The sequence below is a fragment of the Carya illinoinensis genome, chromosome 4 (genome assembly GCF_018687715.1).
Source record: "Carya illinoinensis cultivar Pawnee chromosome 4, C.illinoinensisPawnee_v1, whole genome shotgun sequence".
NCBI lineage: Eukaryota > Viridiplantae > Streptophyta > Magnoliopsida > Fagales > Juglandaceae > Carya > Carya illinoinensis.
In genome coordinates, this window is record NC_056755.1 from 14,284,623 (window position 1) to 14,356,093 (window position 71,471).

Genomic DNA, 71,471 nt, shown 5'->3' on the forward strand with positions numbered 1-71,471 from the left:
TAATTAATCAATTAATTCATTGTGGGGATTGGGAGAAAAATAGGTAGGCCTACCTATATGGCCTACATTGGAATTTGGACATGAATGTCTTTGGTGAGGATTATCATTTTCGTCCAAGTGATGAAAAGTCTTAAAAAAATATATTAAAGGGCTTTTAAGTGTAAGCAACCAAAGGGAATGAATTCCATTAATCTGATATAGAAGTTGCTCAAACTCCGAATTAATTAACTGTTTTAACATATAATATATGCATGTTTTTCCATGACCCATGACGAGATCTTAGTGGGAGCTGACAGTTGGATACTTTAGTTAGGCTTCTCACTCACTCTTATATTCTAACAATTTTGTAGGTTACAAATTTTATATCTATCGGATGTTTTGATGACATATTTACATGAATTCGAGGAGACTTGATGTATTGGATAAAATTAGGCTTCATGAGCGAGCCACTGTACCTGGCCCGTCTGCCTATTTGCCTGAACCCACGAGCTATTGGGCGGACTACCCGCCCTCTAATATCGAGTAGGCCAGCAAATTAAAATTTATAAAATAGAAAAGCGAACGAGGTCAGCAAGGGTACATACCTGCCTGCCATCCCCTAATATGTAAATGAAAAGGTCCTAATTTAACCTCATTCATATTCTCTCTTCCGTACTCTCAGTCCCTCTCGCCGCTCAGACTTGAAGGGTCTTATTTGGTTAATCAAAATTAAAAATCTTATCTCATTTCAACTCATTATTACACATTTTTTAAATTCTAATACAAAATATAATAAACAATCTAACTTTTTTAAATTCTAATACAAAATTAATATTTAAAAATTATATTATAACAATATTTTATTTATTACTATTTAAAGCATCTCATCTCATCTCATCTGTGTAACCAAGCGAGGCCAAAAATCTTCTTCTTTTATTCTTCATCTACTCCAGCTCTCTTATTATTCTCCTTCTCTCATTCTCATTCTCTTCCTTCTAACTTTGTTATTGGAGATCTATAGTTCTGGGCCACTTGAGCTAGTTGTGGCCGAGAGACCCGTGACCATGGTTGTTGGTCTCTACAACCTACGACCATGACCCATAGTCATAGCCAATAGCCATGGGTGGTGCTATGGGTCTTTAGAGCCCAACAGCCAAGCCGTGATTGTGGGATTTTGCAACTGACAACTAAGCCATAGTAGTGAGTGTCCACGATTAGTGCTGTAAATGAATCAATCCGTACAATTGCTCGCTCGGCTAGACTCAAATCAAATTTGACTTGTGATAAATTAAAGCTCGATCGTGAAAGTAGAAACTTGCTCGATAAGTAAATGACACATACTCGATTAAACTTGACTCCACTCAATTAAGGCTCATTAAGACTCGCTCATTCATGCTCAACTTGACTCATTAGTTCGACTTGATTAGAACTCATCTATAAATCATTAAATATATATAATTTATTTCTGAGAAATACTTTTTGCAGTCAGCAAATACAGTCGGCGTGCAGTCATGGAGAAAAAAGTGAATTAATACGGGATCTACATGAAAAAAAAAAATTATTTTTATAACTTTTTTTTATAATTTTTTTTATTCATTCCGTACAGCCGACTGTACGCCGACTGTATCTAGCAAAGCTCATTTAAGAATACCTGAGAACAATTGTGTTCTCAAATGGCCCCTAAGAGTCTAGAGCACGTATTGTAAAACTAGATTTGATAAAATCCTATCTCAATAAAAAATTCACTAATAAAAATTAGTCGGTTATTAGTTGAAAATATAGTATAAAATCTTAACCAATAATTTTATTTTGCAAAACAATTAATTTTTTTAAAAAACAATTGGAATTATCTTTAAATAAAAATGAAATAAAAAAATTAAAATTAAAATAATTTTATTTAATTACTTTATATATTAAAAAAAAGCCTCAATCAAAATTTTAGCCTTAACCCCAAACTATTGAGCTGGCCTTGGTATAACAATATCTTGTACTCATTTTATGCATGCATACAAACGTATTTAATTACCACCCTAAACGACACACTACATTGAATTCTTGTGTGGTAAAGGTAAAAGACATATAAAATTTGCATGTAAATTAAAATTTTTACAATTAATATATAAACCTTATATTGAACTATAAAATTATAACATGTTTATGAATACATTTTTTTATATGGTTATACATTTTAGTATAAAATGAGTACAAGCTGATATTGTTATACGCACACTAAGAGGAAACGTTTAGGATTGGTATCATTAGTACATTCGGCACATGGACATTTCTAATTTAGGATTTGCTAATTTTTCATGAGTTTGAGCTATGGAGTAGTTATTGAAATCATCACATGGCGAATTACATAATGAATGATATATATAAGTCCCAAATATACAAGCCTCATGTAAGCCTTTTATAAAAAAGTAAACCACACCATGAAAAAATGTGAAAAACTCTTTCTTTCTTTCTTTCTTTCTTTTTTTTTGTGGGATACATTTTTTTTTTTAAATGCATGTGTGAGACTAATCCCTAACGTTACTCAGAAGAGACAACCTCCAAACCAGTCGGGTGACATTCTCTACTTTATACTGGCCAATAGAATCTCAACATATATGAGACTTATATATTTTATAGTATGGACTAGTTTATTGAATATTTTCTCTCCCCTCTCCCTAGCTCCTCTCTCCTAGAACGAATCCATCTTTCTTCTCTTTTAACAATATATTCTGAAACTCTTCCACTTAACTTCAAAATAGTAGCAATGTCCCCTTCCACTTTTCTCAAATTAATCGTAATTTCTTGATTTGAATCTGGTAAACTGGAAAAGATTCATCTTATTACTAAACAATTTACATTATTCTATAGTTTTTTTATTAATCAAATGCAACTTGTTAAATTCTTAATAGAGAAATATCACACATGTAAGTGGCTCAACCGATAAAGGAAAAAAGGAATACTCAAGATCAAATCAAGAACAGAGAAATATCGTATTAAATTCAAAATTTCTCTCTATACAGATCACTCAAAATCTCTCTCACTCAACCTATTAGAAAAACAAGAAACAAAGAAAAGAACTTAACAAACAGAAAAGTCTCTATCTATATGCCTCTATGTAGCTTTCCCTAATCCTCGTTAAAAGAAAAAAAAAAGTAGGTTGTGTTTCGATCTTTTGAGAAAACTAATGAGCCCGAAAGAGAGTGTCAAGAGAGAGAAAGATGTAAAAGCAAGTATGACACCCAACCAACTGGTAGCGTCAGAAAGGAGTCCCTATATATATAACTTCACTGATATGATTGGCTGGATTAATTTTTTTTTTTAATACACAACCAATCATATCACTGGAGTGCACAAAGGAGTCCACAAAAATGACTGCGCATAGAATTTTTGATATATATATATATATATATATATATGCATTGATAGAGACAGAACAAGAAGGACCAAAATGGGAGCTGACCAACTTAGACCTGGTTTGGTTAGCCAATATAGATGAAAACATCTCATCTGGAATTGTACTATACAGTAATTTTACTATCCAAACACAATTTTTCATCTATTAAATTTTGAAAATATTCACCTAAATGAACAGTAAATAAACAGTGAAAACTAACATGAATAGTATGTAGACAGTACATGAACACTGCCAACCTGCCCTGAACATTGTGTGAACAGCACAATTCTAACATGAATAGTGAATAAATAGTACATGAGCAGTGCACAATCCAGGCCCTCTACACTACAAGAGAAATGGGTTTTTGCTACCAAAATTTTGCGACCAAAAGGAATATTTCCAACGGTTTTATTTTGGTAGTAAAAACTCATTTATCTTGTAGTGCTATAAAAACAATGAGACTCATACCTTTTTCAAATCTCAAAAATTAAAAATTATCTCATCTCATATCATTATCCAAATACACATATTTTTTACAAACTATTTCATCTTATATTAACTAATCAAAAACGTTTACTACTATTTAAAATATCTCATTTCATCTCATCTAAACTGCGTATCCAAATGAATTAATCATGAAGTGGTATAAGCTTGTATGTATAGATGCATGTTAATTTCTTTCTAATCACAAAATATATATGTTTGCAATTCCTTTGACCAGATCACCCATCTTCTTCGTATAACAAGGAAGGAATCTATCCGGCTAGCTAGGGTTGTTGCCTGGAAACTTCATGTACGTTTCAATCTATTCCTGACTTAATTTCTTTTTACCTTTTCCATGGCTGTTGACCTTTTGTGTCATGTTAGAAGAATAGAAGTTCAAAAGACAACAAAGATTATAAAAGACGCAAGTGTTAATTGCGCTATTAACATGATTAATCAGGGTCAAAATTAGACTAGCTAGTGGACTAGTTTCCTGATCATTATTTTTCATGTGCAAATATATGCTCATGACGGTGGCCACCCTACTAAACTAATTATTTTATTTTATAATAATTATAGAGTATACAAGCACCATATTTTCATTTTAAAAATATAAATAAATATAAAACTCATATAAAAAAATTAATTTTTGTAATGTTGGATCCCGTGGATTTGAAATACAAGATTTTAATAAAGAGTAATGTTACATACAGTTATTTTTATGTATTTTTTTTATATTCTATTGATGTGATTAATTATATTAATTTATTTTAATACGCAATTAATCACATCAGAAAAATAACAAAAAAATACGTAAAAATAATTGTAGATAAAATTTTTATTAATAAGATATTGCCGGGTTGAACAGAAGCCTAAAAACTGTTAAGCGCGCTAATTACTGTATTTTGTCACAAATGGGACTCTGTTGAAGCTCTTATAATTCAAACAAACAAACAGACAAAGTTGTTCATGAGAGTAAACGACCATGACCTAATTTAATGTTCCACATGCAAATTGCAGGAGTGTAGAAAAACATGCATGCATGCTCTAAAAGCATCCGGACCGATCATGAATTTCAATGTAAATGAAGAATTCATGATCGTGTACGTACGTTGTTCAAAGTAAACGTTCAACACCAACGTCTCCATTTTTCAGGACTACACGTACGTAGTAGTACTGTTACGGATGTACAGTCCAAGAAATCGAGTTGCTTGTACAACTTTTATTAAATTACTTCTTATTAATTACATGGAAAATGATAATATGATTTTTAAAAAGGAGAATTTCTCTTTTTTATAATTAATCATCTTTTGAAATTTAAGAGTTTTCGATCTCATAATAGGTCATTTTTATAGTAAAAATATAGTTGCAAGCATAATTATGCACTAATTTGTGCACTAATGTGATGTGATTGGTTAAAAAGTAGATTTTATTGAAAATAGTGTTAATTTAAGTTTTAAGATGAATAAATCAGTATTGGTACACAGATTAGTACGCGACTGTACTTGTATGTAGCAAAACTCATTTTTATATGGTCTTAAATTTATTTTTTTTCAAATTCTTTTTAAAAAAAAATGGCTATGACAACACTATAAGAAAAATGATCTTTTACATCACTTAAATTCGTCGTAAAAATTACAAAATACATCACAAACAAATAATCATGAGTGCAAATATTCAATTATTTTCTTTGCCCAAAAAAGACAGATAATTAAAATGTTTTCGATCTAGTAATACTCTTCCATGAGCCATATATGTATATATCCTCAAAGACTTGTCAAGTACCACACCTGTTAATTTCCTCGATAAACTGGTTTCTCAGTTCATGTTCATTTTCTCAAGAATATTTATGAGGAATTAATTAATTGCGACATCTGTTGGTCACATGTGATGTAATTGGTTGATCATATGCGTAACAAAATATGACTGAAACATGTATAGTTGAAATTCTAGTTGTTAATAAGAGGAAAGCCTTAAAAACATGATTGAAAATCAAAGTATTTGGCATATGAAGAATATTATAAAGGTTGAGGTTCTTTAGAGGAATAGTCTAATTAGTCAGTCAATTTAAGCCTGCAAATTAAAGAAATTAATTAGGCTTTTGCTTGCAAGTTGTTTGACCTTAATTTTTTCAATACTACCAAATTTATTCTTAGGGTCATTTCTTCCTATGGAATTATGGATATGTTATACTTGCTTTCCTTGAATTTTTGGTAAATTTCGAAAGGCATACTTGAAGGGGACTGCTACTGAAACCGATGCTTTACCAAACTAACCGATAAGTACAATGCATGTTTTTTTTATATTCTTTTTCTTTTTTAATCATTTTTTATATATTTTTAAATATTTTTTAAAAAATAAAAGATACCAATTTACTAATAATCACTTTCTTAATTATTAAGAAAAAAATAAAATAAAAATAAAAAATTCAATCGGTCAATTTTATCGGTTCAACTAACATTTTCCTCCTTGAAATTAGATTGCATGAGGTTGGTATTTTTTTTTTTTATCTCTTTTTTTAATGTATAATTAATTTGGTGCGTTCGTGAATCATTACATTTCTATTTAATGTATGAGCAGTAATACATTATGAACAGTGAATGATAAGTAAAATATTAAACAGTATATTACTCTCATGCATTTCTTGTTATAAGGATTCTGTGTAAAGAGCTGTGTTAATTACCTTAGGCACCATTAATGTCCAAACGTTTTCACATAGGAGGGTTCTTTAAAATTTCAGTGGTGTTAATGGGCCTTTTGCTCGGCTCTGTTGAACTCCTTCGGCTGGTTTGATAATGGGCCTATTGCTTTCAAGAAAGACTATTCGGCTCAATAATGCAGGACCAAGTCCTTTTAAGTTTGATGGCGATAATTTGGCATCACCAACATGTAGAATACAATTTGGGGTTAAGATATCAAATGGAGAGAAGTTTTCTACAATTACATCTTTGGATTCAGATTTCTTATAATTGCATGATCCAAACATTTTTTTATAATTTAAAGAAAGATAGATATAGCATTTAGATCATATTATATTAACATGTGGACAATATAGACCTCAATATTTAATGTAGTGAGATCCATATGATTTATTTATCTCTCTCTGAATTATAGAAAGTGTTTAAATCATAATATTGTAAGAGTTCTCGATCTTACATCTTTGACTTAACGTGGTTCTATTAACATTACAAGTTTTAAATTCTCCAATCCCATCTTTTGAATATGTGATTATTGAACAATGTAGGTTTAGAAATGAGTTTGTGATAAAAGGAAGATGCCAACAGAAATAGAATGAAGAGAACTAGGACTGTTCATACGGGCCGGGTAAAAGTCCGGAACCCGGATAACCGGGTTCCCGGTTATGGTTTTCGGCCCGGATTTGATCCGGGCCGAAAACCATATTCCTAAACCCGAATGAATCCGGACCGGGTACCGGATTTAAATCTGGGTTTCGGGTTTTAAACCCGGTACCCGTGTATCTTTAAAATTCCTAACCTAAAACCCGTATCCTGTTTCTTCAAAACACCTAAAACTAAAAACGCCGTAGCCGTCGTTCCTGTCCACGCTCTCTCTCTCTCTCTCTCTCTCTCTCTCTCTCTCTCTCTCTCTCTCTCTCTCTCTCTCTCTCTCTCTCTCTCTCTCTCTCTCTCTCTCTCTCTCTCTCTCTCTCTCTCTCTCGTTCCTGTCTCACCCTCTCGGACGCTCTCTCTGTCTCTCTCGTTCCTGTCTCACCCTCTCGCACGCTCTCTCTCTCTCTCTCTCACACACACACACCCACACCGAAACTGTAGCCTCCTCTGCCGATCGAAGTTCCATTCCGTCGTTTGTGCGCCAATCGAAGTCAGTTTGGGTTATTACATGAACTTGGTTTGGGTTTGATAACTCTCTCTCTCTCTCTCGAACTCGATCTGTGAGTAATGCCTTTGAACAACTCTTATGTGGGTATGAAATATATACTGTTATTTTGCTGGATCTAGGTATTTTTCATTATTTTGTTAAGCATGGGTTTTTTTTTTTTTTTTTTAAGTTTTTGAGGGTTTACGTTTTGTTTCTTCTATTTCTCATGATTTGTTGTTAATAGCCATATAAATGAATGGTCAGAGACCTTCAACCTGTTATGTTTATTTTGAGGTATTTGTGCCTTCGTCCATAGATCTGTGCCTTCGTCCAGATCTGTGTCCCTACATCATGGTAAATTTCTATATTTGACATTTACTCACTTTGTTAAGTTTAACATTTGAGATTTAATCACACTACGTCTAGATTTGGATGTTTGGATTTGACCATAGATCTTTTAACAGATTTGAATATTTGAATATTTGGATATTTGGATTTAACTATAAATCTTTTAACCAGATTTGAATATTTGGATGTTTGGATTTAACCATAGATCTGGGTATTTTTTGTTACGTTGTTAAACATGGGTATATATGTTGTTATTTAGATGTTTTTTTTATTATTATGATAAACATGGGTATAAAGTATATCATCTTTAGAGATTTGTGATGATTTTGTAATAGATTTGGCTTGGCTCATCAATATATCTGTGATGATATTGTAATTTGCGAGAGCAAAATGCAGTTTGATTTTACTTACCCAAACAAGCTTATCTGATGAGCTTGACACTTGGACTTGTACCTGCAGTCCCTATGATCTTACCCGAAGTCGTGTGACACTGTATTTTATCTCCAGCATAAGCAACCATTTATATATTATTTGGGTTTTTTTTCTACTCTTGGGACTGTCATTCTTTGGTTAACTTAATGATTTTATTTTATCTTCACCATGGCAGACTTGAATTTTTCTTGTTGCACGTGTTTTGGACTAAAAGCTTCACTTTTGCAACATGGGGTCATCAGATTTCAGAGCTGATCCAGTATTTCTTATTTTATTTAAGTTTTCTTGAGCTCATATGGCTTATTGCTTGTTATATTGTTGCAGGTATTGCAAGTGTGAGATGCCTTACAACCCTGATGATCTAATGGTTCAGTGTGAAGGGTGCAGTGACTGGTAAGTTGAATGCTGTCGATGTTGTACCACTGAAGATTTTGACATTTTAATTTCTGAGATATAGTGATTAAATTTCTATATGATTGAAGCTTCTTTTCATGAGTAATTAAAAAAGTATTAGTTATGTCGAAAATCGATTTACTCGGGAAATTTCTTAAAAAAATCATGGATTTATGTTGAAGAAATCGAACAACTGTACAACTGAGTAAAAGGTGTGTCGTTAATATGTAATTCTCAATTGTTGCTGATTTAGAGTTTATGTGTGAGTTACATGTAATCTCAGATGGAGTCAATGGTTCACAATTCTGAAAGATGTTTTAGGAAGATTACAAAGTGTTGGTAATCACTTGGCATGTTGCTATGCTTTAGCAAAGATTACCATAAACATAAATCAATGCATATGATCACTTTGAACAGATTTTTAAAACTAAGCAATCCAAATGATGATTTTTAACCTTTGAACAGATTTTTTCTTTCCATGACTTGTGCTAATCTATTAGTTTCATTCTATTTTGTATTTTGCAGGATCATCATTTTGAGGCCAATCACTTTGAAGTTGCTATTTGGTGTGGAAATTAAATCGCTGATTTTGTAATTCATATATTGTAATTTAGTATTTCGTAATGTAATGTATAAATAACAAATAATATAATATGCAGTAGATTGTATTGTAATGCATGCATACTTGATAGATGAATATTGGAATTTTTTTTTTTGTTTTACATGCATTTTTATTGTGAGGAAAATTAAGTGGAACTTTAATATAGGAGTTGATGATATTTTTCAACCTTTAAAGTGCACAATCAAATTTATTCTTTTATTTTTTATAAAAAAAATCAGAGCTACAAGTGAAAAATTAGGCTTTTATATAGGTTTGTTAAAAAAAAAAAACCCGGTTTCAATCCGGAACCCGGAATCCGGGTTTTTCAAAATCCGGATGCATCCGGGTTTCGGCCCGTTTATGATCCGGGTTAATCCGGTCCGGGTTTTGGCCCGTATTTGAAATCCGGGTTTCGGTTTGGGTCTACCCGGATTTCCGGGTCGGAACCCGGATGAACAGGCCTAAAGAGAACTGACAAAACTGAATTTTATTGCATTTCTGTGCTTGCAATGGACGAAGTTTGCACATATGTTCAGAGTGAATCACTCGAGGGACCATTGTCAGCATGTCAGATTTTTTTTTTTTTTTAATGTTTTGCAAAAAAGAATGGAAGAACAATATTTTTTCTCAAAAAGAGTGTGTCAGACCTTTTTTAAAAAAAAAACCATATGTTTTATTGCTTAAAAAAAGACTTACATCATTTCACTTATTATGGTAGACTGAATACAAGTAGGAGTTTCTTCCAAATCATATAAGTTTTCATTCAACTTAGCAAATTTCAAGCTAAACTATGGACAACCTTATTAGCATCTCTCTTGACATGGTTAGCAGACCAAGAAGCAAAGGAATTGGGAATGCTTTTAGCATCTTCGATCAGCCCCCTTGACCCCAATCATTAGTAGTCTTGCTAAGATTGTTAACCACTTGGAGAGCATCACCTTCCATGAAAACTTCTTTAATACTCATATTTGGACAAAAGATTGCTGCTAGCATCTGAGCATATGATTCTGCAGTAAAGAAATTGGCATATAAGGAATGTGGAGCTCTAAGTGTGCCAATGACGATGCCATGTGAGTCCCAAATTATAGAACCTATGCCAATTTTTCCAATAGCACTATCTATGGCAGCGTCCTAGTTCAGCCTGTAGATGCCTTTAGGAGGTTGTTTTCAAAAACAAACTGATTCTTCATTCACAACACTTGTGTTATGTTGTCTTTCCTTCCTATGCTTAAAAATTTGGATCTCTTCTCTTGCTTTAATGACGAGGGAACTTGGATGAAAGAAGCCTTTCCCATGTATAAAGTTATTCCCTCTAAACCAGATCAGTCGAGCATTCACAACAGCTTCATCTAATTCATCCTGCTATAGATTATTGATCATATGGCTCCATACCTCTAAGAAGGAACTTTGGTAGCCTGACATCTTCTAAATCCTCTAGCATCCTTGACTCCAAACATCCCTGGCAGCTTCACAAGCCCAAAGAACATGCTCAACAATTTCATAACCTAGTTTACAAATAGGGCACTCAATCTCTTTTATAACTTTCCTCTTCCACATATTAGAAAGGGTGGGTAAGGCATCTTTACAAGCTTTCCGCATGAACATCCTCACAGCATTAGGCACTTGTAGCTTCCATATAGACTTCCAATTAGCGTTACGCATCCTTCCTTGGGAAGTTTCCCCTTCCTTTTGAATCTCCAACTCTTTTTGTAAGTGGTGCATTCTTTACTGAAAACACTCCATTTTGGGTACAAGACCAAACAACTGATCTTCTCTTTCACCATGGCTAATTGGTATAGTCCTTATGAGATCAATATCTGACTGAAGAGAAAATATTTGGAAGGATGTCTTCTTGCCATTTCTTACAGCCAGATTCGATAATGTCATACACCAATTCATAGTTTCTAGCATCTTGCCCTCGAGAATGGATCATGTGGGCATAAGAGCATGTGATCCATTTATCTTCCCAAATTCTGACCTTTTGACCATTAATGCCAATTCTTCAAACCCTACCTTCAATAATTTATAACCAGACATAATGCATTTCCATGCAAAGGAAGGCTTATATCGCAATTTAGCATCAAGAAAATCTTATTAAGAAAATACCTTTTGCTTGAAAAATTGAGCTAAAAGTGAATCTGATTTTTTAAGATGAGCCAATATTGCTTTGATAATATAGCAATATTGAAACATTTAAAATCTCTAAAGCCCATACCACCTTGGTCCTTTGATTTGAGTCATTTCATTTCTCTACATAGTCTGCTTTGACCATAATCACTACAAGAAAAATGTTAGCGACGTATTTTGTGATTTTTGCGACGAATTTAGGTGATGGAAAAGTTATTTTCTTGTAATGAATTACCACAGCAAATCAATCAACCTTTGAATTAAATATTATTCGTGAGTAGTGTGGATCTCAACATTAATACAATGAAAGTCAGCATGCGTATTTATATCTCTTTAAATTATAGAAACTTTTTGGGCAGAAAGAGACATGCTCGTAGTTTTCAGGCTGCAAAAACGTAAACAAATTTGCTAATGCAAAAATATAGCATCCTAAAGAAGATTCATTACTATATATTGACGTTCTACAATCAAATACAAATTTACAAACTTCACTTCCGGAACTTCTATTTCACAAAATCAACTCATGCGCTTTGCAATGATCTTGTTCTGGTGCTCCAACCACATCCGTTGTTCGTGCAGCAGACTTTCTTCATTCATTGAACCATTAGGTATATTCTGAATGGCGCCCATCGCAACAGGGCAGTACGACTCAAAAGGGTCACTTTTGTTTGGATCTGCTGCTAACATCTGGACGTAATTATTTGCACTAACATGAGTCGGTGCCTCCGTCGACGTCTGAGTAGAATTCGGTACACGAAATGTCGGAGCCACCGTCGTCGTCTCCTCAAAATCCTTAGCACAAAATGTTGGTGCTGCCTCTGTTTCTATTTGCACGCAAAAAGTTGGTCCTGCTGCATGAAACGTGGGAGCAAGAGAGAACGTATTGTCCGCCAAAAAAACTGCTGGTTCATTGGTTGCCGATGCGGGGGCATTCGCTAAAATTGCAGGAACTTCTACTTCGTCTTGTAGAAATGGATTGTATTGGTGTTGAGGATGTGAAGCTTGACTGAACATGTCCTTCACAACAGAGGGTTCAAAGCCATTGGCTAAGTTTGTAGAAGGTTGCTCGTGTTGAGTTGCCGACTCAAACAAAACGAGCTCCCAACCTTTACTCTGTCGGTCCGGTTCTAAATCTGATGTCTCTGAGGTTTCATGTCCTAGTTGTTGCTGTTGTTGTTCTAGCTTCTCTTCGTGTTTTAGCCAGTCATTATCTAAAGACAAGAGGTCAAAACATGAATACGATCCTTGTTCAAGGGAGAACGAACGGTTTGAGCCGTAATCTCGATCACCAGACCTAAAGAAATCCTCCAGACGAGGAGACTGTTTCTCTAATTGCTCCTCGGAGTAACACCCTTGCTCAGCCGACGTAAAAAGGCTTTTCCCGGGCTCTGTAAGACTCATAAGGTCCTCCAAGGATGTGCATCGTGAACTGAATCCTGACCGGCGTGCTCTCCGAGATGAAACCCTCATTGATTCTTCTGATTGATCATCGCGAGCCAATTTCTCATCAACACTCGAAGCAGGGTCGTCCTTGGTAGGTAGCGCAGAAAGCTGCAATGGGGATCGACCATTAGGACCAGGGAATGAAGCTTGATCTTTCAAGAATTCCTGTAACGTTTCAATAAGCTCGTCAGATATCTTTTGCACGCTTGGGTACTCGGAGGTCCTACCTACCCCAATTGCCTTGCACAAATTATAGAAACTAGAAAGCTCCTCCAGTTGTTTCGTGGATTTAACACAAGCTTGAAAGGATTTCACGCAGGAATGATATTGCAGATGAAAGAAACTGTCTAAAAGAAGCGCAAGCCCGTCAGAAATGTCACGGTAGAGATCAAAACTCTCTACGACAATTGCATAGAGCGAATTCAGAACCAGGCGATTGCTCTTGGCTGCACCAGTAGGTCTTGTGCCAATGGCTCTATCGAGCAAACGCTGCCAGTATGAGATTTTATCAAGCAGCATTGCCGGTTTCATGTCGCGCACCGGCGAGGCCATGAGTCGGCTGCTCTGGTGGGTACTGCTTTCCGTTGACCTGTTCGTAAAACGTCGTTGAAGCTTCCCGGTGAGGAAGCAATCTAAGCGCTCATCGAGGTACAGAGCAAATGTTCTGACAAAGGCAGTGTAATCCCATGGGCTAGAATTAGAGTCATCCCGGAAGCTAGAAAGGTTAAGAATCTTTGCACCACGTTTCATTGCATGGAGGACTTCCCTAGGGAAATGCGGATCACCGTCTTGGAAAGTTCGAAGGACGAGCATGAGGGACTTGAGAGCGACGATCCAATTGCGAGTCCTACCAATGCGTTTTGATAGTGCTTGGGCACAAGCCGCAGCGTACACTTTGTTGGAGGAAACGAGTTGGAGGATGTCATTCACGTAGCGCTCGTCTATGGGGATTTCGTCATGGGTTGTGGCCCTCAAGATCAAGACCTCGAGTTTTGTAGCGTTGGTGCTGGAAACCTTGGCCAGGCTAATGCTGGTTTGGTCTTTCACTGCCCCAATTGCCTTTCTAATCTTCTTAGGCATCGCTGCGGCCATGGATCGTTAACGTGTTGATCTTGTCCCAGTACCAGTACACCAGATCAAGTCCAGTACGTATAATTCTCTCCCTATTTTATTTGCATGTATGATCTCCTTTGTAGCCTTTGTTTAGATTGTTACAATGAGAGCTTTTATTGTTGCATGCATTCCACATTTCTTCCCCGGCCGATCGAGGAAAATTGTTGACGGGTTGGAGTTGTTTGTACAAGAAGCTAGCTAGGAAAGCTTCACACGTGTTTGGATGGAGAAGAAAAAGGTTATTTACCCGGAAAGTTTTGATCCCTTTAAGAGATTCTCTTTTTGTCAATGATGTTTTCGGTTTATTTTGGGTGGTCGAGAGCCATAGAAGGCTTTAAAATCTGTTACCCAAGCGATCGTTACAAAAAACTCTGCACATTTTGTGGATGAAATCATTAAAACTTTATTTTTCATGCATTTCATTATATTTTTTAATATTAGGATCTACACTGTACACAGATGCTACGGATCTATAAACATTAGACGGCATCTTTGGTTCTTCAAATTGTAAAAAGTGTTTGCATTAAAAAGTTTGGAAAGTACTTGGACACAATGGATCCCACAACGTGGCGTGTCAAGTATTTTTTTTAACTCACTTTTTCTTTTCTTTTTCTCACTCCCACCTGTCGCCCAGTCTCTCTGCCCCCATTGATAACTATACTTACATGTTGCATGGAGAGTTGATCAAGACCAGCACCATCGAACTGCACCTCCAGTCAAAAGCCTTCGTTCTTTAACCACCTAAAGTAGAGCACCGACTTCCCCCTCCAAAGCTTTGCGAGACCAACAGGTCAAGACCCAGTCCATGTTTCACTGAAAACTGTTTCAGTTTCTTCTCTCCAATCAACTCCTCCAGCCGCTCATCACCATGGCACTCTGGGACCAAACTGAGAGTCTTTGTTTTAGACACCCTCTGTCCAGTTGAGCCAATATATTTTTTTAGCATGAGCAACCGAGTACAGCCCAGCTCTTGAGGAAAAACCGTGAATCTCTTCCGCAACCACCCTCGCACAAGGCAATAAGCCACAGTTTTCACCACTGCCATTGCTCGTCCTTCACGCCTCCTCTCTCTCTCTCTCTTGGTTTCTTTCTCTCAACCCAACGGCCAGTTGCACCACTACAGAAGTTTTCACTCAGCCACGGAAAGGCTGCCACCACTGCTTCCTTTCTCCTACTCACAGCATAACCTCTGTTTCCAACACCAGAAAACAGAGCATGGTTGTGCTCTCAGCAAAAGAGACACAGAGAGAGAGAGGTCTGCTGTTTGTTGTTGGTGAGGGATGGAAACAACGGCAGTGACGTCGACGTCGACTGTTTTTTGGGGCTGGCTCTGACAAACGTGTTGGCTCTTTGCTGGGGACAACCGCGTGGGCTTGCGACGGGGAAGGGAGGGGAAGGGAGAGGGAAAATAGGGATTGGAGCTGGCGCCAAAAAAAAAAAAAACTTAGATGGACGTGGTAATAACACGTCAGTTTATGAGTTCTTTTTATAGGATTCTTGTGTGTCTAGTAGTTCTCAAAAAGTTTAGCTGATCTAGAGGAATTTACCCATGCATGTTGCAATCATGTCTAACTTTAGAAAATGAAGTCAGGACAAAATATGCAGTACTGGAAGTAATAATGCAGCATGTGACTGGGTCTGCAGCAGAGAGGCCAAAACAAGGAAGCAGGAAGAATCTGTCCTATGCAGCTGAGTCATGAGACTTGTGGTGATCTGTAGATAGAGATGAGGTGCATCGTACATCAGGAATGTACACTTGATCTCATGTGGTTGACAGAAATTGTTTTCCCTCTAATTTGCTCTTCCTACCATTCAAATTTTTTTGGGAGGATTTGGGAGTTTGGACAAAGCTGGTTTGTCTTAAATCATACCACACTATTAATATATTTATAAAAAAAATTATATAAAAATAATCTTATAAACTGATATGATTTTATATAATTCATCATATTTATTTTATAATCCGACTAAGTATATTAAACAATGCCAATTTATAATATTATTTTTTATACAATTTTTTTGTAATTAAAATATTTTTCTTTTTATAAATATGATTTATAGGTAGATGTGTAAACTACAAAGCTAAGTATGGTCTACCATAGTTTGATAGAATACTGTTAGCAGCTTCCCTTGTGATTGCAAAATGTGAGACCGGTGTACAACCTTACACATATAGTTAATTGTATAAACCAATAAGATAAGTATGATAAGTTAGATAATTCAAGACAATGCATGCATGATATAAGCATATGTATGAATGATCATGATTTAAAATTTTCAATATAAAAAATTTTTTTTTGAAAAATCTTATGTTAAATATGTTTGCGTTATAATAAGTTTTTTTTATTAAATCATCAACTCATTTTAGTTTATTTTATGTTTTTAAATCACCTCAGGTAAGCATGATGATGAGTACGAGCAGACGGGCAAGACTTAGTAGAACAGTTGATTAAATTTCAGACTTCTTAGAATAAATTATTGTTATGACATAAATTTTATTAAGTTGTTTCATTTCATTTGGAGACATGTTTTTATTAAATAAGAAATAAATATTTATTTTATTAGAACTTAGATCTCTTGGCAGGTTATTTTTATGATAACAGTGACATCCCTAGCTTACAAGAAGGGAGAGTTACATAGTTCAGAATCATCAATGTGCAATCTAACAGTTCACCATCATCTAACTCAAATCTCTTTGCATCACATCTTTAGATCATCTCTTATTTTCTTAAAATAATAAATTAAGAAGTTAATGACAGTATCATCTCATCATAATACGATAAGAGTAAAATACTATCTTTCTCAAATCTTTCCCCCTTCTCACTTTGAAAAATCTTCCTTATCCACTTTTGAAAAACACTTCATATCTTTCATTTTATTCTTTTAAAGCGAGAAGGGAGAAAAGAAAACTTGCAGAATACTGCAATGATTCTTCTCAAGAATCACCATAGCATTTCGGACTAAAAAGAATGGTACAAAGAAAACAGGGGAAAACAATAATGGAAATGGTTTAGAAACAATATTAGAGAAAAGTACGAGACAAAGCTATGTGAGAAGGTAATATTCCCTGTGCCTGTTTCCATTATCTTGCAAGAAATATATATACAATGAAAATGAATTGAATAATAAAAGCATGTGGTTTGGTGGTAGACATAAATGGCATAAGGTGGCAGACACAATTAGCTAAAAGGAGATTCCAATGCTTTCCATCACATTCCATTATTCGGTGGTTGTAAACGTGGGGTGTCCAATGCATGAGTGGCTGCATGTGATAATTCCAGGGTGTCCAATGCATGAGTGGCTGCATGTGATAATTCCAATACCCTCCCGCAAGATGGAGAGTAAACATTGATTACTCCCATCTTGGACAGGAGTCGAGTAAACGCAGGAGATTGCAACGGCTTAGTGAGTAGGTCTGCAACTTGAGAATGTGAAGGCACATGAACTGTTCGGACCTGTCCCTCAGTCACTTTGTCTCGGACTAGATGGCAATCTAGTTCGATGTGTTTCGTCCGTTCATGAAAAATGGGATTCGCAACTATGTGAATGGCTGCTAAATTGTCACAGAACAATGTGGCAGGTCCAGAAATATTAACATGCAAATCGGCAAGAAGGTACTTTAGCCAAGTTAGCTCGCATACCACCGATGCCATTGACCTGTACTCAGATTCCGCAGACGATCTAGAGACGGTAGTTTGTTTTTTTGATTTCCATGAAACCAGGGATTTTCCTATGAATACACAGAATCCAGTAGTTGACCGTCTTGTATCTGGGCAATCCGTCCAACTTGCATCTGAATAGGCTGTGAGATTTAGTTGTGAATCAACGGGAAAAAATAGTCCCTGACCTGGTGTCCCTTTCAGATATCGTAGAATCTTGAGAATTGCATTGTAGTGAGGAATCCTCGGTGTCTCCATAAACTGACTTAATAGGTGTACACTATGAGTGAGATCTGGTCTTGTGTGCGTGAGATATAGAAGTTTGCCGACAAGTTGACGATACAGTGCAGGATCATTGAAGATGTCACCCTTGTCCCTTCTGAGTTTTAGATTTGGCTCCATGGGCAACAGAGATGGCTTGGAGGCCAGCATACCTGTTTCGGCCAGTATGTCAAGTGCATATTTGCGCTGGCAGAGTTGAATTCCTTTCTTTGTACGACCAACTTCCATCCCAAGGAAGTATTTAAGACTCCCAAGGTCTTTGATTCTGAGTTTAGACTCCAAAAACTGCTTCACTGTGGCATTTGATGTTGCATCGGAACTCAATAAGACGATGTCGTCTACATAGACCAATAATGCCATAAATGAGGTGGAGGTTGTCTTGGTGAATAGGCTGTAATCGGCCTTGGATTGTACAAAGCCAAATTCAACCAGAGAGGCAGTAAGCTTCGCATTCCATTGTCGTGAAGCTTGTCGTAAACCATAGATACTTTTCTTCAATTGGCAGACTTTGTTTGTCTTGGCAGCAGGATGTCCAGGAGGGCGTCGCGTGTAGATTTCTTTGTCAAGCTCGCCGTAGAGGAAGGCGTTGTTGATGTCGAGTTGTTGGAGTTCCCATCCTTTGATGGCTGCGATGGCAAGGAGACACCGAATGGAGACAATCTTTGCTACTGGCGAGAAAGTATCATGGAAATCGATACCCTCGCGCTGTGTGAAGCCCTTCGCCACCAATCGAGCTTTGGCTCTTTCAATGGTTCCGTCGGCCCGAAACTTGTATTTGTATATCCATTTGCAGTCAATTGCTTTCTTGGCATGAGGTAATTCCACAATGGACCATGTCTCATTGAGCTCAAGAGCAGTAAGTTCTAGCTTCATTGCCTCGCACCAAACAGGTTCTTTGATGGCTTGGGTGTAAGAGGTTGGCTCGGTTTGGGAAGAAATAGAGACAGTGAAAGCTTTGAATTGAGGGGAAATTAAATGACAAGAAATGGAGTTAGACAGAGGAAAACGAACCTGGGAATGCTGAGAGGAGCCGGTCAACTAAGATGCGGACTGAGTCAAGTTAGATGCAGTGATGTGAGGGCAATGAAAATCACGTAGGTAAGCTGGTGCATGTCTGGTTCGAGTTGAGCGTCGTGGAGTTGGGTTGGTGGGGTTTGGGTTAGCAGGTGGGCTTGGGTTATTGGGTGAGAGTGAGTTATTGGATATATGTACGTCTGAGTGAAGTGGCTCTGTAGAGGCAAGAAGTGGTGTAGTATGAGAAAGAGAGAGCTGGACGTAAGGAGGAACAGGTTGGGTGGAGTTTGTATCTATGTGGAGAGGTTGTGAATCGAGAAGAATGGGTTGAGTGGAATTGGATGTGGTAGGAATGGTTTTGAGGGGAAAGGTATCCTCATGAAAAATGACATCACGAGAAATAAAAATTTGATGGGTGTTTAAATCAAGGAGTTTGTAGCCTTTTATGCCATGGGGGTAGCCTAAGAATAAACATCGGCGGGCACGAGGATCAAACTTGGACCGAGTTTGGGATAGAGTTGAAGCAAAACATAGGGATCCAAAAACACGTAGATGAAAGTAGGAGGGTTTTTTGTTGTATAAAACCTCAAAAGGGGATCTGTAGTTGAGAATGGGAGTTGGGGTTCGGTTAATCAAATAAGTTGCTGTTAAGACAAAATCATTCCAATATTTTGTGGGAAGACCAGACTGAAATTTTAGTGCTCTTGCAACATTTAAAATATGTTGATGTTTTCTTTCGACCAAAGCATTTTGTTGGGGTGTGGCTACACAAGTGAGTTGATGAATGATGCCTCTTGGGTGATAAAAATCTGGCATAGAAAACTCGGGACCATTATCACTTCGGATTACCTTAATTTTGGAAGCAAATTGGTTGTTAATGAGGGAACAAAAATTTTGGAGACAGGGGCGTGCTTCAGCTTTGGATTTTAAAAGATAGAGCCAAGTACATCTAGTAAATTGATCAACTATAGTTAAAAAATACTTGGAACCATCGTATGCTTGATTAGAATTGGGACCCCATATATCAACTGAGATGAGATCAAAAGGGTTCATGACATTGTTTTCTGATTGTGGAAAGGGTAGTCTATGCTGTTTGGCAAGTGGACATATATTACATGGACTGGCTTTAGTCGAAAAATGAACATCACTTTTACCAATATCATTTAAAACAGTTTGTGTCATGGAGCTATGTCCAAGCCGAAAATGCCACAAAGTAAATTCATCATGTTTTGTAATAACAGCAGTGTTGACACTTTTGGAATGAAATAAGGTAGAAAAAAAATTGTGAAGAGCAGTGGGAGGAGGCGGTTCGGGCTGTAAGTAGTATAATCCATCATGCATCTCACCCTTCCCAGTCGTCATCAAAGTTGAAAGGTCCTGTATATAGCATGAATTGGAGAATAAAAGTAAGCAACAATTGGAATTTGTAGTTAAAGACTTGGCCGAAACAAGGTTAAAGGAAAATGCTGGAACACACAATACATGTTTGAAAATCAAATGAGGAGAAAAATGTATGTCACCGAGATGAGTGGCAATCGTGGTTGTACCATTGGGAAGTTTAACTGAGTGACTAACACGAGTGATATTGTGTGTAAAAAAATTGGGACTGCAGACCATGTGGTCTGTTGCCCCAGTGTCGAGAATCCACTGTGGGGATGAGGTGCTTGTGCTGTTGTGTGTTAAGAAACAAGAACTGTTACCAGACATGGTGGGGGAGTGGAGAAGTTGCGCCTGGTTTACAGCTGCAGGTGTGTTGTCAATGGTGGAGGATGAAGATGGTTGGAGTAAGGCAAGAAGCTTGCTATACTGTTCTTGAGTAATGGGCGAGCCATTATGATTTTGCTCCTGCTCAAGAGAAACAATATTAGCAATGTATTTGGACTTGGGGCCATTTTTGTGGCTTGAAGGATAACCATTCAACCGATAACATTTATCTTTGGTATGGCCTGGTATACGGCAGTGAGAGCAAATTGGAAGGTTGGGATTAGCTTTGAAACAGCGCTCAAGGGAATGTCCTGAAATGTTGCAGTGAAAGCAATATAAACGTTCCTTGCGTGAGGACGACGAAAGCCTTGGATCTGGTCCTCGTGTGACCATCGCAGTTGGTTCTGGTGTTGGTGCATAATGGAGTTGCCGACGTCTCTCTTCTTGTTGAATGAGAGAGAAAACACGGTTTAATGATGGAAGTGGATCATACAAAAGTATTTGAGCACAGATAGCATCATAGGAATCCTGAAGTCCCATTAAGAACTGCATGACCTTGTGACAATGATGATATTCCATGAGAGTCTTGACAGATCCGCAGGTACACAGAGGCATGGGCTCGTATACCTCGAGTTCATCCCAATACCCTTTGAGCTTATTGTAATAAATGCTCACAGAATCAGTATCTTGAGTTAAGGAAGACACGGCCTTCGTGAGTTGGAAAATGCGAGGAGCGTTCTTTATAGAGAAGCGCTCACGGAGATCACTCCATACCTCTGCTGCTGTCTCGGCATGGGCAATCGTGGGTCGAAGATCTAGACCAACAGAATTTTGGAGCCATGCAACGATCATGTCATTGCATCTTTCCCATAGGAGGAACAAAGGATCTGAATCCAGAGGTTTGGAAATCTTGCTCTCGAGGAAACCGAGATTATTTTTTATGTTTAGAGCTCTGCGCATGGAGCGAGACCAGGTAATATAGTTTTCGGTGGTGAGTAACTCAGGGACTAATGGATATGAGGCATTCTCCCCAGGCTGAATGAAATACGGACTGGCTGGGTGATGAGGATTGTCCTCGGGTTTGGGGTTCTCAAGAGTAGACATGGTTGTATGAGTTGGGGAATTTGGAGGGCTTGAAGACGATTGGCTCATGATACCATAATGGAAATGGTTTAGAAACAATATTAGAGAAAAGTACGAGACAAAGCTATGTGAGAAGGCAATATTCCCTCTGCCTGTTTCCATTATCTTGCAAGAAATATATATACAATGAAAATGAATTGAATAATAAAAGCATGTGGTTTGGTGGTAGACATAAATGGCATAAGGTGGCAGACACAATTAGCTAAAAGGAGATTCCAATGCTTTCCATCACATTCCATTATTTGGTGGTTGTAAACGTGGGGTGTCCAATGCATGAGTGGCTACATGTAATAATTCCAGGGTGTCCAATGCATGAGTGGCTGCATGTGATAATTCCAAAAAACAAGGATTTGAAGAACCGGATGTTAATGCTTAAGAACAAAGATGTCAGCATCTAAGCTATCGATTGCTCAAAGAACAAAGTAGAAATGTTGTAATATCCATTATAGTTATATTAAAAAAATCAAAATAATATTTTTTATGCGAACCGATGATTTAAAATATGAAAAATTCTGTATGACTCGCACACGACTAAACGAGTCGTTTAATTAATGGCTTGTATGCTGTCGTTTAATTAAAACATGTGAAAAACTCTTCCATCCCCTTCTTCGGTAAGGTAAACACATGCTTCAGATCTCATCATCTTCTCTCAGTTGTCGTCGCCTTTAGAGAAGCATCGTCGTCCCCATCTCAAACAAATGGATCTTACGTTAGACAAGATCTGTTCTAATGTTAAGACATGAGGCAGAGAGAACTACTCTGCTTTTTCGACTACTGGTATTGACTGTCACTGACCTATTAAGAGGATAGCAGCAGGAGAAGAAAAAAAGTAGAGCTAGTTTTGTTCGTTTGTGTAAGCATCTCCTTCGTAGTTCGTACCCTCGGGCCTCGGTCGATTCATCTGCTCATTTAGCGAGATGGATACAACTTCATTTTTTATTTCAGTTTAAAGAAAAATGGGTAGCTTGGTCATTGCTCAGGAAAGCACGTGCACATGCACGAGGCCTGAAGGGGAGTCCCCATTTGGGACTTTTCGTTACAGCTGTCTTAAAATAATTTGAGATTATTGGAGTTTTTGGCGCATCGATAAACGAACTTATAAATTTTGACAAAATTATCTTCATAATAAACACTATAGGCTGCAATTTATTAGCAGTGGCAACCTTGGACCATCCTTGCTCCAGCTCATCATGTCATTTGTATCAATGGCACAAGATTCAACCTCGAGGACGTGAGATTCCGCTAAATAAAAATAATTATTCCTTGTTTTATATGATACTGCATGTGAAGTTGTATCTCTCATTACAATAAAATGAAAGTAGAATGGAGAGGGAAAGATCATTTCTATTAATAAAAAAATAAAATAAAAAGAAACCCAACATGTTTTTCAAGCGAGAATCCAAGGGAAGTGAGAACCTCAAAATGCCATGACAAGGCGACTTGCGACATGCAAACCAACAAACTAATGAGGAGTTATAGTTAATAAGGGATTGATGGAGGTTATTAATTAGAGATGAAACATTCCCAGCTCATTGTCTGTTGACACCATCCTACTATTCCTACCGACATTAGTACAAAAAGAGTTCAGAACCCCAAAATTATTACTACCGATTAAACACCTACAATAAATAATAGTAATGCTATTGTAAACCCTCTCTCTCTCTCTATCTCTCTCTCGATCACGACTGCAAATCTTGGGTCGACCATTCTCAGTTCCCCATTGCATGCTCTCTCTTCAGTGTCCAGTCCCAGTGGGATACTCGCACTTCCCAAACTCTGCAAAAAAAACACACACACACAAAAGCACCCTTTTTTTAAGCCAAAAGCAGCAAAAGCCATCCCACCAGGATTGTTCAAGTGTTATTTTCAGCAACCAAATGACAAAACAAAACCCTTCCCCTTCATTATTGGGAATTACTTTTCTTCTTACGAACAAAGAATTCCGGAAGAACTCCTCGAAGCTGCTAACACTGTGACACGGTCCTACTTATCAAGAACAGTAGATAGATTCACAGTCTTATCCAATATTCTCACGCCATGTCATCAAGAAAAGTATTCACGGACAGACATGGCGTGCTAACCTTCTTTCTACTGTTCCTTGCAGCCTTCACAGACTTGCCTGTTTTTTGACGTGGCTTCCAGTACCACCGCCGGACCCATTTCAATCCGGCGCATGGTAGCAACCACATATAGCATTTTTGCTAAACCGTGGACAAATCTAAAATTAAAGTGCGCAGGTATATAATTTCACAAATTAAAAAAATAAAGAAATGAAATTGAAATGATTTGCCACAGAGAGAGAGAGAGAGAGAGAGAGAGAGAGAAGGGGGTTATAGAATACGCACTAGGTTGTTGCGTGACTACGTACGCCGCGCCACCAAAGTAACAACTACCTCCCGCACGACCCTCCTTCTGGTAATAGCTGTTGAAGGCGAACGAAGCGTGGGCTTGGAGTGTGTTGGGATCGTAACACGAGGCACCCGGCTGGATCGGACGGCAGTCCGCCCCTCCTTCGCCACATGCGAAGTCTAGAGCCGCCTGCAGCTTCTCCTTCCCCATCTCACCATTCGCCACGCACCACCTGTTTCCTGAAGAGCTCGTCGAAACTCCCCCTCCACCACCGCTGACCGGGGTCGTCACCGTTTGATTACCTATGGCCGGTGGCCTGTTATCGTGGTAATCCTTCAAGCCCTCCACTGTTAACGGTATGTCGTAAACTTTCTGCTCGTTGGGATAGAATAGCCCGTAGTTTCGCTCCGAAGTGGGACCGTCTTTCTTGTTCTCGTTGAAGAGAGCGAAGAGATAGACGGTCAGATCCGCTTTGGGTCTCAAAGGGGTCCCGCCGCCGGTCAAGATCCTACGTACCAGATTTCCGTTGTACGCCGCCGCGTTCTGTATCGACGCACCTACTTCATTCTCGTCCCCCTCAGAAGGCCAACCCGTTTCCGTTACGACCATTTTGATGTCGTCGTATTTCAATGCGGATAAGGCGGCAAAAACAGCGTCGACCTGAGCGTCAAATAAGCTGAAGTACCGTAACCCATTGCCGGAGTCCACTACACCCGGGTTTTCACGGAACAGAGCGTAGTCCAGCGAGATTACGTCAGAGTTTGACTCGTAGGCGAAGAACGGGTACGCATTGACCATAAGGAACGAACCGGTTTGGCGGAGGAAGTCCAACATGGGTCTGAAAACGGGTTCAACTAGTTCTGGCCTGAACGACCCGACCGAAGACGGGTAAGAGTTTTGGAGGGAGCTGAGGGCAATGGGGGAAGAGACTTTTATGGCGTGGTTAAGGTTGTACTTTACAAGAGCGTCGTGGATGTTTTTCATCGCGGGTACGAGGAACCGGGTTGTGTTGCGTTTGTCCGCGAAGACTTCGTTTCCCACGGCAATGGCTTCGATCTCGGTGGAGGGGTAGTAGGCCGCAATGTTACTCTGTACCCAAGTGGAGGCGAAGGACTTGCTCCTGGCAGCGGCGAAGAGAAGCTCATTGGGGAGGTCCACCGTGACCCTGATTCCGGATCCGGATAAGGCTTTGAGGACTGCCGGGTCGGTGTCGAAGACCTTGACACGCTCTAGGCCATGAGATTTGAGAAGCTCCACCACCTTTGCTGCCGAGGGAAGGTTGTTAGCGATACGGCCGTAGTTCACTCCGATGGAACCGGCATCTGCAAAATGTAGAACATACGCGCATCAAGAAAACCAAACACAACATGGAATAGTATCAAAGGTGAAGAATGTACGACAATGCGACGTATTTGTTGGCTTCAACGTAAAACGAAAGAAGTGAGAGGGTAAAACAAGGAAGAGCTGTATAAATGCATGACAAGCCATCTGCTTTACAAGCATTCTCCCTTTCTTTTTTCTCTCCTAAAAAAATCCCACCATTGTAGAAACAGAAACGAAACGGAAAATGAGAAAGTAAACAGAAGTTCCCTACCAGAAACATGTAAGATATAATGAAAAAAGAGAAAGAAAGACCAGGCAAGGCGAGCCATGCTCTGGTTCGTAGCGAAACAGAGCAGGAGGGAGGGAGAGAGGTTTGGCTGTACTCTGCAGGGAAGCAGGTGATAGAGCTGGCAGGAGTAAGTGGACTAGGGAGTGGATGGCAGAGTGAGAGGCTATTGGAGGAAGGGAAGGAGGGAGAGAATATTAGGGAGATCGAGGGAGTCATGCGGTGGAGTCCATCGTCTCAGCCCAAGTGACAAAGAACAAAAGGCTGACAGTCCAGACCTACTACCATTCATTCTAAATTCATATTACCGAATGCCATTTAAACCTTTTAGGTACGGCTGTGCGCATGTCTGAAATTTTTTATTTCATAATTTCAGAAATCGGAATCAGAAATTGGAATAGGTTCAACAAGTTAATGGGAGTTTGGAGTCCGAGTCGGAGTCAAATAGGAATCCAAAATTCAAATTCCGAATTCTGATTAATTTTAAATAAATACAGATGTAAAATATATTTAATTCCGACTCAGTACTCCGATTAATTTTAAATAAATATAAATGTAAAATGACGTTATTCTATATTTGTGTTTATTTTACAATTTTATTCTAATCCTAGCTTATACGACGTCATTCCATTTAAATAGAAATGACGTCATTTTGATCCTTTTTAATAACTTTATGGCCTTTTCTTCTTCTCTCGGTGACCTCTGGCCTCTGGCTCTCACTCTCACTCACACTCTCACTCTCACTATCACTCTTTCTATCTCTCGCACGCACCGTCATAGACTCGCATGCCTCACAGCTCATGCCTCACGACTCACGCCTTTCTTCTTTGTTTCTTCTTCTCTCAGAATCTATCTTAGCTCTTCGCACCCCAGTGCCACTAGCCACCAGGTTGCCGTCGTCCTGCCGTGTTCACAGTTCACACCGCCATCAAACAGTAATTTTTGGGTTTTAAATTTATACCTTTTAGTTACATGGAATTATATTCTATATATGAATATGGTTATTGATTTTGGATTGTGTAGATTGTAGGAATATGTTTGTATTGAGAAAATGATTGTGAATATGTGATAAATTTTATCATGGTTCTTGATTTTGGACAGTGAACAGAAGGTGTTTGTGGAAATGTCTTTAAGAAAAAATTAGATTTCATTTTCTTTATAGTTCATTTTAAAGTCTGTTTTCGAATACTAAAAACTGCCATATAAATTTGTGATATCTAGGTAACTCCTAATTAATTGATAAAATAACAAAACAAGCTATATATATATTAATATATAATAAAATAAAAAATCTCTCTTACTATATACATACATGGTGCTAATTGTTTTCGAGAAGCAATTGCCTATTGAATTATAGAGGTCAATGCTGAACTCATGGTCTTCATGGAGAAAGATTAAGTTCGAATTCCTTCTAAACTCGCTGAAAGGACAAAAAATTATAAGACTTGCTTTTATGGCAATGACCCAAAGACCAAAAGGTGAAAGTGAAATGCACCAAACGAGGAAAGGGGCGAAAATACCCAAAAAATTGACACAAATAGAGTAAAACAAAAGGAACCCAGAAATTAGTTGTATGTTGATGATTACCGAAAGTGGATTGGGCACAATGGGCAGGGACAGTGATATCATGATGATAAGAACCATGGGAGGCTTTGATCTTGATCATAGACCCAGACGAGGCATCCCCAACATCTCGCCTTTGAACAAGCATGCCACCCGGCCTGAGCTCCCAACCAATCTCTCTATTAAAGCCATCATTGACTCTCCGCTTTGAAGTTGAGCTTTTCATAGTCACCAAAATTGGTTGAAATTCATGGAATATAGAGTGGGGGAAAGGGTAAAAGGTGGAGTTGGTAGACACGGTTGTTGAGATCGAGAGAGAAGAGGAAGAGATTAAAAAATATAAGGAGTCAAAATTCAGTCCTTTGGTGGAAAGAGTGCTCTCAAAAAAATAATATTTTTCAGTTATTTATGATCACAATTGACTTGTTTTTTAATAAAAAATATTTATTTTTTAACAAATAATTTATCACAAAGAAATATTTTTCTTGTAATTAATATTTATCTTTACTAGAATATCTATAAATATATATATATATAATTATTCACTTATTATTCATCTCATGTATTGTCGAACAACCCCAAACATAAAAGGCTCATGCTAATTTTTTTTTAATTATTCGAACATGATTCTCTCATTTGGAAAGTGGAAACCAATGACCTAATGTCATTTGCTATAAAATATCTTGACCATACTAATATTTATTATGCTATAAAACTCCAACACGTGATGAATACATTAACCATTGTGGATTAATGCGAAAAGAGTTTATAGACTTGCACAATGGCACCTACGAATATGGTAAACTTTTATGAAAGATGAAGAGATTGTAAACGATTTGTGATTGGACAATTGGCATCTATATATGAATACTAGATGCTCTTTGTACTTCATGATTGACATCTTTGTTACTACTTTTACTTTGGCGTAACATTGATTCTAGATGGCTTACACAGCAACACAAATTAGTTGGCATGGTAAAAACTAAAAGATTACATAATTTACCACAATTCTAACTAGTTTACAGATTGTTAGGCTGAAAATTGTGATTTTAGTGGTGAGCTTTAAGCACAAAAAGCATGCTTTCTCACCAACCTGCATATACTCTTTTTGAAACTGCTATAAGTATCTAATGCTACTTCTCAAATTTGTGATGGTTTTGCTATTTAATTTACGGTATTTACATTTTTTTTATTTAACAACTAACTCCCTACTTTTAATTTAATTTTTCAGCTTCTTTGATTTCAAATAGTATGGATGCTAGACCTAGTGGAAGTAGAGATTATTGAGACAATGATAGTGCTCCTACACCGACGGGGGCTTCCACCCCGACGACAACGTGTACTTCCATCCCTAGAGCCCCATCTAGGGCAGCATTTAAACCAGCATCTAGAATAGCTACTTCCTATGCAAGTAGTCGACTTCCAATAGAAATAGAATTAGAATATGAAGATATGTTCAATGAAGAGAAGAAGATGGCAGATATGCCCATTGAGCATGATTGACTACAGTTGATCATTACTGATAAGATGCCTTTTACCACAATTGACAAAAAAGGCTTCAAAAAATTTATGCGCTGTCTTGAGCCACGTTTTCTCATGCCTTCATAATATACAGTTATGCGAGATTGATTGAAGAGACATGTGATAGAGAAGACGGAAATGAAGGAGATGTTTAGTCGGACTAGCCAAAGAGTAACATTCACCACTGGACGTTCATACAAAATGTAGGCTACATGTGTATCACAACTCACTTTATTAACAGTGAGTGGATGCTGCATAAACGGATAATTGGATTTAAAGAGATTGTTAATCACAATGGTGCATCCATTGGTGCAATGATGGATGATTGTATTCAAGACTAGGGTATTAAAAAAATCCTTTGTATCACAGTTGACAATGCCAGTGCTGATGACACTTCAATTGAGTGGTTCAAGATGAATACAACGGTAAAAGATGATCATTCGTGGACACGAGTTTATACATGTTCGATGTTGTGCTCATATCATTAACCTCATTGTTTTTGAAGGATTGAAGGAGGTTGATGACTCAATTACCAAAAGTCCGCAATATTGTGAAATATGTAAGGGCTTCCCCCTAAAGGTTTGGCAAGTTTAAGGCAATAGCAGAACAACTTCAGATTCCATGTTCTGCCATGTTGTGTTTGGACGTTCCGACTCGATGGAACTTGACATATATGATGTTGGATGTCGTGGAGAAGTAAAAAAGAGCGTTCTAGCAAAAGGAGGCCGAGGATGGGGGTCTGAGGTATGCTTTGATGGAGTCTATTGGGGGGAGAAGGGGGCTCGATGCGCCAGATGCAATTAATTGGGATCATGTGAAGTCTTTTGTTGATTTTTTTTAAGTTGTTTTATGATACAACTATGCGGATATCTGGATCCAAATATTGTACTACGAACTTGTACTTCGACTAGTTTTCAAGGATTCATGAACACTTGCAACAGAGTTATACTAACAGTGAGGGATTGTTATTTGCTACGGCTATGAGGATGAAATCAAAATATAATAAATATTGGAGGGATCTTGTGAAGATAAATAGATTATTACTTGTGGCTGCAATCCTTGACCCCTGATATAAGTTGAAAATTATACAATTTTTCTTTGTTGACATCCTTGGGGAAGAGAAGGCTGAAGAGTTTATTAGAGAGCTAAGAAAGGATATTGATGACTTATATAGCCACTACAACAATAATGGTCATCCTCACACCCGACAATAATGATACCGGCCATCGGCTACCCGATAACTTACATTCCTCATACTCGTAAAGGAGTGGTGTCAATCCCAAACTGTCTGAACAACTTACCTCCCTACAAGGGTCAACAAACAAATACTTCAATGATGCGGAGTCAAATGCTAGAAAGTTCATTTATAATATTTAATGCTTCCAAGAAGCTCAATATGATAGTTCCAATTATTCCTCTAATTGGATCATTGGCTAAAGCAAAATTTTGTAACGCGTTAGGGCATCCCATTAGTAAGCTGACTCAAGCCGATTTATTGGATTTTGATATTTTCAATTGATTTCTGCATATACGCATAAATCTTTCTCATTATTACAACGAATCCTAAAAAAAAAAAAAGTATGTATCGAATAAAATATATACTTCGACTTTCATGTGTTAAAATTTTGGCCCATAAACACAAAAAGTACTGTATGCACTTTTTTAAAAAGATTAGGTTCGGAATTATTCGAATAATTCTTTACCAAGGAAGAAGAGTTTCTTTCTTTAATCTTCCCAAAAACTTCTTTTAGTTTGAGGAGGTTATATAGAGAGCGAATTTGGTATTTGAATATTATTTGCATTAATGGCCAGGCCAATTGTGGTATTTGGTATTAGCCCCTACACTAACCCGACCTCCCTCACAGAAGAGGGCAAGCCCAGCCCTGCGGCTACCCTAACAACTTATTCCGACCACCACCACGATGAAGAGTGGGCATAGCACCAGCTTAGCCCTCATTTACCTTCCCTGTGATATCAACAGGCAAGTGGATTCAATCAGAAATTACCCAAATAGACTATTTGACCACGAGGGTCACCTGTAGCGCTAGTGGCAGCCCAACCTCTCCCACAAAGGAGAGCATGTTGGCCCCTCAGACCCCCGAACATTACCCCATCTCCATCACAACAAAGAGCAAATTGCCCATCAGCCCTCCAACACTTATCTTCCCCCGCGGGATACCAAATGGATGGATGTAATGCCTATGACTACTTAATCCCTCCCGCAGTGAAGTGCGAGCTAGTCTTCAACGGCTAGACAACTTACTTTCCTCGTATAAGTCAACAAGCGGGAGAAGGTCCAGTCAGACACTTCCCAAATAGACTACCTCTCTGTGAGGGTCAACAGGCAGGACTAGCCCCATGCTAGCTTGACCTCCCCCACGGAAGAGAGCGAACTTGACCTCATGGCTACCCAAATAACTTACCCCGACTTACACCATGACGAAGAGTGGGTACAGAGCCAGCTTGACCCTCACTTACCTTTCTGGTGGTGTTAATGGGCAGAAGCAGGTCCATTCACAAATTGCTCGAACAGACTACCTCTCTATAAGGGTCAACAAGCAGGACTAACCCCTGCATTAACCCGACCTCCCCCACAGAGGAGAGCGGGTCCAACCTTGCAGCTACTAGAACAATTTACCTTGTCTCCATCAAGGCGAAGGGCAAACGACCTCCCTTAGGAGGCCTAAAGGGGTGGAGTACGGTTTAGTCCCACAACTACCCGACATAACTTCTAGAAGACTGTCTCCTCCAACGAAACGCCCATGACTTTTGCCACTCTCTAGCAAAACAACTCAGATTTGCAAATCTCAGTGACTGCTTACAATACCCGGGTTGACTTCTGCACTCGAACCTCCACCTAGCCTTTACATGCCACTCGACACCTCTTACCAAGCATAAGAGTCAGCGAGGCGAATTCAGCCTTAACGTGCTGCTTAACCTCCACTAAAGAATTAGGGCGAGCCCGATCTTTACATGCCACTCAGCCCCTCTTGCCAAACACGAGGGTCGACAAGGTGAGTTCAGCTTTAATGCACTGCTTGACTTCTGCCAAAGAACTAGGACGAACTTGGTCTAAATTGAAAATTTATAAAATGAATATATGATAGAGAGAGAGAGAGAGAGAGAGAGAGAGAGAGAGATAATAGTTGCAGTCGTGAATGCCTAAGTACCATACAACCACTTTGAAAAAAGTGAATAAGCACATAATTCATATGAAAATAAATTAATTTTTTAATAGTGGACCATATTCTTTTTCAAAGCAAATACACGGCTCTTGTACATTTCACGACTATATATAATATTACTCGTTAAAAAATACAAACTTAAGCTAAGACACAAAAACAAAGAAAAATAATAATATTTAAGAGAGAGAGAGAGAGACTGAGGGAAAATATTTAAAGTAACAAAAAATTAAAATTATATAAATACAATTTATATTTTAGAATTAATTAAATACTATCTAGATTAAAAATTTATAAAAATATCGTATAAGTACAAAAAAAAATTACAAAAACTATCAAACAAAATGAGGACCAAAATGCTCATTCCGACTAGGATTGGACTGAAATGGCCGAAATGGAATTGGAATTGCCAAAATTTAGAGCGAAATGGAACGGAGTGGTATAGTGTACCGAACACTACATTAGAACGGAAAATTTCAACCCCAGTTGGTATGGAACGGAATTCACAACATTGAGGGAATGACCAAATTTCCTTTAAAATTATTTTACATAGTTAACTTATATTTAATATATTAACAATAGGATAGTTATCGTTAATTATTTAATTCATAGTCGTGGGCTTCTAGAAGACAGTAAGCACGGCCACGGCCATGAAGAGTGAAGATCCATAACACTACCCACGTCCATGTAAAAGTGAAAAGAAAACTGGAAGAATGTGAGGAGTAAGATGAGAGAGAGATAAAAAAGACCAAAAGACGAAAGGAATGAGAAGAGATGACCAGTGATTGCTGGAGGGGACGGTAAGGGAGAGGACAGAAAGAGAAAGAAGAAAGTAGCCGGCTGATAAGGGGAAGAGAAAAAATGACGCGGTGGAGGGGAGAGAGAGAGAATTAAACACTTGTAACAAAATGACGTCATTTTCCAAAACCACCAAGACAACGTCAAGACAACGATTTTGATCTAGTAGTTTTACAAAATGATGTGGTTTCATTACAAAAAGTTGTTCAAATGTTATTTTTGTTTTGAAGTTTATAGAAATTGTATTGATTTTTATGTTTGAGTAATAATTAGAGAAAAATGCTAAAATTAGAAATAGAGAAGTATTTTTTGTTTATATAGTGTTTGGGAATGTTACGAACACACAAACCAACAAATTTTGTCCCAAACACAACGGTATCTTTGTGTGTTGAGTGTTATGTCCGTTTCAAACTCTTTTAATCCATGTCAAATGACATATTTTCTGTTTGTCTAAGAATATTTTAAGGGATAAACGGTCAACAATCCCCTATGTTCTACTGTTGGGAGAAATGAAAGAGAAACAACTCCTTATGTACATTGTAATATATATGTAATAAGAAAAGACAATATAAACATAATTTAAGATAAAGATTTTATTAATATATCCATCAATGCATATGTTTAATTTTAATTAAAGAAAATAATTTTATTAATATACTATATACTACAGGAGAGTTCATATGTTTAATCTTAATTATAAGGAAAAATGCCAAAACGAACCCAGAAAAAAAATAAAAAATAAAAAATAAAAATAAAAATAAAAATAAAAGTAACATGTTATGCGTAGAAAATAAAATACACTAAAATAATAAAAAAATGCAGGTATATACTCATAAAAGGATAGTCGATTTGAGATTATATTGTAAATTATAATATGAGAAATGATAGTTCCAGTTGCGAGTGCACAAGCGCTGCGCAATTCTTTTAAAAAAATAAAAGTGAATAAATACAGAATTTATGAACGCTATAATCAAAAGTTACATCAATCATTGATATGCTTTTCAAGCTTTCATAGGAATATACAGGCCGAACATACATACCATTTACATTCTCCAAACTGACTATTTAGATACAATGCCTAAACCTTTATCTTGGGAAATGCATCTACAATAACCAAAAAGGGTCAAAACTTAGAGAAGGGGATCAGAAGGTCCAAAATTTGACTGCAAAGAACAAAAGAATGAGCTACTTACAATTACTTTCACTGGGATGGCTTGTTCTTCTCCATTTTCTTTGAAATATAGCTCTTTGTTATGTTTATCAATGATTTTTTATATTATTTTTTGTTTAAAATACAGATGGGGCTTCAGTTAATGTGAATTCTCCTCCTCTCTTCTAACTGCAAAAACCAAAATCAATCGAAATCTGCATAAAGAATATATGTAACTGCAAAAACCATGAAATCAATCAAAATCTGCAAAAACCACAATCAATAAAAAACAACTTAAAACGCCGTCAAATGTCATCCGGGACATGGCCGCTTCTTCTCAATTGGCACCTCTGGCACCATGGAATTAATGGTTCACTGGGGAACTGGATCTCTAACTAGAGCATAAAGTATCATGACAAAAGTGGCATGCACCAAACCACCAAACATGGATATTATATGCATACGGAAAATTGGCTACTTACGGGATTCAGAGTCCTGGATGTTGTACTGCCTGTGTTCTGCACACCATGATCTATGGGCTTGACCAAATAATCTTTGGATGAACTCCTGTATATGATTATAAATGCTGCATAGCATCAAATCAAAACAATCATCAACAAGAGTCGAACGAGAATTTTGGGAAAGCTTAAACTCAAATGCAAAAGAGCTACCAAGTGCCCATTAGAAGCTTCAGTCAAAATTGGGAACACAGTGAAGACCACAGGAATTAAGTGCATAATGCTTGTACAAGAATTTGATTTGTTTTAAAAAAAAAAAGACCAATTTTGTTGCCGGGTGATTTCTACAACCCAAAAAAATCTTGAAACTATCATTTTACACCTAACATTTCTGCTGCCATTGCCTAAGAGATCTATGAAAATATCCGTTTTATTATAGGATGTGAAGGAGTTTGAAGGAAACAAGCAATTCTAGTGAGATACAAAAGTACAATAACTAATTAAGCATACCTAAGCCGATGCCTGTTGCAGGCGCTGAAGAAGGCAACAAAACCATTTACTATACTTCTTAGAGCACGGAAGACCTGAAAGCAAAAGGAAAATTATCATAATCGGCAAATGATCTTCTTAGCAATTTACTTGCCTAACTTGACATTATCACATTATCAGATGCAATTCTACAATTGCTTACAACCTGGGAAAATAGATCATTCCAAAGTGAACGCCACATGGAAACTTCATATGTGCTCACTGTTGCCCCCGAGGCTGAAGCAAGCTGGAAAATGCTACTAACAAATTGCCACATTTCTCCAAGCATCTCATACAAGCCGGTAGAAATGAAAGCCATGAAACTGGCTGAAGTAAGTATTATTCGAACTGGAGCATAAAGCATTTCCCAAAGGATCCAAGATATTGGATACAAAATGGTCATTGCTGCAGTATATCACAAAAAAGAGTACAATCAGTGGCATACCTTATTAATTATATGCCCTCATTTAAAACTAACACAGATGAGTTACCAATGCTCCTGATAACCGAGAGGCTAAAACATATTGGCAATAGTAAGATCTCAATCAGATTCTCCACTAAACTGATAGAAGACCCAATCACGATCCAAATGACTGAACAGAAGCTCTGCATGACTTCCATAAACACATTCCAAACTGGAAGAAGAAATTCAATGAAACCCAGAAGAGGGTGTGCCAGTGGCTGGGTAAAAACCAAAAGGAAAGATCGAGCAGCATGTGTAATTGTAAGAAACCACTTAAAAGCCTTCTGAAAATTATGTAAAAATAGCATTGTTCCCAAGTATTTGATCCTTGACACCATCTCCCAAGTCTCTATCCAATCCAACAGAGGCCCACACAATCGAAATGCGGTTACCTTGAGAACTGGGACATTTTTGTATAAATCATAAAATCCTATGAGAACAGTGACAACTGAGATGAGAACATACAAAACTCTTGCTAAAGGGCACATCCATGGGCGATAAAGATGGCAAAACCCTGGGTATGACTGAAGGAAGATAACCCAAGATGGAAGCCCAGCCTCTAACAAGGTAAGTAACCGCAAATCAGACATCATTATTTGCTCTAATTTAAAAGGGAGATCACGGTCATTGAACCTAAACAAAATCAAGATATCCCTGTACTGTGTAGCTTCAACTGCATCTTTGTAATCACAGGAAAAGGCTTTGGAGTTTTCTGATGAGTTGTCAATTTCTTGTATTTTCTCAGAATAAGTATCAACTTCAACTCCTGTCCTAATGGACTTCATTACTTCTTTTCTCTTATAAAGCTCACTGAGTGGAGGTGGCGTGTGTGGCACACTTCTATTTTCATCAGTAGCGAAATATAGACTATAATTGCCACCAAGGCAGTGGAAACAATTATCCTCAACATACAGATCAGCCTGGCAGACATTTTCATCATCATTACTAAAAGGGATAGCCTTGGAGAAATTTTCTCCAGCATCAAAGAATACTTCTCCTGAAAAGGATGAAGATAAAATTGAGATTAATAAGAATGCTCATTCAGGTCAGAAGTACATAAATAATACAGTTCCAGCAGCCATTCAAGTGGCATACAGAAACAATTTAACACTTTTTAACTTTTAAGGGAAAATTTCAAAATATATGTATTTAAAAAAAATGTTAAGTTTTCAATATCAGTGAGCAAAATATGGTAAGCAACAGAAAGCTGAAAAGAAAGACAAATAATATAAAGGGGTCTAAAGCTGGTTAAAAAAAACAAAAAACAGTTGATGACAAGGTTTAAGGACAAGTTTTATAATCTTTCTTGGGCTCCCCACCACCAAAAACTTAAAAAAGATGGAAAAAAATGAAAAGCAGCCACTCATCCCTATTGCAGACAATATCTGATGTATGTAGCCTATTGATAATAAGCGTTTAGGAGCCTTATTGATCAGGTCTCTGATGAACACCAGTTCAGAAGTTTTTATTCCCACTTGCTTTGATATTTAAAAGAAAAATGCCTGATAATGTTTAAAAGATGAGAACTTGAGGTACAGCAGATGGATCTTAATACACTGAGGAACAAACCTTTCAAGAGCAGAGCATTAAAATCTTAAGCCCCATGAAACGCAAGAAGCAAAACATTGGCTAAATCTTTAACCCCATTAATCAACTGTGATTTCATCCATCCCAAATTTATATTAAACCCTAGATACATGGAAATTGCTGCTTGTTTCCAAGTACATACTCCACAGGGCATGACGAATCTATGAGGCTGACATTATATCTGAAATAAGTCCCTAACAAAATAAGAAAGATATGGCAAAACAAATAAATGAAACTCCCAAAACATGATTATTAATCAATTCGGTTCTTCCACACGTGCACAGACAAGAAGTTACAGCAGAACATAACCCCACACATGTACAAACAAAAAGTTATAGCAGAACACAGCACCATGCCGTACCTAAAATTACATCATATCAGTGATGAGGAACAGACTCCTGAGCACGTCTAACATCATAAAAGATAAGTTTCCTCTAATGAGATCAGGAATAATGAGGGAAGAAGAGTACCTAAGGCAGAATCCAGATATTTTTTCAAGAGTAGTTGTTCATCTAGCGTTCCCAAGAACCATGAAGATATAGAGCTTGCAGCTTGGGCTATGGTATCAAATTCCCATCTTTGCATAACTTTGGCCTCTATAGCCAGACATGTATCGGTCTGTCACATGACATGACATGAAAACCATAGGACACAAACAAAATTCAAAATAAACTGAAGAAAGAATAGGAAGCATGTACAAGAAATATTACCTGAAGCTCATTCAAGTAGTTGATACCTCGGACATTGTTCCATGAAACTTCAAATACAATAAAGCCATACAGTGTCCTATGCAACTCGCTGCTAACAAGAGAAGACTCGCGAAGTTTTTTAACAGGTAGCAGAACCCTCTTATGTGACAACGTTACCGCATCAATCAATAAGAACCATTTCTTGAGCTTGTCTGATTTACTAGTGTTTGGTCTACAACAAGAATCCTTTTCTCCCTTTCTGTCCCTCCGTGCCTTAGTGTTGGCAAAAGGAGATAACCTTGACTGAATTGTATAAAAAACTTCATTCTCTAAGTAAAAGCAAAAGCAATGCAATTCAAACACAAAAGGGTACTTTAACCACCTTGGTAACCATCAATTGCCATAGTTGGGCTCGTCTTGAGCCCAGGTCTCTCAACCATGGCCGATTGTCCACCAGGATATACGATTTCTTACTTTCACAAGCCAGAAAAAGGCTAAGATCTGAAAGATAAGACTTCAAGTCTCTGCAATCACATATACAGAATATATTATATCACCTATCATACCAAAAAATAAAAACTACCCCTTTAAAGTAAAGGGCTCCACCCCATTAGTGTTAATTGGCCAATGAACAAAATTTGCACACGTATTTTACTAATTTATCCATACCCTGCTATCTCACATATACTCTACAGATTTTTTTTTTTTTTTTAAATGTGCAAAAAGTCAAACCCATTCCAAAAAATCTTATGACTCCAAGGCTCACTTGATTTTGCATAACCCCAATCGAAATTTCTTACGACTCAATATTAACCAACTTCAGTGCATGCATACTCAACCGATTCAACTCCTTAACTAAAGCCAGAATCAAATTAGACACTATGAATCAGCAATGAAAAAGAAGCTGACTAATTAGCTAGCGAAGAAACATCAGAAATCACCATACGTAAACGTCTGTAATGCTACGTACAAGTGTTAAATAGAAAAGTTTCACCCAAATCCTTTTAAAAAATTGAGTCTCACTAATAAAAAATAGGTTTTTTTTTTTTACACCTTTGAGGTGGGTCCACCATTTTACGTATGGACTTGTACAAATCATTCTACTCCTTCCCCGTTCTTATAAATCAACCTTCGCGCGCACTCAAATAACCTAAAAATATCGAATGAAATTAAAAAAATGACCACACAGAACATGCATTAAGCATTGGAAAAATTTAACCTACAAACAAATGCGTTTTTAATCATGCAACTGTAAAAAAGAAATAAAAACGAAAAACCCAGAAAGTTTACCCGATTTGCAAACTTGTGAGAGGGAAACAGCATCGCCCATCGTCACCATTCCCCATCAAAATGCTTCTGTACGTGTTTCCCACCAAATTCACCATAGTTCACTGCTTCACGCCATTATATACACAGGTCACCACGTTAACACATTTACACAAACCCAAACGCAGACATCTACATATACGCACATATATACATACATGCATATACGTGTGTGTACATATATATATATATAGAGAGAGAGAGAGAGAGAGGGGGGACCTATCCATGAGAAGGAAAGAGAGGAACAGAGTACGATGAAGAAGAAGAGGGAGAGGGAGAGATCACCGAAGAACTTCATAAGGAGGAGGGAATCCAGGATGGAGAAATGGACGGCGGCTATAGGAGGAAGGCAGAGAAATCAACCAGACACGGGACAATAAATGCTTCTCTCTTTGATCTCTGTGTTATTTTTATTTTTGGTTTAATCTTCTAAATAGTAATATGTGGATTGGAGTTTTGTTTATCTATATATTGTGTTGCTTGGATTCGAAGGCGCGTCGCGTCGCGTCGTGTCGTGTCGAGAAGAGAGGATGGAGATACAATGATAATGAGAAGGAACAGAGGGCTAGAATGGTAAAATACAACTTCGGGATCTGGTTCCCTCTGCCCGCCACGATTGTCCGCACAGACACGGATTTCTCGGAAATCCACAGGAAAACCTGGGAAATTAACCTCCGACATTGTTTCGGTTCATTGCGTGTAAAATCTTCGCATTGCCTTCCTCCTCCCCCGTAAATCCCCGCGAAAACCAACTTAAATCTTAAAATTACGGATTCGGATGTTTAAAATTTGAATAATATATATGGTTGAGTGGAATTGAGATAAAAAAAATATGAATAAAATATTATTAAAATATATATTTTTAATATTATTTTTATTTTAATATTTAAAAAAATTAAATTATTTATTATATTTTATTTAAAATTTTAAAAATATTGTAATGATAATACGAGTTAGTTGAATTGAGATTATTTTTTAATTCAAAAAAGATTTTAAGCGTGGTTTGAATAGTAAAAATCTCTCAAATCATCTCTTCGCATCTCAATATCTAAACACCATATATATAAATATTTTTTATTTTTTATCTAATTATTACGACTTTTTTAAATTTTTAAAAAAAAAAAGATAATTTAACTTTTTTAAATTTTAAAATAAAAATAATATTAAAAAATTATATCTTAACAATATTTTTAATTTTATAATATTTTTATTTAATATTTTCTCTCTCATTTTTCAAAACATAATAAAATTATTTGTTCACAATCCAAACGAGACCCTAAGAATCAGACCCTAAGAATCAACCTGCTTAATTGGTTGGCGCAAGATTATTTGAAAGAATAATGTGAAAGTCACTGACAAAATGTCCTGACAGAGTTTACTGAGTTGCTCACACTTTTTTTATTTAGTGATTAAATAAATATTTTTAAATGGTGTTGTGAACTTTTTAAAAATGTTTAAGAAGATTAAAAAAATACATGAAAAAAAGAAACAAAAAAATGGTCTTCTCGGTGAGCAATGTGACCCACTCTCATTGACCGTAGCACTGCCCAATTTGAAATTTGTAAGAAAACTAAAATAAAATGGGAAAAGTCTATTTGTAAGATGGTGTCACACTATCCATACCATTAACATAACAAAATTTGATTGCAGAAAAATTTAAAATTCAACTTTTTTGCAAATTAAATTGTGCCATGTCAACATTATAGATTGTGTACTCTCCACACCGGCTTATAATTTTATAATTATATTTGTAAGTCAGTGTGGATAGTACATTTTATAAAATGTTTATATGATATAATTTGATTTAGAAAAGAAATTTTAAATTTTAAATATTATAAATAAAATATTACTATTTAAGTGATATAGATTGTGTACTATACATACCGGTTTGAAAATATAATAAATCTTTCAAAATACCACAAGAGGCAAGTTTGCGCACCCTAGGGTAAGCAAAGTTGTTTAAACCAGGATGGGCAAGAAGCACTCGCACAGGTGTGTCCACACCTCGAGTGAGTAAACAGTGCTTAGGCCTAGAAGTGAGCAAGGAGTTCTTGAACTTTGGGGTGAGCAACAATAATGCCCTCACGAGGCAAGTGAAAGTGCTCAAACTCAAGGACGAGCACCCCCAAGAGAACAACAAGAGCTCAAACTCTGGGATGAGCATAAATAGCTCGAACGCTTGGGCAAGTGACATTAGCTCAAACCCTAGGGTGATCATAGGCAATTTGAACCCCTAGGCAAGCAACAACAGCTCCTACACAAAGGCAACAAAAAAAATGCTGACCCCAGAGGCGACCATCAAAGAGCATGAAGGTTCGACTGTGGGCTAAGAGTGCTCGCCCAATGGAGTGGTGAGAAAAAGTATTCATCACAGGACAATAAAATGAAGATACACCAAAAAATAAAGCTTGGTTGGAAGATGAAGGTAAGCTAGAAACAGAGATTGGCCGAAAAATTAATGTATAATGAAAAAATGAAGGTACATTAGAAAAATGAAGATTTGACAAAAATTGGAAAATAAAGATAAGAGCAAAAAATGAAGGCAGATCTAAAAATGAAGCTTGGTCGAATAATGAAGATATGAAGAAAAAATGAATTTAAATGTGAAAATGAAGATAGGATGAAGAAATGAAAGAGGTCGAAAGACGGAAATTGGCCTGAAAAATGAACTGAGGCGACCAATAGAGCTCGCTTCAAAATGTAACACTCTCAAGGACAAACATCCAACATCCAAACAAATAACTGAAGTGATCTCACACCTGGAGGGGCAAGCACTTTGCTTAGTGCGAGCAAAAGTCCTTGCATCCAGGATTGCAAGTAAAGCACTTGGGACTTTGTTTGGTGCATTGTTTGGTGCAAGCAAAAATGCTCTCCATCCTTATTCTTGGGCCTATCTATATTCCTCGAACGTAAGCATAGGGAGCTCGCATACCATAGTGGGCAAAGACTACTTCAACCATGAGGGCAAACAAAAATTGCTCAAACCTAACCAAGCGAAATTGCACGCAACTCAGGGTGAGGAAAGTGTGATCCCACCCCAGTGAGCAAGTTATCCTCTCAAGAGCGAGCATTCAAAAAAGTAAATGAAGTGATGTTTGCCAAAGTGCTCATCTCAGGACATGCAAAAGTTAAAAAGTGCTCACCACCATTATGTCATGCCTCACGCCATGCTTAACGAACAAATATAGCTCTGTAATTTTTCTAGAAAATAAGATGTTTAAAGTAGAGGAGAAGAGAAAGAACAAAAAAATGAATAATAGAAAGGTAGATGAAGAGTGAGGAGTGCAAGAGAAGATGGAGTAGGTTTTCGAATTTTTTGTTGTCATCTACTGGCTTGATTTTGATAAGTGTTATTTTTATCTAATTTGATTTTTTGTAAGGGCATTTTAGTTAGTTTCAAACATATGGCAAGGGTATTTTAACCTAATCTAAGTCTCTTGGATGGGCACCTTGGTTGAATCAACGACAATAACAAGAAAAATGTTGTGTGCAACCGTCCTTGGGGAACTACTGAGGAACCGGCGCCCATGTGGAGATGAAACACACCCGTTTCATTTGAATTTTCAAAATGCACCGTTGCACCCACATCTTTTCCACGATGCCAACCCCTTCCCTTCGCCTTCTCCACTCTAGACCTGGCTAATGCTAATTCACCAAAGTAAAAGAAGACAAGCAAACTCCTCTCTGAAGCATGCTCTGAAACATTACCCTTATATACGAATTACATTAACATCTACAAGGAACAAATACCCCTTAAATCAAAACTCATCTCTGTCAAGACCCATCTAGGATCTCCCACTTCGATTGTAAGTAAACTCTTAGGCCCCGCTTGGTTACACAGATGAGATGAGATGAGATAAGATGTTTTAAATAGTAATAAATAAAATATTGTTATAATATAATTTTTGAATATTAATTTTGTATTGGGATTTGAAAAAGTAAGATTGTTTATTATATTTTGTATTGGGATTTGAAAAATGTGTAATGATGAGTTGAGATAAGATGAGATGAGATTTTTGATTTTGGTTAACCAAACAAGGCCTTAGCCTCGCTTGTCTTTCCACTTTAATTTCCTCACTTTCTTGGTCTCTTTCATATTCACACTTGGTTTTCTTGCTCTAATTTCAAGATATGATTGGCTAGTCAAACGAAAAAATTAAAGGTTTGAGTTTCCTAGTTTTTCTTGAATCTTAGTTCCTACACATAAGTGGAAGTAGCTCTCACCAACTCTTGAGAGTTCTTCGTCTCTAGCAGTTGCCGATTCCTATCTATGGAAAGATGTTAATAAATTACACAAATGATCTAACAGCAAGAAGAAGAAAAGCCATTAAAATGGAATATGGTTCTTCGTAAGAATAAATGATCTAATAGTTAGAATAAATTTCACAAATGTCAGTTCTTCGTCTAATCCATCAGTAGAAGAAAAGCCCTAAACTTATTGGACCTCTAAACCAGTTAGTAATCAAACAAACTAGGAAATTGGTTTCGTCATCTCGTCTCTCTTCTTCTTTGTTTTCCCCCCCTTTTTTTAATATATTAGCTGATGATGACGTCAGTCGATTCCCCGAGGGTTCTCCACCCCCAGTTGCCTCTAGAAGAATTGAAGTAACAAAGCATTTCAACCAAACATGGGCTATAGAGGGGCATTTTGGTCCAACTAATCACATGAATTTTTAATATCGTAAGCTCTAAACTCATAGGTTATCTTTCTCATTTGATCGAAGTGATATTCTTCTAATATAATTCTATTTTAAATAGACTTATTAGAAATATTTGGTCAATAAATAATTTTTATAAAAATAAATTTATAAATTGACGTAATTTAATGCAAAAAAAATCTATTTTTTATTTATAAAATAGACATAATTTAACAAATCAAACTATATTAATTTATAAACTTAATTTTATGAGATTCTTTTTATAAATGTAGCATTTCTCATCTGTACATGCATCCATATTTTCTATCATTAAATGATAAAACTTTTATGATCATAACACGAATAAATTATTCTTCTTGTTTATGAATTTTTAATATCATTTAAAACTGGGAATGATCAATATTTATTGCAAAATCAATATTTCGTGAAACATGATGTTAACATGCGACTTAATTGTGTCTACTAATTATGATTGGGGCATGCTATCATTTAGGTATCTCATCTCTCTCAACTTTAAAATCGAATTCCTGTTAACATATTATTAAAAAAAAAAAACCTCTATTATATATATATATATATATATATATATATATATAAGTTGATTGAAAATTAATTATGTGATAGAAAATTAAGGTGAAGCAGAAGAAAGCATGAGAAGGAAAAAAAAAAAAAAAAAGAGTAATGGGTTTATACTAATTTCAAGTAAACAAGCCTACCTTTTTTTTTCCTTAAAAAAAAAGAAGAAGAGTGTATCCCATAAGAAAATATATGATTTTTTTTTTAAAGTAAAGAGTATTCTGATCAATGGGTTTTTTTCCCCTAAAAGTATTAATATATTTTCAAAATAAATGTCCACTGAATTATGTATCCTCATACCTTTTATTTTTTCTTACTTTCACTTCTTACTAGGGGTGCTACCCGCATCATGCGGGGCGGGTGCACCCCTTCCCCGCACCCCGCCCCCGCATGATGCGGGGGATGAATATTTCATCCGCACCCCGCCCCCGTGAGGTGGGGGCGGGGCCCCCCGCTCTGGTGCCGGGGGGGCGGGGCGAACACCTCATCCGCCCTGCCCCCCGCCCACTTCAAGAAGCTCATATTTCAATGAGCTTAAAAAAAAATTTTGTGTCTAAAAATATTATTTTTAGACCCAAATTATTATATAATTAAATCTTAAATTAAAATTTATATATATAATAATAATTTAAAAACTAATAACATAAAAATTATGTTACTAATTTTTAAATTTGTTAAACTTCTTCACAAGAATCACAAGAGAGTGAGACTTGTTTATCACAAGCTTGCATATGCCATAGGCACCCTAGGCCTCATTTATATAGAACTCTAAAGTCATACAAGAGTCTTCTGTTAAGTCCCACATTGCTCAAGTAAGACTCTTGTATGGCCTTAGAGTTCTATATAAATGAGGCGTTAAGTCCCACATTGCTCAAGTAAGACTCTTGTATGTCCTTAGAGTTCTATATAAATGAGGCCTAGGGTGCCCATGGTATATGCAAGCTTGTGATGAACAAATCTCACTCTCTTGTGATTCTTGTGAACAAGTTTAACAAATTGTAATATATTATATATATACAATTTGTAAAATAAAAATATATATTTATAAATAAAAAAATATATATTTATAAATAAAAAAATATATATTTATAAATATAAATATAAAATGCAGGACGGGGGAAAAGCGGGGCGGGGTTGAGCCCTGCCCGCCCCCTGCCCCCGCTTAGTGTTTTTCATGCGGGGCGGGGTCCCCCGCCCTGGCATGTGCAGTGCGGGGTATCCCGTCCGCCCATGCGGAGGCGGGGCAGACGGGGGCGGGGTAGCGGGGGGCGGCTGCCCACCCCTACTTCCTACCCAAGTTTCTCGCCATGTACCCAATAATCTATTAAGAATATTTTTATAATATAATTCTATTTTTTCATCTTTTGGTTTTATTTATAATTTTTGTTTAGCATATATATTTTTATTTTGCGTGTAAAAGATGAAATTATATAAGAGATATTATAAATATAAATAAAAATAGAAATATTACAAACTCGTTGGTAGTTAAAAAAAATATTTAAAATGAATAAAAAATATTAAAAAAATATTTCAATAATATAGAAAAAAAATATAAGTTAATGTCTAATATATTGTAAAAATCATATATAAAATAAAAATATATATTTTTAATATATTTTAAAAAACACGATAAACAAACTATTTTAACAAATAGATTGCACGCATCGAATGCTTGTATACAATATTATTGATTTTTTTTAATGAATAACATGAGCAAGACTTATATAAAATTAATTGAAATTTTTTTTTACTTATTTATATATTATATTTTTAACAAAAAAAAAATATAATATATCTTCTATATATAAAAAGTGTGTATGTAACGGAAAATCTTGTTTTAACGGTTTTTCTTATTTTTCCGTTAAAGTTAACACCGTTTGTTTTAACGGTTTGGCACATAAAATGAAGACATAAATGTTGAGAGAGATAGCATTCAATGTTGTTATATGATTTATTAATCTCAATAATTATAATACTTAATAGTTTATATAATAATAAGTAATTAAAAATTAGTTATTATATTTTTCTCTTTCTCCTTAACATATACACGTGTATTAGGTGTATAAGACGTGAATCCCTAAGTATAATATACGTATATTATATGTCTCATTAACTCAGATTATTATTGAGTATTTCAAATTTAAAAATCTCATATAATATATAATACAAGTGTGTTTAATCAAAGTGTTTTTTTTTTCTCATGATAGTATGACGTAGCTTCCGCTAAGTCATATTCTATACGTAGGCTTGCTATGATAGGCACGTGACAAATGCTGTGATCCTTGAGCTAATCAAGAAAGAATAAATTCGACCAATAATTTCAAAATATATTTTATGATTTATATATATGCTATATATAGAAAATATTATACCACAAATTTTATAAAAAGATTATGTTTTAACTTTATGTTGTCCATGATCAACTCAACCAACAGCAAAATAAGAATTTTAATGTTGTCTCTATTGATTGTCTACAAGATGACATAAATTGATGAATTATAATACAAACATCAAACGACACATATTTTGAACTACCGTTTGTGTTCGACTTTTATTAAATTTTTCGTATACATCTTTGCTAAAATTATAGATGTTATAAACATGTATTGGATTATATGATATTTTAAACTAATTTTTTTATTTTCTCCAATATGCCTTAAATTATTAAGTGACATCAATAATTTTTGTAAAATATATATTATTTTTTACAAATAATCATTTCATAAAATTAGACAAACGTGCTTTGCACGTTACTCTTACCTAGTGGTATATAAAAATAAAAATAAAATTTTTCTTATATTTATTTTACCATGCCAACGAGCAGCCTCTCTCCTTTATTGATGATGTTTTCTATGTTGAGAATGACAGTTGAGGGTTACGTGACGACGTGACGACATTAAAAGCCAATTGCCGATAACTTGCACCTCACCTGCATCTCAGCTGCGAGGCACGCTTCTCACCGTAACTACTGCCATTAAAATAGCCAGAAGCGCATCGACAGCTTCCCATTGAGAAGTGAGAACTGATCCATCCAGTACTTTTCTGGGCCATTGACTTTGTTTCCAAATTCGAATGCATTTTGGGGTTCGAAACTTGGAAGTTCAAGTTCAAATGGATGCAATGTTGGCTCAGGAAAGATGAGGAATGGGTTGGGTTAGCTGCTCCATGTGATATCGATATGGACGGCTTATTTTTTAGGGCAGATTTGAGGGTATAGAAATTTTATCTTAAATTTAAAATTTTTATTTTATTATTATAATCATTTTAAATTTTTATATAAAATATAATAAATAATTTAATTTTTTTAAATTTCAATTCAATTTTTTAAAATCTCAAAATAATAATAATATTAAAAATAATATTTTAAACTCTCATCTTAAACTTAAAATTCTCATCTCTACTTCCAAATTTTTTCCAATTGAGTGTCATAAAGATATTATGTGCATGGGATTTAGGCTTAGTTTGGTTAATAAAATTAAACTATTTTATATTATTTTATTTTATATAATTATTATAATTTTTTTAAATTGTTATATAAAATATAATAAATAATTTAATTTTTTTAAATTTTTAAGAAAATTAATATTAAAAAATTATATTATAATAATATTTTATTTAATTTTTAATAAAATATTTCATTTTATCTTATCAAAATTTTGTAACTAAACGAAGCCTCACACTTTACATTTAAGTTGCGATACGCCTCTAAAATAAGAGTTCTAATTAAGCATATAATAAGAGAATATTATTTATCATACTTTTACTCATTATTATTATTATTATTTTTTATGTGTCATCCATCAAGTAAGGCCTGGTTTATCAACTCAACTCAATTAATCTCATTATTATAATTTTTTGAAATTTTCATACAAAATAAAATAAACAATTCAATTCTTTCAAATCTCAAGATAAAAATAAAATAAATAATTTAACTTTTCAAATCTCAAGACAAAAATAATATTAAAAAATATATTCTATTAATATTTTATTCAACTTTTAATTTTAATCTCAACTCATCTATATATATATATATATATATATATATAAAAGCCTAGGTGAAAAATACCATAAATAAGAAATAATTTTTAATTATTTGATATCATTTGTAGATAAACGGAAGAAGGATGAATAAAAAAGGAAAAATAGCATTACTCCTATAACAATAACCTTTATTGTATATGCATTAAAAGCAATGATAGATATGTAATTAGAGAAAATTGTAAACCATATTGGTTTTCACTCTAACGCTCTAATAAAAGGCTCAAATTACATGGTCTATACTCTAAAAAGACTAGTCAATGATATAATTAGAGTATCATTAGAATCTTATAAAGAGCAAGAACTTCTCATTTTCAAATAATGTAGAATTTCATATACCACTTACTTTAATCCTTATCATATAGGTATTACAATCTACCCACATTAAATTTCCAATATTCTTGTTGGGCCAATCTATCAAAGGTGGCATGGGTCAAATATCATATTTTTAGTTCGGATAAAATCTGATACCATTTGCAACGCCCCAACAAAAGGCCCAAACCATTTGCCTATACTCCAAAAGGATTAGTCAATTATATAATTAGAGCTCCATCATAATCTTATAAAAAACAAGAACTTCTAATTTTTAAGTAATGTGGGATCCTGTATACCACCTACCATTATCCTTATCATATAAGGTATCATAGTCACACTAGACATATTCCTTTTATCACAAAAGAAGAGCATCAACCTTTTATTTTTCTTTCCTTGCCCTTTTATCCTTAAAAAGATGCCTTCTATTATTTTGTTACATAGGATTGAATGCTAAATATGTAAGTTTCAAATCCAAAAATAAACATACTTGTTAATGCACAAATTCGTACCACAAAGTTGGAACAACATAAAGAGTCATTCCCGCCCCCGAGCCCATAGAGGTGGTCAAGTCTCAACAAAGCAATCTGAAACTCATGGTGGCTATTTGGGTGTCGGTATGCTGTGGTGGTACCCATACGTACATTCATAGAAATAAATAGAAAAAGAATACAAAGAATATAAATAGAGAATGAAACAAATGAATTTACGTGGTTCGACACATAGCCTATATCTACGAGTCATTTGGAGGGCAAATACACTATAATAGAAGTATTTTACAATCTCTCGTATCTCTCTTTGTACAATGAAGGTCAAAGACCTCTTTAGCATAGAGAGGATAATATTTTTGGGAGAAACACTACTTTACCACCCAAAGTGTACTACTCATCTTTTTAATTTTTTTTACTTAATAATTATGGAATTGATTTAAGTGTATTGGTTTTTTTTTTAAATATTTAAATATATTAAAAAATGTGAAAAGAAAAATAAAATAAAAAAGTTCAAAATGTATTAACAGTAACAATGAGGGGTGCTACTTAAGTGGCACAATAGCACCGCTCTATTTTTGGAACTTCTCATAAAGAGGTTGAAGAAGATGTCTTCATTCTTCTAGTCGAAATCGTCCAAAAATCCCCTTTATTGAGGCTCTGTTAATGATTGATGAGAAGTTCCAATTTATGTCACTTCCAATTTATGTCACTTCCTTATTTTTCATTACATGTCTAACTTTCATTCCTCAACTTTTTCTTTGTCGTTTCCTCTCTCTTTAATCCTTTATACTCTTGACATGGCCACCCAATGGATTAGGCCTAGAATGCTGTAATGACCTGAGATATTTACCCTAACCCTACTTTGAGGAAGAAAATATTAGAGAAGCTGAAAAATGAAGGAAAAATAAAAGCCTGCGGGCATCACGACTAAAGCATGGTGTACATATCGCTTAAAAAATAACAGATAAAATAAAAGGCAGAAGGAAAAAAAGTAAACCGGGGTTTTCCCCTTTTTCTTTCTCAGCAATTGAGCTAGGTCTTGAAAGCATCACTTTGAATTAAAATTATTAAATCATGCAGGACACTATATTAAAACTAAAGAGAAGAGAATGATTTGAGTTGAATATCATGTATTGCTCGGTAGTGATTTACAAATAAATAGACGTTTATAATGAATTAAAATGGAAATAATCACATATGGTAAATGAGCTCATTGGTGCTCATTTCCTAGAGGCTAAATATATGGAAATATACATAGCTATCAATACTCCCCCTCAAGTTGGTGCATGGAGATTTGTATGCCCAACTTGCGCGAAAAATGATGAAAGAGATCCTGGCCTAAAATTTTAGTGAAGATATCGACAACTTGATCATGTGAAAAGGTGCGAACAGCTTTGAGAAAACCAGAACGAATCTTATTACGAACAATGTGACAATCAATCTCAATGTGTTTAGTGCACTCATGAAAGACAGGATTGTGAGTAATGTATAGAGTAGACTGATTATCACAATGTAAGGTGAAAGATTCAGGATGAGATAGACCAAAATAAGTGAGAAGCTGTTTGAGCCAGGTGAGCTCACAGGTAGTGACAGTCATAGTTCAATACTCTGCTTCAGCGGAAGAGAGTGCCACAGTAGTCTTTTTTTTTGTACGCTAGGAGATCGGACTAGTGCCTATCTTAATAAAGTAGCCTGTAGTTGAACGACGTGTGGTGAGACAACTGGCCCAATCAGAATCAGTGTAGGCTGTGACATGGAGGCTTGTAGAAGAAGGAAAGAAGAGGCCTTGGTCGGGGCTGCCTTTGATGTAGCAGAGAACTCTAATAGCTGCAGTCATGTGAGGAATCCAAGGAGCATGCATGAACTGACTGAGGATGTTGACGACATAAACAATGTCGGGTCTGGTAATGGTTAGATAGATGAGACGACGATAGGGACAAGGGTCAGGAAGTAAATCACCATCTTGAGTACTGAGCTTCAAGTGTTGTTCCATGGGAAAAGAAGCAGTTCGGGCACCAAGCTGTCCACTGTCAGAGAGTATGTCAAGAGCATATTTGTGCTGGTTAAGAAAGATGCCCTTAGGAGACCGAGCAACTTTGAGGCCAAGAAAGTACTTCAGAGAACCAAGATCCTTAGTCTTGAAATGAGTAGAGAGAACGCGTTTGAAAAACTCGATCTGAGAGATGTCATTGTTAGCAACTAAAATGTCGTCAACATAAACAAAAACAAGAGTAATGCTAGTGCAAGTGACAAAAGTAAACAAAGAATGGTCAGCCTGAGACTGATGAAAACCCGCATCAAGAAACACATTGGTTAGTTTAAAAAATCAATTCCTGGAGGCTTGTTTGAGGCCATAAAGGGATTTCCTGAGGCAACAGACACGGGTCTCTCCCTTGGGGCAATAGCCGGGTGGTGGGGTCATGTAGACTTCTTCATCAAGATTGACATGCAAGAAGGCATTATTGACGTCGAGTTGATGAATGATCCAATATTTGGAGGCGACAACAACTAACAGGCACCATACAGTGGTCATTTTGGCAACAGGGGCAAAAGTCTCATGATAATCAAGACCTTCAATTTTAGTATAGCCCTTGGCAACAAGACAAGGTTTGTACCGCTCAATAGAACCATCAGCTTTGAGTTTGGTTTCGAAGACCCATTTGCAGCCAATGGGTTTCTTACCAGGAGGAAGAAACTCAAGGGTCCAAGTCGAATTGTCTTCTAAGGCTCGAAGTTCAGAAGGCATGGTCTTATGCCAATGAGAGTGACGAATAGCCTTAGAATAATAGGTGGGATCAATACAAGTGGTAAGAGCAGTTAAATAATATGGGAGAGAGAAAAACGAGAATACAAAAGAAAAGCAGATAAAGGGTGAGCAGTACCTGAGACCGGTGGAGCACGTGAGGATCTCGTGGGCTCCGTATGTAAGGTAGGACACATATAGTCGAGGAGATAGGCGGGGTGAGTAATGGTGAGATGAGGACAAGGGACAGGTGAGGGGGGAGGAGAGGGAAGTGATGGAGGTGGAGAAGATGAGATAATAGGGAAATCAGAGGGGGGAGGAGAGGGAACTATAGGTTCAGGAACAAGAAGAGGAATAAGGGGAGTGGAGCGGGAAGGAGAGTCAGAAATGTGTTGGAAAGGGAATTGTTGCTCATGAAAGGTGACATCACGAGAATAAAAAATAGACTGAGTGTCAAGATTGTAGAGTTTGTAGGCTTTATGAGTACTAGGATAGCCTGGAAATACAGATTGGGTAGCACGAGGAGAAAATTTGTCACGATGTGCAAATAGAGTTTGGGCATAGCAAAGACACTCGGCGTGTAGGTGATCATAGTTGGGTGGTTTGTCAAAAGAGTTTCAAAAGGTGATTTATTTTGGAGAATGTGACTAGGAATACGATTAATGAGATAAGCAGCAGTGAGAATGCAATCACCTCAAAATTTTAAGGGTAAGTGGGCTTGAAAGTGAAGGCTTTGAGCAACATTTAGAAAGTGCCGAGGTTTAAGCTCCGCAACACCATTTTGTTGAGGATTTTCAACACAAGTACGTTCATGAATGATGACGTGATCCTTAAGATAATTTTAAAATTGATGAGATAAAAATTCTTGTCCATTATCAGTTCGAATGATTTTAACAGTGGTGTTAAATTGATTTTGAACAAGAGCAAAAAAATGCGTTAAATAAGTATAGGCTTTGGATTTAAAACGCATGAGACAGATTCAAGTAGTGCGAGAAAAATCATCGACAATAGTGAGAAAATAATGAACCCCACATAAAAAAGAAGTATGATAGTCATCCCAAATATCACAGAAAATAAGATTAAAAGGAAAAATACTTTTATTAGAAGAATTAGAAAAATGCAATCTGGTGTGCTTAGAACGAGCACAAATGTTGCAATTAGAAAGAATACAAGGACAATTAAAAAGACTGAAAATAATAAAACTAGAAGGATGACCTAGACGTTGATACCATAGGAGCTTATTATCGGTAGTGGGTGCAGCGAATGCAAGAGGAGGTTTAGGGCAATACACATAGAGTCAATTGCAAAGATCACACGTTCCAATTGGCCTCATCAATTGTGGGTTTTGAAATATACAAGTGTTAGAAGAAAATAAAATAACACAAGAATTTTGGAGGGTAAGTTGCGAAATAGATAAGAGATGGGAAGCCGTATGGAGTGACTGGTTGCCAATCTTTGTAAGTCACGGAAACAAGATTTCTGATGACAAATATGATGGCTTGTGCCACTATCTACCACCCAATGGTGGTCCCGATTGAAGGGAAAAACAGAGGAAGGAGAAGAGAAATTGTTACTGACAAAATGGGCAGTGAAGGATGAAGGAGATGGAGTCATTGGCGCGAGCAAGGAGATGAGTTTATGATAGACTAGGGATAGGGCTCGACTCCTAGTGGGTGGTGGGGGTCTGGTGTGCCGACGACGGAGGTTGACCAAGAATGGAGTTCTACGGCTTGGGACGTGGCTCACGACCTGGTGGGTAGCCCACGATTTTCCAACACCAGTCACGAGTATGACCATCCTTGCCACATACGGTGCATTTGAAAGTGGATTTGGGCCTACCAGAGGGACGAACAGCCAGAGCCAAACTTTTAAATGGAGTGGTGTGAAGGTGAAGCAGCCGTTGTTGTTCCTCTTGGAAAAGAATTGAGAATACTTTGCTGATGGAGGGAAGAGGATCCATGGCCAAGATTTGAGTTCGAAGAGAGGTAAAAGAATCGTTCAAGCCAAGGAGAAATTGAAAAACTCGCTCATCTTCAACCTGTTTTTGCATATCTTTAAGGTCGATACTACTCTAGAGATGACCAAGTTCATCCAAAAGCTGTTTAATTTGATTATAATATGCATGGATAGAATTGGTTGTTTGTTGTAGGGAAGAGAGGGCTCGTTTGAGTTGATAAATTCAGGCGTTGTTGCCATGACAGAAACGGGAAGATAAATCAACCCATACAGCATGAGGATCAGTATGGTATTCAAGAGAATTAGCAATGGATGGACTGATGGAGTTAAGTAGCCAGGTAAGAACCATGTCTTTTGTTTGGTTCCATTGAGGATATGCGGCTGAAGATGGGTCAGGAGGGGTGAGAGTGCCATCAACGAAACTTAATTTATTTTTTGTATTGAGTGCCTGTGTCATGGCTTTCTGCCATTTAGGAAAATTGTCACCAGTGAGAAGACCATACGAGGGTGAGGCTGGGAGAATCTAATGGGTGAAAAAGGTAGGAAGAGGGAACAGGAGGGGTGGGGGGGGATCGGTGGCCATATGGCTATTGGGTAAGGATCGATTAGGCTGATACCATGTTAAAACTAAAGAGAAGAGAATGATTTGAGTTGAATATCATGTATTGCTCGGTAGTGATTTACAAATAAATAGGCGTTTACAATGAACCAAAATGGAAATAATCACATATCGTAAAGGAGCTAATTGGTGCTGATTTCCTGGAGGTTAAATATATGGAAATATACATAGTTGTCAATACACTATATTCTTATCTTATCATAATATAATATCTAATTAAATTTTCTCACATAAACATCAATTTTAATTAACATAAAATCTTATGATAGGATGATATCACCAGCTGTCTGTATTCCAAAATGCTTAATAATTACTCTGATTAAAAGGATAATTAAGGTCTGGTTTGGATAGAGAGATGCTTCCATTTCATCCAATCTCATATCAATATCCAAACAGCACAAGTACAAATACTTTTAAATTTCAAATATTCAATTTTGTCATCTAATCATTATTTAATTATTACACATTTCTTAAACTTTCAAAAAAAAAGATAAAAACTAATTCAACTTTATCAAATCTTAAAACAAAAATAATATTAAAAAACTACATCATAACAATTTTTAATTTTATAATATTTTTATTCAACTTTTTCTTTCTTCTTTTCCAAAACCCTATAAAATATTTTAAATCAAATAATTTCTAACTTATCTCATCTCACCTCAAATATCTCATTACTGTTTACAAATAATCTCAACTCACTATCTAAATCGGGCCTAAAAAGTTGCATATAGAGAGAGTGCAATGTTAGTTATCATCCTAGATCTTAATCATTTCTAATTATATTTGTTGATATGTCGTATTTTAAGTGACTTTATATATCAACTTTTTCTTTTTCTTTTATTTTATTTGAAAAACCGGATCATATGCTATTAAACCATCAGACAACGCTTAACTATATATCAACTATTAAAAAAAATATGGGGTCTATCATTAAAAAATATTTTTTTTATTTGATTTCAAATTTACCCACTTTTTAAAAGAAGTACACAGAACTTACATATATTATGATTACAAATATCATTGCTCTTAAATAAAATCTATTTAAATTAAGCCCTAAAATTATAATTAAGGAGGATAAAATTTAAAACTTCAAAAAAAAAAAAAAAAAAAAAAAAAAGGTATCGAATATGTTTGGGGGAGTGTTCAAACTCCAACCTCCAAAGTATAAAGCCCAATACTTCCCATTGGACGGCGCCGGCAGCCCAAAGAACAGTTATATAGAGGTAATTTGAAATCGCAGCAGTTATACAACGGAGGTAATTTTCTGTGCCCTCGAGAATTAAAATCTGCAACATTTCCGAGAATGAAGATGATTATGTGATGTAAGTTTTTGGCGAAAGTTTGGAACAGCCGCAAAGTCACTCGAGAAACCATACTCGATCATTTGGTAAGGCAATTCTTTAGTTGCTTTACATTCGTTGCTCTTGCTGTGCGTCGCTTTGCTCCTATACGGAATAATCCCAATTTAGTGCCAAGTTTTGAAACTTCATTTTCGATGCTCAATGTGCTGCATTTCATGACTGTTACTGTCACTAATCTTGAGAAAGAATCTTAGTTTGGCAAAATTTTGAAGACCCAGAACGGGAATTGCTAGAAACGAATAAGAACTATGGGTGTGACGGCGTTTATCGCCACTGCAATAGCTGCTTACAGAAACTTTAGCACCAAAACTTTTGGGAAAAACACAAAAGCCGCTCAAAATTGGTACAGGAGTAAAAACAAACCCAGAAAGAGCGAACCCAGAAACCCTAGGACCAGAATCAAGTGGACTGACCAACAAAAAAAAATCATATCTGCAGTTTCTGCGGGCAGTTCTGTGTTCATCACGGGCTCGGCAGGGACCGGAAAAACAGAATTGGTTAAGCATATTATCATGCTGTTGAAAAAATGTCACTCCCCATCTGGGGTCTTTGTCACAGCGTCTACTGGGGTCGCGGCGTGCGCAATTTGGGGACAAACGTTGCACTCGTTTGCGGGCATTGGGTACCCCATGGCGGATCGCCGCACTTTGCTGGATAGGGTTCTTCAGAATAAGAAGGCCTACAGGAGGTGGAACAAAGCTGAGGCATTGGTTATTGATGAGATTAGCATGGTTGACGCAGAGCTGTTTGAGAGTCTTGAATACATTGCAAGGAAGTTACGTGGTGGAGATAAGGTTTGGGGTGGGATTCAGCTTGTCGTGAGTGGTGATTTCTTTCAGCTACCACCAGTTTTTGGTCATCATAATTCGTCGGGCAAAGAGTTTGCATTTGAAGCTGATTGCTGGAATGCAAGTTTTGATATGCAACTTGAGCTTACAGAGATTTTCAGACAATCAGATGCTCGGTTCATCAAAATGCTTCAGGGTATAAGGAGAGGGGATTGTGATCCTCAGGACTTAGAGGTTCTCGAACAGTTGTGTTCAAGGACCGAGTCAGATGAGTTAGATCCGTCTGTGGTACAGCTCTATCCATTGAATGAAGATGTAAGGAGAGTGAACGAGATGAGGATGGAAAGCTTATCCGAGGCAGCCACCACATATTTAGCCTCTGACAGTGGTGAGAATCCCTGGAAGATGCAGCTCCAAGAAGGGATAGCACCCGATGAGCTTTTCCTCTGTGAAGGTGCAAGAGTAATGCTGATCAAGAATTTGAATACTTGGCGTGGACTTGTGAATGGCAACACGGGTACAGTTATCGGATTTTTAGAGTCAAAGGGTGTGGATGTAAGAGATATATGTACTGAAAACCTGCTGCCTATAGTCAAATTTGATTCAGGGCCAACGAAGGTGATTGAGCCAGAAACTTGGGTTGTGACAGAGGCAGACACAGTTGTTGCTGAAAGAAAGCAGCTGCCCCTTTTATTGGCATGGGCTCGAAGTATTCACAGGTGCCAGGGCATGACTCTTGATAAACTTCACACCAATCTATCTAGAGCTTTTGGCTGTGGAATGGTCTATGTTGCACTCTCCCGGGTGAGGAGTTTGGAAGGTCTTCAGTTATCAGGTTTCAGTCCCTCAAAGATCAAGGCACACCCGAAGGTCTTGCAGTTCTACAAAAGTTTTGCTTGTGAACGAATTACTACTGAGGGTAAAGATGAAGGTGCCAACAAGATCAGAGTTTACACCAGTAGCTTAGTACATGTTTCAAACACAACAAACAAAGGAGCATCAAAATACCATTTTTCTCTTTCCGAATTCATCTCTTCACGTCAGAAAAGAAAATGAAAGTATTTTCATGTTTTTTCTCGAAGGATTAAGATGAAAGCTTAGCCAAGCTATCATGGTGGACTCGGTTAAAAAGGAACGAAAAAATTCAGGACGAAGAATAAAGTTGCTCTTTCCTTTTAACGACCACAACTCTTTTGAGGAATCTGAAAGAAGCCTTTATTACAAATCCTCAAAGTGGGGAGATACATAAATTCTTGTTGATGTGTACAGTGAACAGTGATTATTCATCCGTGGCAATAATTTCCCTTGAGCAGTCGTCACTCGATCCAATTGTAGTATGCATGAGGTACGAATGGTACCTTCTGCATGATGCTAACCGGAAAACATAAAAGGAACCTGTTATAGCCTCTTACCTCCTATCAAAGTTTAGGTGCTATGAACAGCATGGGAGGGTTGAATGCTAAATACGTTTGTCCAAAGTGCAAAAGTGTTGAGAGGTGGACCAGAAACAAATACGGCATACTGGTGGAGGAGAAAGAAAAAATGGCAGGAAAATATGATCATGTCACTTCAGAATAGCAGATTAGAGAAATTATGTATTACTGCACAAATGAGTGGATTTTTCATGGTTTATGGTTCTGCTGTTGAACATTCTCATTGCAAGTGGATATATGGTGCAAGCAGAATACAATCTTAATAAGAACATTAGTACTGCAGACAAACAATGATATTCGCCCGTGTGAGACTAAATTCCACTCGTTTTAACCGAAGGGGGCCATGACAATCTCCTATGGCTCGTGCCATCAACCTGATTAAGATCAGAAATCTCACCGTTTTCATCCCTTGCTTCTTGTCTCTCCATTTTTTGCCTACTTAGGCTTCTAGTAACTAGGTCATCAAAGCTTGGGCCATTTCTCCAGGGTGGCGGAGTCACACAGTTGGAGTCCCCTGCAACTCTTTGGGAGCTGTTTTTGACTGGTGTTGCAGGCAAAGAGGAATTGAAATGACCCACTCTCAGATTCTGAAGTGTTGCAAACGAGTCTCTCATGGCAGACATGGCCTCAAAGAATCGGGTGCATGATGCTAGAGCTACTGGGATCGGGCGAAGCATTTCCTGCATCAGTAGAAGAAGATGAGGATTACCTTTCTGAGACAAAACCCACTCTTTAAGCACACGTTTCATGGCTACAGTAATTAGAAAGAAAGCTCAAGAACGAATCCACTGGAACCCATGAACTACAGCACGGATATAAGTTCTGTATTAGCATATCTTTAGGATTTCATGAAATGGACAGCATATTACTATTGATCAAAACACCTTTTACCTCCAGTCCATAGTGGATGTTTAACCTTTAGCATTTTGATTATATCATAATTTGTGAATGAGTTTAAAAAGACAAATCAACCGTTCAAAAGGCTAATAATAACCATGCTGCTTCACCAGAACCAGAAGTCTCCCATGATCTCTCACACTTCATCCGAAAGACTACGCTTATTACAGTGTAGTTTAGTATGGTATACACTTTTTAACTTAAAAAAGGAAAAAAATGGGTAACTGAGGAATGTGGTCCGGAACTACGAATGGAATGACATATATGGCATATCAGGCATTCTGGAACTTGTTCAGAAGCAAATTAAATGCCTCTAGAAACTTACTCCCCATACTGAAGGAGGCTCCTTAAAGTTCTGACTCCATTGAAAATCTGCAACTGACGTTGTCAAGGCACCATAATCACCAGCAGCCTTCATCAGTAATTCAGAAAATTGTTTCTGCACGAACCCAAGCAAAAGATGGCAAACATTAAAAATGCCGACTTTCAAGTGACCGAAAATTTATGTAACCGTTTAATAACCTTCTACAAGAGCTAGACTCAGAATTTACAATTTGGACTTAAAATATGGGCAAACTTTCTGATTACGATTTATACGTTAAATTTAAGTGAAATTAATAACACCAGCACTAGCAATTATCTGTTATGGTTTATGCTTATAGCACACATTCACACATTGAAATACTACATCAATTCAATCTCTCATCCGTTCTCTTCTCATCCATCCATAAAAATGTGCTGTCATTCAACAAATACATGCTGTTATTCTATCAATAAGTCCCCAACTTAGGGAAGGTACTAGGTGATAAAAGTCACTATTTTGCATTCTAGCATCGACAGACCCACTACATGCCCCCACACCTATGCCTATTTGGTGCATCAAAAGCTGTTAGTTTGACAAGCAGACTAGTCATGAGATGATGAGTGAAAGAGGAATACAAGTTAGGGGTCAAAGTGTGGGTTGAGAGAGAGAGAGAGATGAAACTTGTTGGACCAACCTGATATTCTGCTTCCACTGGAATGCAATCCAGTGAATATGGCTGTTGAAGACGAGCTATTATGCGATCCTGCCAACATTCAACATTGAAACATGTGTTCACAGGTTTAATAAATTCATTTGACTTAATGTGAAAAAGATTTTGTATGCTGAAGAAATAGAAATGATTTTCCCTCTCACGGTCACCATTATTCAACCTGAAATACGTAAGTATGTTAATGAAACATAATCATCCATAGGATCAGCATCAATGTCAAAACATTCCCTTTCAGGTTGCAATATCATTACCTAAGCTATAGTCCTTACCGACTGCAATGACAAGATCTTGGCAGTAGTCATTTAGTAAGAATAATCATGAGGACAGATGCCTGATACTAGAACTGCCACAGAAGGCCGGAGGAATCTATAAATATTTTGCATTACAGTCAACACACAAAGAGGCTCTGTTTGTTTTCATTGGGAATTATTACTATGAGATTATAGTTCTTCAATAATTAGCACTGCCATACAAAAATTTGCTTTTCAAAATCCAAATTATAGGCTCATGAGTAAAAGAAATTAATTTATGAGCAATATTTTTATAGGATCTTTTATCATAACATAAAATTTATAAGAACAATGTTGAATGCACCAGGTATAAGAATAAGAAAACTTCCATGGAAGCAGAACTTGGTTATGTAACAGTTTACAAACAAGTCAATTTTACTCACAAATCATAGTCAAGATAAGGTGTAGAAATAAAGGCATCTCTAGGGGCCCGTAGAGAGGATATCCACGATCCAGTGTAGCATTTGAATGCACAAAAAATTCTCACTCCCCTGCCTGCTCATTGACAGGAGGAATAATTGTTGAGAACTGTAGTAGTCACAAATTTTCCAAAAACTAAGAAACCAAATAGTCCCTTAAGTTAAACAATACCATAATGTAATACTACCATATATTAGAGTAGCCCATGCTACTCCAAAATCTAGAGCGAGAAACAGAGTATATATAGATGCCCAGTTTTCAAAAGTGTGTTTGCATGCATGATGCATACTAGGTTCATGTTCTGCATATGTATACACGGATAGAAGATTGGACATGGAGATTTTCAAGGAGAAACAGAAGGAGCTTTAGCATGAAGCATACACCATTTGACCTTAAAATTGCAAAGAAGACAATAATGACAAAAATGAAACAACATAATACCTTATTCTGAATGACATCTTTCAATATAGTTGTAATCCTTGCCAAAGTCTCAGTCTTCTTTTCCATTTCGGTCACATGTGTTAAATGTGCCACATTTTTATCATCCTTAAATTTTACCAACCAAGTTAGAATGAGTGAAACTGCAACCCAAAACATCATATTCTAATTTCATTTTCTTCAGTTACCCAAAACTATCATACTGTAAATGAAACAGGCCACAAATGAAACTGGTATTACTCACCTTTCGTCCTTGAAGTTCCACTTGCAGATCTACTATTTTTCTTTGTACGGCGCTAAGTTCTCTTAATACCCTTGTCAAGTCATCACCCTTCTCACCAGTTGTAGTGGATAAGTTCTGGAGTTCTTCCTGCCCAAAAGGGAAAAAAAGTGATGACCTTAATCATAATTCCACTAGTACATGTCGTGCACTTAAATCTTTTACTACAACGTTGCAATTTTGTAGTTGAAGGCATCTAAAAATAAAAAAGCAACAAAACACACTGCCTTCTACAAAAAGCACTCCTTCATACATTCCCATTAAAGAAAAAACTAATACAGCTTATTAATTTATAACTTGGATCTCATTTATTTCTGGAAAGAGTCATGTTGGGGATCCAAAACAACCAAAACTGATGTCAGCTCCCTTCATTTCTGACTTGTATTCCCACAAGAGACCGATATTTAACTGGGTGTTTCAAATGAGCTTCAATATGGACAACACACACAATTGGTGGGTAGAAATGGAGCTACATTCTATCAAACAGAAGCAAAATGGGTCGAGATCAGAATTCCCAAAGAGTGACGCAAAATGCAAAACAGAACATACATTACTGTTAAAGGCGATTAAAGGATAATAACAATTGCACAAAAGTAAAATGCAAAATCAGAATTACCACCTGAGTAGGAGAAGGGGAAACAGAGAAGCCGAGATCCGCAGCGATGGAGAGAGCATCGGACATGCCTGCAATCCGCCTCAGAGGCTTCTTTCCAACCCAAGTGGAATCTGTCCCCATTGACATTTCCTGCTTTCTGCCAATTTTGAGTTGGGTTAGACGGCAATTTGAAATCTCTCCGAAACGTAAAAAGACTTTCTTGATTCTTCAGCACGGCGCCAGGGCCACCATTTCACAACTTTGAATAGGACGGTGCTACAGGCACCGCTGGTGGCTCCCGCTGGGAGTCACCGTTAGGCAAAAATAATTTTTTGCCTTTTTGATTTTTTTTTAAATTATTTTTTAATACTTTTAAACATTTTAAAAAAATATAAAAAAATTATAATAATATTATAAAAAAATTCCTTAATCATTAAGAAAAAGAAAAAATTAAAAAAAAAAAAAATAGGGCCAGCGGTGGCCCCCAGCGGGAGCCACCAGCGGTGGCCCTATCATTTTCCCTTTGAATAATAACCTCAAAATTAAAAAAGTAAATAAAATATTAAAATAACGTTATGTAAAACCCACAAGGTAAAGATAAAAATCATTTTAAAAAAAAAAAATTATTTTCTTTTTAAACAGTGGGAGAAACAAACCAAGCACCTACACTTGGGTCATCTCAAGCGGGTGGCTGCCTTGAGGTGCAACCCCAGTTTAATGGAAATGCAAGAAGGAGCAATCACTTATCACGTAAAGGTTGATTGAGTTGTTAATAAATCATTTAATTTTAGAGATGAGACTTGTTGAAAATTTTTTTGATTTTAGAGAATTGGTCAAATGTCTTGATTTTAGGGGTGAGGTAGATTAAAAAAGCGACCAAATTATTGCTTTTAAAAATTAGAGATTTTATTAGGAGTATTAAATCGTATTAACGGATCGTGTCAAAGCATGTATATTATATTATATAACTCAACTCTAACCCAATCCGTTAAACTTATCGTGTCAAAATTTCAAATCCTAACACGACCCATTAACATAACGTGTCGTGTCATGTAAACCCGTTTTGACCCATTAGTGAATATTACGAAATAGGTTAACATGACACAATATGACCCGTTTCAAACTGTTTATGTAAATAGGTTAAATAGGCCCGAAATTAACCAGTTTGACCTAATTAAATTTAGCATAATTTTATATAAATTAAAAAATTACAATATTTATCAAAATTATAAAGATAAATACAAGTCCAAAATTACAATCCAAACAATAAAAATATCGATATTGAAATTCTAACAATTTTACTTTTAGGTATAGGGGTATAATTGTAACTTTAACTTTTTTAACGTGTCATAACGGGTTGACACGTTATCAACCCGTTAAGCAATCGTGTCTTAACGGGTCAACCCGTTTTGACCCGAACCCATTAAAACTAAACCCTAACCCGCTATTATCGTGTCATGTTCGTGTTGGGTTAACGGGCCGTATAACATATTATCATCCCTAGATTTTACCAATTTGTTAATTAGTAGATTTATTTCATTAATTTTAAGGATTGTTTCCCTTAGATTTAGGAGTTTGAATTATTTTGGATTGAGATCTAGATTAGGGAAGGGCTAGTAGAACCCTAGCTCTATTTATTTCGGTTTTGCATTGTATTTTCATTATACTATTTTTTGAATGAAAGTTAAATCTCTTATTTTTGAGAATTGAGTGCTAGTTTGAGTTAGTCTTGATTTCATACTCCAATCAAATCGAATCTTGGTGTTGCCTCAACGTAACCCTTTATTCATCCATCCAACACGACCGTAAACACCTAAGCGCAAGCGAGGCTTCCATCATTAGTGCTTTCATTGAGAGTAGTCCAACTCGTGGAGAGGAAGCCTATGAGGAAGATCATGGCCGATCAACAACCGACACATAGGGAGTGGATTGAGAACCTTGAAGCCACTTTGGAAGCACAACAAACCGCCACCAACGAATGGCTTAGAAGGATAGAGGAGGTACTTTAGCAATTGGTGAACCAAAAGAGGGCACTCGAGAATGGAAGCGGAAGGCGCTATAGAAGAAGGGCCGAGAGACACCATAGTCCTGAGAGTTCTGTTGGGTCTAGAAGAAGCCAAAACCATGAGACGATGGAGGATTCCAATTCATCTAATAAATATTCTTCAAGCTCCGATGAGGAATCAACCAATGAAAGTGAAGAAAACTGAAGTGAGAGAAGAGGTGTTCGTAATGGAAGGCCAAGGGGGGAAGCCATCAAATCTAAGATGGACTTTCCCAAGTTCAATGGTGATGACTTGAGCACTTGGTTAAGTAGGGCCAAGCAATACTTCAAGTATAATCACATGGAGGGTGATGCTAAGGTATCCGATGCTGCCTACTTCCTTGAGAGGGAGGCTAACTAATGGTGACATTGGATGAAGAAGACCTATAGAGCTCAAATGATGGAATTGAAATAGCGAAAATTTGTCAATGTGCTCTTGGGGAGGTTCGGACCAACAGAATATATGGACTACCATAAGACTTTCTCAAAGATCATGCAAATCGGATCTTTAAGGGATTATCAAAAGGAGTTTGAATATTTGTTTATAAGGGTACATGGGTAGTCAGAAAAAGCCCTCATTGTAACTTTTATGGGAGGCTTGAAGAGTGAATTGGCGGTGGAGGTAAAGTTTAAGAAGCTAAAAATCTTGATACAAGCCTTAGATGTTGCACGGATTAAGGAGGATTAACTTCAAGATTTGAGAAAAAATAACTGTTTTGAGATAAGGAAACCACCCCCAATGATTTTCAAGTTTGGTGCAACCAAAACTTTTAGTAAGGATTTTTTACCAGGAGGCCCTAGTGGAGGTGCGTCAAATGTAGTCAAACCACTATTTGCAGGCGTGAATAGGCTATCACAGGAAGAGATGCAACAACGAAGAGAGAATGAATTTTGTTTCAATTGTAATGAGAGGTTCATAATGGGCCACAAATGCAAGGTGAAACAAATTTTTCTTATTGAGATGGAGTCAGAGGAGGAGGAAGACTTAGGAGACGAAGAGCAAGGAGCAATTTTTAGAGCTTGACCTTGAGGACAAGGTCAGTCTTGAAGGGAGGATGACTGATGGAGATGCAAAAAGGACCAACCATTTGTCACCTAGAGGTTGATCGAGTTGTTGGCAAATAAATTCTTCGATTTTAGAGGATGAGTAAAATCCCTTGATTGTAGGGGATGAGGCGGATTGGAGGAAGTGACCGAGTTTTTGCTTCTAAAAATTAGGGATGTTACCAATTTGTTAATTAATAGATATATTTCATTAATTTTAGGGATTGTTCCCCTTAGATTTAGGAGTTTGAATTATTTTGGATTGAGCTCTAGATTGGGGAAGGGGAGCGCTATCCGAACCCTAATTTTATTTATTTCGGTTTTGTATTGTATTTTCATTATGCTATTTTTTGAATGAAAGTTTAATCTCTTATTTTCGAGAATTGAGTGCTAGCCTAAATTAGATTTGATTTTCATACTCCAACCAATTCGGATCTTGGTGTTGCCCGAAGATAACCCTTGATTTATCCATCCAATACGACCGTAAACACCTAAGCATGAGCGAGACTTCCATCACAGTGCTGTGGCCCAAATCACCCTACTCACCTGGGGTGATCTATATATGATCTAGGCACCTAAACGTAGATGTCTTGGTCTTGATGGAGAATTGAAGACCCTCTTTCAATCCACCAAAAGTCTGGACCAAACGGTTAGTTTGGTTAACAAAAAATAAACTATTTCATCATCTCATTTCATTTTAGATAATTATTATATTTTTTAAAATTTTTACATAAAATATAATAAACAATTCAATTTTTTTAAATTTTAAAACAAAAATTATATTATAATAATATTTTATTCAACTTTCAATAAAACATCTCATCTCATTTCATTTGAATTGCATAACCAAACTAAGTCTAAATCTTTAGTTGGTCTTACCTTAGTGCTTCGGTAGGGATTATCTTTCAAGGTTTTTACAAAAAGATTATATAAAATAATAATAATAATAACAATTAAGTTAATGATTTAATTTTAGTGATGTAACTAAGTATATACTTAACTAATTAATTATTTTAATTATGTATGTTAAATTAATAATATTGTATTATTAATAATAATTAATAGTTAACATCTTATCTTAGAATTCTTAAACTTTAATACTTTATGTAATCTAAATATAAATAATTAAATTTAAAAAATACATAGTTACCTATTTTCAATCTAGTTTAACTACTTAAAAAATTATAAATTGTAAGTAGATATCTAATCTTATCGAGCGGACTCTATGAGCTAGGCTGCCAGAAAGGTGCTTTGCGACTTGCGTTGGTTCGCACATGGGAATTGAAGATGGGTTGATGGTGGCAAATCTTAAATATGTATTGGGTCCGATATATATTTTTTTATTTAACGATAAAATATGTATTTTTAAAGATCTTGTGAGTTTTTTTTTTTAATATTTAAAAATATTTTAAATATTTTAAAAATTTGGCCTCTCGGGACTATCCACTACTTAAAAAAGAGAGTTAAAACTTAACAGTGGGACTTAGGAGAGAGCAGAGATTGAAATGGAGAAGATGGTGGAGAGAGTGAGAGAGGAGATGGTAAAAGCGTTAGCTTCTCTCTATGTTGGTGTTGTTTTCTTTGGGCGTTGGGTAACTAGTGACACACAACAAAATTAACATCATTTTAATGGTTAATTAATCAATAAAAATGATCAGATTGAGATTGAAAAGAACCGTAAAACATATATATATAAAAAAAAAAAAAATCAAAATGACTTTTAAAAGTCAAAATGAATCCTTTTTTTAATAGGTAAAAAATAAAGGTAAATCAATAGTTTGAAACAAAATTACTGATTTAGGAAAGCATAACGCGGTAGTCACGACATGTGTGTCAAAAAGATGTTTTCAAATTGGAGTCTTGTGAATAGTTTGATATCTATAGGCAAAATTATGATCAAGATGTTCGGACGTACATAATTTTGCTCTAATCCAAAAAAGTTTAATCCTTTTCGCCATACGTACTAATTTATCTTGTTTAGCCTAGTACCAGAAACATAAAATGGGACAAGTCTCTGGCTATATTTGGATGGTAAGGTGATTTTGTTGCGTCTTTAGTCTGTCCAAAATCATACAAGACGATATTTAAATGGTTCAGCAAATTATTTACGTTCACTGGAGCTAAAATTCAATGAGTTTGTATGAGATTATAAACACTCAACAATTTCTTTCTCTCACGTACACTATCTCTATGTTTTGCTCATATCTCTTACATATCAGAACTCTCTTATTTATAAGAGAAGTTCTACTAAACATATTGCTAACTATTAGCCGTAATTGATGGCTAATGGTGAGCTGAGCTGCTATAGTTGAAAACTTCAACATAGGACGGTGGACAGTGCATGTGCATAGCAGTTGTTTAGTTACTGCATTCACACTTAGGTGGTTTGTCCAACAATTACTTATTCTACCCAAGTGTATCATACTAGACTGCTTATAAACTGATTCATTTTTCAAATGAATGCACCTCATTCTTTGACATGAGAGATTTCTGCTATCAAATGGGCTAAGGCTCCATTGCACCCGATGGTGCTTAGCAGTATGCAATATTGATAAAGTCCAAACAGTGTTGGAACTTGATCCCTGTGACAACTTAACATATCTGCTAGATTATATTTAGTGTCAATTTTCTGAAGTTTGATGTCCTATTCTTCTAATATTTCACGTATAAAATGAAATCAGACATTTATGTGTTTTGTTCGAGAGTGATACACTTGATTTTTTGCCAAATGAATTACACTTTGAGTGTCACAGTAAACGGGAACCTATTGCTGCTTAATGCCCAAGTTTGTTACTAGTCTCTGTAACCAAATGGCTTCTTTCACAGCTTCTGTTATAGTCATGTATTCAGCCTCTGTGGATGATAGTGCAATTGTAGACTGCAAATTTGATCACCAACTAACTGGTCCTCTAGCTATAGTGAACACATATCCAGTTGTCAATTGGGGTTTGTCAAGATCACTTGTATAGTTTGAGTCAACATATCCAGTTACTAGACTATCTTCATTCTTCTCGAACTTCAAACTAATATCTACAGTCCCTAAAGTATACCGTAGAATCCATTTAGCCGCATGACAATGGGCATTTCCAGGATTATGCATATAGTGATTAACTAAGCTAACGACCTGGGAGATATTAGGTCATGTACACACCATGACATACATTAAGCTTCCAACAATACTTGCATATGAGACATTTCTCTTGTAGTCCTGCTCTTTATCATCTTTATAAGACTGTAATGCACTGAGTTTGAAATATGGGGTCATTGGAGTACTCACTGACTTCATCTTGGAGTCGATGTTGAAGCGTTGTCATATTCTCTTCAGATACTGCTTCTGAGTAAGGTGAACTGTACCTTTCACCCTATCTCTACTAATCTCCATCTCCAATATTCTTCTTGGTTCTCCCAGATCTTTCATTTCAAACTCACGACTCAACTGAGTTTTTAAACGATTTATCTCCCTCTTGCTTTTACATGTAATTAACATATCATCTACATATAAAAGCAAATAAATGAAAGATCCATTTGCAAGTTTTCTAAAATATATACAGTGATCGTATTGGTAACAAGTGTATTTTAGATCCATCATAAACCGGTTAAACTGCTTATACCATTGCCGAGGTGACTGCTTCAAGCCATAGAGTGACTTCTTCAAACTGCAAACCCAATTTTATTTTCCAGCTTCTTTAAAACCTTCTGGTTGAGACAGAGAGATCTCCTTCTCCAGATTACCATGTAAGAAAGTTGTCTTCACATCAACCTGTACTAACTCAAGATCATTTTGTACAACCAAAGCTAGCAATATCCGAATGGATGAGTGCTTCACAATAGGAGACAATACTTCACTGTAGTCAATTCCCCCTGTTTGAGCGTAATGCTTGGCTACCAATCTAGCTTTGTATCGTACTCCTTTTTTAGTAGTTTGATCATCTTTCTGATTGAAAATCCATTTACAACCAATTGACTTCTTTCCTTGTGGAAGTAGCACAAGCTTCCAAGTCTGATTCTGGTGAAGAGACTACATCTCTTCATTCATTATCTTTGTCCATTCAACTTGTTCACTGAACTGTATGACTTCTCTGTAAGTGGTTGGGATCTCACACCCTTCAGCTGGTAGTGCATATGTCACATAGTTTGCAAAACGTGTCGATACACGTTTCTCTCGTCTCGGCCTGTTGGTTGCTATTGATTCAAGTTGACGTGGAGGTACTATGACTGGACTATCAACTTTATCTTGTATAAGCTTTCCCGAATCCTTTGAAATAGTAAACTTTACATTTTGCAAATCATCTGATGTTTCGCCATCATGACTGCCTTAATTGGAATCTTTATACTTATATGACTTAAGCATCTCAGATTCATTGAATATAACATCTCTATTGATGATTACCCTTCTGCTTTCTTGGCTCTAGGATCAAACTTACTTTCTATAGCATGATAGTAAGCAGAGCATCTGATAACGTGTAAAGTGTCATAATCAGTAGCATATGTACCTTTCCACATTTCAATGGGTGTCTTCCCGTCATTGGCAGCTGCGGGTAGTCAGTTGATGAGGTGGCAAACATATGTCACAGCTTCAGCCCAAAATTGTTTACTGAATCCAGCATCTAGTAACATACATCGCACTTTCTTTAGGAAAGTACTATTCATCCATTCTGTCACCCTGTTTGTTGTGATGTTCCTCATACCGTGAAGTGTCTAACAATTCCCTCTCTCCGGCATACTTCCATGAAGGGGTCTGAAGTGTACTCACCTCCATTATCATATCTGAACCGCTTGATTTTTCTGCAGGTATAAGTCTCAATCATTTTCTTACAAACAAGGAAGATGTTCAGCATTTCATCTTTATTCTTCATCGTATACACTTACACACGACAAGAATAATCATTTACAAAAGTTACAAATCAATGTTTACCTCCCAAATATGCATTTTTGATAGGTTCCAAATATCGGAGTGTATATAGTCAAGTATTCCTTGTGAATTGTGTACAGCAGTTCCAAACTTAATCCTCATCTGCTTCCCCAATACACAGTGCTCACATAAAGACAATTTACCAGTCTTGGCAACTTTGAATAAGCCTTGTTGTACTAGTGTTTGCAAAACTTTTTCTCATGTGTGTCTCGTATGCATATACCAAAGACTGGTGGTGTCAGCATCAGTCTCATCTAGCTTCTCATAGCATGTGGAAGGTCTTCCATCAACAGTACTTCTTTGCAAAAAGTACAAGTTTTCTCGCTTCAAACCCTTCATAGCCACCTGAACTCTCATTACTACTTTGAGAGTTTCGTCTTCAATGGTAATTCTGAATCCCTTTGAATCCAGAGATCCAAGTGAGATGAGATTCTTCTGCAAGTCTGGAACGTACCAAACTTTTGTCAGAGTCTTGACACTACCATTGTGTAGTTTCAACCGAATGCTACCTATTCCCTGAGTCTTACAGGCACTGTCGTTGCCCATAAATACTGCTCCACCCTCAATCTTTGTGAAGTCAGTAAACCAGTCTTGATTGGGACACATGTGATAGGTACATCCGGAATCCGTAATCCATTCATTGGAATGATAAATAGATGATGAACTTGTCAAGACAAAATTTGAATCTTCATCTATGTCTGCGACATTGGCTGTGGTGAGTTGATTCTACTGTTGTCCCTTTTAGCTTGGGACAATCTTTCTTCCAGTGTCCTTTATTGCGACAAAAGGAACACTCGTCTCTAGCGAGTTTTCTCCCAACTGATGAACCACGTGATGTGGCTCAAGTTTTTTTTATTGAAAACCTTTCTTCTTTCCAGGATACCTTGACTGTGGTCTCCCCCTTACTGTTAACACTTCACTTGATGTATCTAGCTATATCTGACTATCTTTTCTTGGGTACTCATTGCTAATTAAAAAACTAGATATATCGTCAAAATTGATCTTTTCCTTCCCATACAGTAGTGTTGTAATTAAATACTCATATGTATCAGGTAAGGAATTTAATAAAAGTAAAGTCTTATCTTCATCTTGGATTTCAACATCCAAGTTTAATAAATCAGCAAGAATTTGATTATAACTGTTTAGATGTTCAGACATAGAAATACTTTCACGAAACTAGAATCTGAAGAGTTTTTTCTTCAAGTGCAAACGGCTCTCAATGTTCTTCTTCATGAACTTATTTTCCAATTCCTGCCAAAGTTCCATTGCATTTGTCTCTCTCATGACAAAGTACTTCTGTTCTTTAGTAAGGCATAACCGGATTGTACTACAAGCTTGGGTATTAAGCTTTCTCCAATCATTTTCAGTCATAT

General features: G+C 36.5%; 6 protein-coding genes and 1 long non-coding RNA gene across 14 annotated transcripts; 2 read left to right on the forward strand and 5 right to left on the reverse strand.

The window, feature by feature from the left end:
- Window positions 1-12,010: 12,010 nt before the first annotated feature.
- Window positions 12,011-15,614, reverse strand: LOC122306615 (clathrin coat assembly protein AP180-like). Its single transcript, XM_043119046.1, has one exon. It carries the CDS (start codon window positions 14,121-14,123, stop codon window positions 12,105-12,107), a length of 2,019 nt encoding a protein of 672 aa, XP_042974980.1. The 5' UTR covers window positions 14,124-15,614; the 3' UTR covers window positions 12,011-12,104.
- Window positions 15,615-20,337: 4,723 nt separating this feature from the next.
- On the reverse strand, window positions 20,338-22,183 carry LOC122306965. Its single transcript, XM_043119547.1, has 2 exons — window positions 20,800-22,183; window positions 20,338-20,476 (listed from the first exon to the last, which is right to left on the reverse strand). Exons 1-2 carry the CDS (start codon window positions 22,046-22,048, stop codon window positions 20,442-20,444), a joined length of 1,284 nt encoding a protein of 427 aa, XP_042975481.1. The 5' UTR covers window positions 22,049-22,183; the 3' UTR covers window positions 20,338-20,441.
- Window positions 22,184-23,270: 1,087 nt separating this feature from the next.
- On the reverse strand, window positions 23,271-27,708 carry LOC122307922 (glucan endo-1,3-beta-glucosidase 12-like). Of its 3 annotated transcripts, none has more exons than XM_043121053.1 (3): window positions 27,492-27,708; window positions 24,292-25,617; window positions 23,271-23,722 (listed from the first exon to the last, which is right to left on the reverse strand). In XM_043121053.1, the coding sequence occupies exons 1-3, from the start codon at window positions 27,691-27,693 to the stop codon at window positions 23,682-23,684; spliced, it is 1,569 nt and encodes a 522-aa protein (XP_042976987.1). In that variant the 5' UTR covers window positions 27,694-27,708; the 3' UTR covers window positions 23,271-23,681. The 3 variants fall into 3 exon arrangements, with proteins under 3 accessions (XP_042976987.1, XP_042976989.1, XP_042976988.1); XM_043121055.1 differs by lacking the exon at window positions 27,492-27,708 and adding an exon at window positions 25,890-26,150; XM_043121054.1 differs by lacking the exon at window positions 27,492-27,708 and adding an exon at window positions 25,693-25,882.
- On the forward strand, window positions 26,094-27,063 carry LOC122307923. The gene is made up of 2 exons (XR_006241860.1): window positions 26,094-26,235; window positions 26,751-27,063. It is a non-coding gene; the product is annotated as an uncharacterized LOC122307923 (long non-coding RNA).
- A 6,087-nt stretch (window positions 27,709-33,795) lies between the features above and the next one.
- Window positions 33,796-39,664, reverse strand: LOC122306600. Of its 6 annotated transcripts, none has more exons than XR_006241482.1 (11): window positions 39,455-39,664; window positions 39,134-39,237; window positions 38,226-38,367; window positions 37,865-38,146; window positions 37,625-37,772; window positions 35,596-36,564; window positions 35,271-35,509; window positions 35,087-35,160; window positions 34,601-34,704; window positions 34,162-34,307; window positions 33,796-34,072 (listed from the first exon to the last, which is right to left on the reverse strand). XR_006241482.1 is itself a non-coding variant. In XM_043119028.1 (10 exons), exons 2-10 carry the CDS (start codon window positions 39,226-39,228, stop codon window positions 34,279-34,281), a joined length of 2,082 nt encoding a protein of 693 aa, XP_042974962.1. In that variant the 5' UTR covers window positions 39,229-39,234; window positions 39,389-39,664; the 3' UTR covers window positions 33,796-34,278. The 6 variants fall into 6 exon arrangements, 1 of the variants encoding a protein (XP_042974962.1); XR_006241480.1 differs by having other exon boundaries at window positions 39,389-39,664; XR_006241481.1 differs by having other exon boundaries at window positions 39,134-39,234; window positions 39,455-39,663.
- A 16,507-nt stretch (window positions 39,665-56,171) lies between these two features.
- Window positions 56,172-57,767, forward strand: LOC122306266 (ATP-dependent DNA helicase PIF1-like). Its single transcript, XM_043118699.1, has one exon. The coding sequence runs from the start codon at window positions 56,172-56,174 to the stop codon at window positions 57,765-57,767; it is 1,596 nt and encodes a 531-aa protein (XP_042974633.1).
- A 512-nt stretch (window positions 57,768-58,279) lies between these two features.
- On the reverse strand, window positions 58,280-62,400 carry LOC122307640 (AUGMIN subunit 2-like). Its single transcript, XM_043120655.1, has 6 exons — window positions 62,123-62,400; window positions 61,468-61,593; window positions 61,227-61,331; window positions 60,040-60,108; window positions 59,367-59,480; window positions 58,280-58,824 (listed from the first exon to the last, which is right to left on the reverse strand). The coding sequence occupies exons 1-6, from the start codon at window positions 62,243-62,245 to the stop codon at window positions 58,456-58,458; spliced, it is 906 nt and encodes a 301-aa protein (XP_042976589.1). The 5' UTR covers window positions 62,246-62,400; the 3' UTR covers window positions 58,280-58,455.
- Window positions 62,401-71,471: the final 9,071 nt, after the last annotated feature.

What these genes read in the sequence shown, in the direction of transcription:
- LOC122306615 (XM_043119046.1), bottom strand. Translation starts at nt 14,123, where the DNA reads ATGGCCGCAGCGATGCCTAAGAAGATTAGAAAGGCAATTGGGGCAGTG.
- LOC122306965 (XM_043119547.1), bottom strand. Translation starts at nt 22,048, where the DNA reads ATGGAAACAGGCAGAGGGAATATTGCCTTCTCACATAGCTTTGTCTCG. An exon ending in CCACTCCCCCACCATGTCTG is followed by an intron (nt 20,477 to 20,799) that starts GTAACAGTTCTT and finishes TGCTATATACAG; the next exon opens with GACCTTTCAACTTTGATGAC.
- LOC122307922 (XM_043121053.1), bottom strand. Translation starts at nt 27,693, where the DNA reads ATGAAAAGCTCAACTTCAAAGCGGAGAGTCAATGATGGCTTTAATAGA. An exon ending in TTGTGCCCAATCCACTTTCG is followed by an intron (nt 25,618 to 27,491) that starts GTAATCATCAAC and finishes TACATTTTGCAG; the next exon opens with ATGCCGGTTCCATCGGAGTG. An exon ending in CGTAGTCACGCAACAACCTA is followed by an intron (nt 23,723 to 24,291) that starts GTGCGTATTCTA and finishes TTTTTTTTGCAG; the next exon opens with AGTTTGGGAAGTGCGAGTAT.
- LOC122306600 (XM_043119028.1), bottom strand. Translation starts at nt 39,228, where the DNA reads ATGGTGAATTTGGTGGGAAACACGTACAGAAGCATTTTGATGGGGAAT. An exon ending in CTCACAAGTTTGCAAATCGG is followed by an intron (nt 38,368 to 39,133) that starts GTAAACTTTCTG and finishes ATGTGATTGCAG; the next exon opens with AGACTTGAAGTCTTATCTTT. An exon ending in ACTACTTGAATGAGCTTCAG is followed by an intron (nt 37,773 to 37,864) that starts GTAATATTTCTT and finishes GTCATGTGACAG; the next exon opens with ACCGATACATGTCTGGCTAT.
- LOC122306266 (XM_043118699.1), top strand. Translation starts at nt 56,172, where the DNA reads ATGGGTGTGACGGCGTTTATCGCCACTGCAATAGCTGCTTACAGAAAC.
- LOC122307640 (XM_043120655.1), bottom strand. Translation starts at nt 62,245, where the DNA reads ATGTCAATGGGGACAGATTCCACTTGGGTTGGAAAGAAGCCTCTGAGG. An exon ending in TTTCCCCTTCTCCTACTCAG is followed by an intron (nt 61,594 to 62,122) that starts GTGGTAATTCTG and finishes CCTTTTGGGCAG; the next exon opens with GAAGAACTCCAGAACTTATC. An exon ending in AAGATGTCATTCAGAATAAG is followed by an intron (nt 60,109 to 61,226) that starts GTATTATGTTGT and finishes GAATGTTGGCAG; the next exon opens with GATCGCATAATAGCTCGTCT.